The sequence below is a fragment of the Corylus avellana genome, chromosome 2, assembly GCF_965113065.1.
Source record: "Corylus avellana chromosome 2, dhCorAvel1.hap1.2, whole genome shotgun sequence".
Classification (NCBI taxonomy): Eukaryota; Viridiplantae; Streptophyta; class Magnoliopsida; order Fagales; family Betulaceae; genus Corylus; species Corylus avellana.
In genome coordinates this window covers 15,494,630-15,560,798 of record NC_142491.1, presented here as the reverse complement: position 1 = coordinate 15,560,798, position 66,169 = coordinate 15,494,630, and the positions used below count along the sequence as shown (strand labels likewise).

At 34.4% G+C, this 66,169-nt stretch overlaps 4 protein-coding genes, 1 long non-coding RNA gene and 1 pseudogene across 15 annotated transcripts; 5 read left to right on the top strand and 1 right to left on the bottom strand.

The window, feature by feature from the left end:
* Nucleotides 1–6,358: 6,358 nt before the first annotated feature.
* On the top strand, nt 6,359–8,478 carry LOC132175371 (small ribosomal subunit protein eS25w). The gene is made up of 4 exons (XM_059587309.2): nt 6,359–6,453; nt 6,542–6,616; nt 7,196–7,330; nt 8,213–8,478. The coding sequence occupies exons 1-4, from the start codon at nt 6,451–6,453 to the stop codon at nt 8,324–8,326; spliced, it is 327 nt and encodes a 108-aa protein (XP_059443292.1). The 5' UTR covers nt 6,359–6,450; the 3' UTR covers nt 8,327–8,478.
* A 938-nt stretch (nt 8,479–9,416) lies between these two features.
* LOC132175341 (replication protein A 14 kDa subunit B-like) lies at nt 9,417–12,843 on the top strand. 2 transcript variants are annotated; one of them, XM_059587270.2, is made up of 3 exons: nt 9,417–9,594; nt 12,090–12,348; nt 12,606–12,843. In XM_059587270.2, the coding sequence occupies exons 2-3, from the start codon at nt 12,093–12,095 to the stop codon at nt 12,668–12,670; spliced, it is 321 nt and encodes a 106-aa protein (XP_059443253.2). In that variant the 5' UTR covers nt 9,417–9,594; nt 12,090–12,092; the 3' UTR covers nt 12,671–12,843. The 2 variants fall into 2 exon arrangements, with proteins under 2 accessions (XP_059443253.2, XP_059443244.2); XM_059587261.2 differs by having other exon boundaries at nt 12,071–12,348.
* A 3,581-nt stretch (nt 12,844–16,424) lies between these two features.
* On the top strand, nt 16,425–25,054 carry LOC132175334 (putative disease resistance RPP13-like protein 1). Of its 8 annotated transcripts, none has more exons than XM_088513073.1 (7): nt 16,425–21,248; nt 21,850–21,920; nt 22,776–23,008; nt 23,393–23,468; nt 23,884–23,960; nt 24,110–24,262; nt 24,914–25,054. In XM_088513073.1, exon 1 carries the CDS (start codon nt 16,578–16,580, stop codon nt 20,943–20,945), a length of 4,368 nt encoding a protein of 1,455 aa, XP_088369199.1. In that variant the 5' UTR covers nt 16,425–16,577; the 3' UTR covers nt 20,946–21,248; nt 21,850–21,920; nt 22,776–23,008; nt 23,393–23,468; nt 23,884–23,960; nt 24,110–24,262; nt 24,914–25,054. The 8 variants fall into 8 exon arrangements, with proteins under 8 accessions (XP_088369199.1, XP_088369201.1, XP_088369202.1 ...); XM_088513075.1 differs by having other exon boundaries at nt 23,393–23,504; nt 24,206–24,262; XM_088513076.1 differs by having other exon boundaries at nt 23,393–23,504; nt 24,206–24,262; nt 24,903–25,054.
* Nucleotides 25,055–27,626: 2,572 nt separating this feature from the next.
* LOC132163623 (pentatricopeptide repeat-containing protein At4g18975, chloroplastic) lies at nt 27,627–38,932 on the bottom strand. 2 transcript variants are annotated; one of them, XM_088513086.1, is made up of 6 exons: nt 38,629–38,929; nt 38,382–38,510; nt 38,072–38,161; nt 37,119–37,262; nt 34,669–34,881; nt 27,627–28,520 (listed from the first exon to the last, which is right to left on the bottom strand). In XM_088513086.1, exons 1-6 carry the CDS (start codon nt 38,656–38,658, stop codon nt 28,326–28,328), a joined length of 801 nt encoding a protein of 266 aa, XP_088369212.1. In that variant the 5' UTR covers nt 38,659–38,929; the 3' UTR covers nt 27,627–28,325. The 2 variants fall into 2 exon arrangements, with proteins under 2 accessions (XP_088369212.1, XP_088369213.1); XM_088513087.1 differs by lacking the exon at nt 37,119–37,262 and having other exon boundaries at nt 38,629–38,932.
* Nucleotides 38,933–54,504: 15,572 nt separating this feature from the next.
* LOC148587406 (uncharacterized) lies at nt 54,505–56,021 on the top strand. The gene is made up of 2 exons (XR_015911453.1): nt 54,505–54,879; nt 55,770–56,021. It is a non-coding gene; the product is annotated as an uncharacterized LOC148587406 (long non-coding RNA).
* A 1,395-nt stretch (nt 56,022–57,416) lies between these two features.
* LOC132175385 (replication protein A 14 kDa subunit B-like) lies at nt 57,417–59,268 on the top strand (annotated as a pseudogene). Its single transcript, XR_015911498.1, has 2 exons — nt 57,417–58,768; nt 59,025–59,268. The product of XR_015911498.1 is annotated as a replication protein A 14 kDa subunit B-like (transcript).
* Nucleotides 59,269–66,169: the final 6,901 nt, after the last annotated feature.

The following is a 66,169-nucleotide window of genomic DNA, read 5'->3' as shown; positions in this document are numbered from 1 at the left end:
AAATTAGCCATTGATTTTTTCTTTTTTCTTCCAAAGGTTGATTTTTACTACTAGACCATTTTAGTTGTGAAAAAACACGAGGATCATGTTCATAAACATGAACAATGGAAATTAAATCATCACAACCACAACACCAAAAACTTGTTGACGAAGTGAAAAACCCTTTGAACTAATCAAAGAGAAAAACCACTATCGGTAACCAAACCTAGGAAATCACTATACGAATATTCAGATTACTGACAGTAGAAAATACTCACAAACCCTTGTAAGTCTCTAGACTCTATAAAAACAATAAGCTTGCTTGCTTGTCTCCTAGCCTACCATCTTCATAGAGCACATTTTCTCACCAACCTTTCGGTAGACTTCTTCACGGTTGTAGAACACATATGATTGTAGATTGTGGAACGATGATCAGGCTCAATTCTCAAGGGTAAGAACGAATGGACCAAGGAGAATTCTCCTTGGCCCATGACACTCTCCTAGTTTCCCTTGAATTTGTTTTAAAAATCCCTGTCCCACATTGCTTAAATCTAAATTTTTGCTTCCCTGCTAAGCCTGTAAATAGAGAAGAGCCTAAGCTCTCCAATCAATCATCCTATCAAGTTGTCTTGATAATTAATTTTCAGAAACTCTCTTAGAATCAATAGTTCTTGTGTTAACCCATGAAGAAAAAAAGTTTAAGAATTGAAGAGCCAAGTAAGTGCTCATACTCTCTTGGTTGTTTTTAGTCATTGGTGAGAAGATATAGAGGTCACATCATTCCTGAGATTTGTCGTGTTCTTTAAGAAAGAAAAACTTGTTCTCCATGTTCTTGAAAAAGAAGAAGAATTTGTTTTTCGTACTCTTGAACAAGAAAGAACATTTTCTTGGAGAAGCAAAAAGAATTTTGCCTAAAGCCAGGAGTGGCTATTGATATCCAAGCAAGTGTTTTTCGTTCTTGCAACTTAATTTTAGATAGCAATTGTTTTTCACATGTTCTTCATAAAGAGTTCTTGGGCATGCGAATTTGATTTTTCCGCTGACCAAATATCTGATTCACAATCCTATTCCTAGCATAGACTCTATGAGAACAACAAGCTCACTTGCTTGTCTCTTAGCCTACCATCTTCATGGAGTGCATTTCTTCATCGACCTTTTAATAGACTTCTTTATTGTAATGCCCCCAAAAATGGCATTGATCAGTTTGATAGGGTTATTGGCAATTGCCCTAATTTAGTTAATTGGAGAATCACCATTTTCTAGCATAATTAGAGTAAATGCATAGGAAGGTGAAATTAATAAATTTGAGGTATCTAAAAATCATAACATAAGCATATATTATCATCAAGCATAGACAATGAGCTACTAATCAGGGCAGTACGGTGACAAATTCAAGTGATGTGTCTTCTTCAAATAATTTTAGACTATCAATAGTGTTAGCATAGTAGAGTGAGGAGGAAGAGCATTTCATGATGCATGTACCTTACTCTAGTGCGTTTGGAAGCATCATGTGTATTATGGTGTGCATTCGTCTAGATGTTTCACATGCAGTCAGTGTTGTTAGTGATGTGGTATTTTTGTGACCAAAAATATCAGTTATAAAAATAACCACTCGCAATAAGATGAATCTTTGTAAGATATGGCTATAGAGAGGGTGTAGAACCTCAATGACTGCAGGGGTTTTGTTATCAAATTCGAAAGATCAAAATTAACTTAATTAAAAAGATAATTGATTTGATTTTCTTTAAAACTAAAGTGCATGAAAATAAAAGAGATTTAAAATAAGAGAGAGAGTGTAAGGTATTGACTTCACCTCTATCCGCTCAACAATGGCTAATCATATTTAATCCCATAATCTATCTTCGGTTGGCACGAATCGTCCACATAACCACTAAGATGCAGTACAACCCGTCTTCCCTAAGTATAAATTATCAAATTCTTTAACAAGATACATACAATCAATGAATAAGTGTAACCCATCTTCGGTTGGCATAGACAATCTACCTAAATTGCACTAAACTAAGGTGTAGTACAATCCGTCTCCTCTAGGCATGGCCTATCAAATCCTATTGATAATATGTTAATTAAACCCATTGTATAACCATCATCCTCATAATCACAGAAAACAAGAATGATTTGAGATCAACAAAAGTAAAATACTTTCTAAGATAAGAGAAGAATTTCACAAATATTGATTTTGGAATTTAAGAACAATTGCATTTAATAATTAAGAACAGAATCAAAAGGTAGCAATTCTCATAGTTATATAATCAACATGCATAAATTGAAAATATAGAAATTAAATACAATCAAACCATTGTGCTTGGATAGGGTTACATCAACACCCCACGAAAGGGTTTAGCCGCTCATGATCTTCTAAGCAGCAAAGACAAATTTTTGATTTCTAGCTCTAGGAAACAGTGTGTTTTTTCTCAATGCTTAGAGGCCTATTTATAGGGATTATGAGAACTCTAGAAGCCCTAGGAATCCTAGAAAAATCGTAATTCAGTCTCTCAATCGGATTGGGAGACCTAGAAAAACTTTCCTTATCAATTTCGGACTCCTTTTTGTCTCTGCCGCCCGTGTGGGCTCAAGCGCACTGTAGCTACAGTAACCATCTACAGTAATTGCTATAGTAACCTGCTACAGTGATGCTACAGTAAATTTCATTTTACTTCCAAAATCAATGGTTTTTCTTGTATTTGTTATTTAAAGCCCTGAAACATAAAAACAAAACAAAATCAAACAAATAACAACGTTAAGGAATTAACATATGCAAAGGTAATGGAGTGGCTCATAGCTTAGCGAAATTTATCCCTTAGACAGGAATTCTTCTGGACGGATTCTCATCCCCTATGTATCTGTGAGCTTGTTCTCTTTGAGCAAGGCTTTATTCAAATCAATGGAAAGTCTTGATATTCAAAAAAAAAAAAAAAAAAAATCTCATATACCTTCAAAATTAATATTTATTTATCTAGGAAATAAAATTTTGAGTATTAAACAATGTGACCTACAACCAGCCGTGGGTTCTATTTCTTTTTTCTTTTTTCTTTTTTAAATATTTATTTAGAGTAATTTTGTATTTTTAAAAGTTTTACAGAGGAATAAGAGACATTTTACCTGTATACCGTCTAATTTAATCTTAAATTCTAACAATAAGGATGCCATTGCAAATTTTTCATAGCTCGTGACTTGACATTGCAACTTTTTAAAGATTAATCGTACCATGGAAAAGTAATGAAACATTAGGGGTAATTGAATTTTTCTTTATTATTTTGTGTTGCGTGCTTGAGTTCGAATGACACATTCGCCACCTTTAATAAGGATAAATTAATTTGTCTTGTTTAATTTAATTATTGCATTAGTTCAACTTATTACCTTGAATAATTAGATTGAAATTACATACATCATTGACATGTGTTATATTAAATAATTTGCAACACTTAAAAGAGTTTGAACACTATGTTGAGAAGATTTTAGAGATCAAAAAGAATATAGTGTATCCATTGGTTTATTCATTGGTGACACTGTTATTGATTCTACCAGTTGATATGCCTACTTTTGAAAGAGTCTTTTCAGTAATAAATATTCTTAAAAATAAAGTATAGGGATAAGTATACTTTACACCCAAAGTTTGACCCAATTTTCAATTCAACTTCCAATGTTTTAATTTTTACAATGCACCCCACCCAAGTTTAAATTTTTTTCAATTCGATCTATCCATTAGTCAAAGCCGTTTTGACTAGTGGAAAAGTGATCATGTGACTCGCACATGATCACTTATGCATCTTTCTTCCCCAAAATGCCCCTTAAAATCACTCAATGTTCTTGATCTCTCGTTCCTTGCATCGCTCTGCTTCTCCAATGCGACCACATTGAAGGACTCGAGCAAAGCTTCACGCCTTCAACAAATTCAATTTCATCACCACCAGCAGCAACACCACAACTATCTCCCCAAGACCATTCGTTCTTCTTCCATACATCTCTCCTCCTTGCGATCCTCTCCCATCTTGGCTACCACAAGCTCTCCACTGCTGCACCCTCACTCTCTGAATCCACCACCTCCATGGCTTGGACCGGTCCCTTCGCTCCCACCGACTCATCCATCAGGCCTGTGACTCTTGCTCTGTCACCAACATCCTCTGCAAATTCCTCATTCGTGGCGCTTTAACCATCAACTATCTCCAGAAGCTCCCTTTCGGCTCGAAGATCGAAACCTTGAGCCCAAGCCATTGTATTACCGTCACCTCCGAGAGGTCCAAGAATGGAAAAGACACCATCATCTCTACCAAGGTCTTCGTTGATGGAGTGGAGGTGGCGCGTCCCGATCTTTGGTTGGGATAATTTTAGGGGGCATTTTGGGGAAGAAAGATGCATAAGTGATCGCGTGCGAATCACAGATCACTTTTCCGTCAATCAAAACAGCTTTAACTAAAAGATAGGTCGAATTGAAAAGATTTTAAACTTGGATGGGGTGCATTGTAAAAATTAAAATATTGGAGGTCGAATTGAAAATCGGCTTAAACTTTGGGGGGGTAAAGTGTGTTGTTCCCTAGAAATAAATTGCATAACCGAGTTGGAGATGAGTGGATGAATTATTGTTTGGTTACCTACATTGTGAAAGATATATTCAAAACTAACATCAATAAAGAAATCATGCAGTGATTTCAAAATATGAAAATTCGTCGAGAACAATTGAATAAATTAATTCTAAGCGTAACAAAATAAATTGTAAAATACTTTTATATGTTTTATTTAATAATTAGATTTTGTTGAATTGTATATTTTTTTTATGGGTAAATATATTATAAGTCCTTGGACACGCAAAACAAATTTTCTCCCTAAGATTTTTTTTTTTAATTTTATTTAATTTAATTTACTCCCTTAATCAATCGAGATGCCAAAAAGTTCCTACTGTCAAAATTTTCTAACAGCTATTAGTCCCAATCAAAATGCACCGTGTTGCCACGTTATCATATTAATTTTTTTATTAATTTAATTTAAAAATTAAATCTAAAATAAAAAAATAAAAATCCAGAGAGACCCAATGCGGCATTCCGGCGGACGCATGCATGTAGAAAGGCCTACCACTATAAAGATTTGCTTCTTTTTGATAAAATCCTATGGTTGCCAAATATTTTGATTTTTGGATGAATATGGTTGCCAAATATAGTATAGAGATGTTCTGAAATACACTAAAAGTTTAGCGTTAACCACTGCTTGGCATAGAGCTAATTACGTAATCACTTTGTGGAACCCTGTCATATTTACTAATCAGTCCAATATATGAACTTCTTAATACACTGTTTACAGTGAAAGATTTACAGAAAGATCCAGTAATTAAATTGATTTTAGTTTTGCGAATGATAACTTAATAACAACTTTTCCAAAAATGTCTTGTGTTACTATGGCACTTCACCTAATTTCTCTTTTTCATCTTTCATTTTTTTAGTATTTGTGGCTCTGTTTTGCTCTATTTATGGAGGCCAGAAACAGAGGAGCATAAAAAGCTCCTTTCGCACGAGCATGGAGCACTTCACGAGGTTGTTGAACTCGTTCTGCAGAACACCTTCGTACATAAACTTCACTAGAAAAAGATAATGGAACCAAACTATGTAGATTATGCATATTATGCAAACTGTAAGAATAAGAATCAATTATATGTACAATTATTGATCGGTTCAAGCTTTTTTTTTGGAACTGCCAATGCCTTTCACAACAGAAAAGATGAAAGCATCTAGTTTTTTTTTTTTTTTTTTTGCTTTCTGAGAAAATGTCCAATGTTGCTCTCATAGACAATAAAAAAGAAATAGACGTACTCTAATTTTAGATTGTACTAGCAACCAATGCAATAACCAAAAAGATATCCCTAAGAGCGTCGACACTCTCAATAAAAATTTTAGCGCGTAGAGCCAATGACTTATAATATATTTACTCTTATTTATTAATTATATTCTTTAATATTTGTAATTAGTTTTTATTTAACTCTCTATATATTTTTTTTACATGTTCGCACAAGAGAGGTATAAAAGATTCGAACGAGTGACTTTTACTTTATTAGACATAATCTTAGCCGATTGAACTACCTCTTAAATTTTTATTTAACTCTATTTTTCTACCTCCGTGATCAATTCCTTTCCTAAGCATGCCAATAACTAAAAAATTCTGACCTTATAATCAGACTATCAGTGATCGTATCTACCAAACTAGACACTCCGTCTTTATATTTTATATTTTTATTTTTTTAATGTTTTTGCATTCGAAACAGAACAGGAATACACCTATCCCAGACAATCCCATTCCTCAATACCAGCACCCAAACACCCTCCATATTTTCCCTTCTAAAAAACCCTAGCTCTCTCGGTCACGCTATATAAACATACTCTTTTCCCAAAAAGTTCAACATTTTGCTCCGCTAGTAGCTTCTCTAAGGCGCCCCCCAGAAACCCTAGAGATCAACTCCAAGATCGAATGGTACAAAACCCTACCTGAACTCATCGCCTATTCGTGTTCTGAAGTGTTATTTTCTGTTTCTCTCATATTTGGTTTTTTCGTGATGTAGGCGCCGAAGAAAGAGAAGGCTCCTCCTCCGTCCTCGAAGCCCGCTAAGTCCGGCGGAGGCAAGCAGAAGAAGAAGGTAAAACTCTTAGGGTTTGGGTCAGAGCTATGTTTGTGTTTAGCGTCGTATGTGGTGCCTGGTTAGAATTTATAGTATTTGAATGGCTGTTATTTAGTTTCTGGGTTCCATTGGCATGAATTTCATTATTTACAATGGGTATTATCAGTTCTATATAATGTTTTACGCCATTATTTTACTAGATAGTGTTCTTTGTGTAGATTTAGATTTTTTTTTTTTTGGTTTAATTAGTCATCTGCATCGTAGATTATTGGGACACTTGGTATTTGAATTTTCTTATGTTTTGTAATTGGGTTCTATATTTAGATTTTGGGTTGTCTTGCTGATATTCTTTAGCTATTAGTTCTAGATTTAATTGCAGGTTTAGATTTTTTGTTGCATTTATTAGGTATGAGTAATTTATCTTCATTTGGGGGATTATAGAGCCTTGGGTTTTGAATTTTATTTTATGATTGGTAGTTTTGTTCTATATTGAGATTTGGGATGTTTTGGTGATACCGTCTTAGCTGGCATTGATTTTTGGTTTGATTTGGTTGAGATTTCTGCGTTGACTCTCTCAGGTTGTTTTTGTAATTGTAGAAATGGAGCAAGGGTAAGCAAAAGGAGAAGGTGAACAACATGGTTCTGTTCGATCAGGCGACTTATGACAAGCTTCTTACTGAAGCTCCCAAGTTCAAGCTTGTCACACCATCCATCTTGTCTGATCGGTTGAGGGTATGTTAGAGATTTGTTTTTTTCCTTCTTCTTTATGTTTTTTCACTTGATATTTTACATGTTGCAATTATGTTCTTTTGTCATGCTCGTCATCTGAAATGTAGTAAGAGTTCATACTTCTCGTAGTCACTGGGGCATGTAATAATTTGCCCTTGGTGTTAAAACCTTAGAGGCCTTGTTTTCTTTGTTTTGGTTTACCGAATTCACCCTTATGCAAACATGTGCTATACCTCATACATTGTGTAATGCCCAAAATTTATCTAAGAGATTGGAGCATATTAATGCGTGAGTGTTATGTGTGTAAAAAACTTTCCACTGATTGTTTCTCTTAAAATTATGTTAATTCACTTTTTGTGGGATTGTTCTTTTCTCTAAGAAGGAAAATGTAAATGTCTTGGTGTTCTAGTTTTAAATGCCGAGTACTTCTCTTTTCTCCCTTGTCAATTACCCCACTGCTATTTGTTCTTCTGTAATTAAGAGTTTGCTTTTCTTTGTTATCCTATTTATCAGAAGAATAAATTCATGCCTTTCTTTATTTGTTAGTTTAGATCCTGTGGCGGTGTAATGTAGTATAGTAAATAAGTTGTTAAACCATTCTAATCTTCTCTTTTGTTGTTGGAAAAGAATAAGTAGATAGGGATAGAAAATGCTTCCAATAGGCCATAGTTTCTGATGATAAGAAATGAACAATATAAATTAATGTTATGCAATACATAGAATCTGAAGCATTTGCAACAATTTAAATTGCTTCATTGTAGTTGATACATTTGAATTTAATATTCGAAACAAGTTGCTTTGCTTGCCATTAGTTAAGGGATAAATTTAATTTTACCTAATGATTATGGTTGATTAATGATTCTCTTTTTTATTACCTAATTTCAGATTAGTGGATCTCTAGCACGCAGAGCAATTAAGGATTTGATGGCCAGGGGTGCCATCAGGATGATCTCTTCTCATGCCAGTCAGCAGATCTACACTAGGGCCACTAATACCTAATTGACAGGAATTTTCCCTGTGCAAGTTATGGAAAGCTAGTTCCGTTTTTGCTAGACTTTTTCAAGTTTTGTTGAATGGAAGATTTTATTGACATTGGTAGTTGAACGTTTAATTTCTTGTGTTTTGATGAATCATGTACTTGATTGGTACTCCTCTGGGAGTTTCTTGTTTGGTGATGCGGTGTTTCATGTTTAATCTATCCATCTATAAGCAGTACACAGATCAAAAGCTTGTTGGATGTGTAGTTTTTGATTTGCAATAATACAATTAAGATGATATGGCATTGAAAGTTACCTTTAATATATATATATATATATATATATATATATATATATATGGGCTCATTTTCATTGTCAGTTATTCGTGTCATATGACAGTTGTATAGTAGTCTACTAAATAGTATAACTCAATTTATGTCGTATGTTGAGACAATGATCAATACAAAAGCTTAAGCTAATTGGTTTGAACCCAATTATTCTATATAACATCTTTTTTGAATGTGAGATTCAAACCTTTCTGTACACTACATGATACGACTACGGTCAGCAGATGTTGCTCCACAAGCATGAGCAATAAAATTCTCCTTTGGTCACCTGCTTCAGGATCAAATATACTGTGATTTTGATCAAACATCCTAAGAGAGAACTGAAAGCATGCGAAAGTCCCTTTTCAAACAGTGTATTATCTTAAAAGCATGTTCACAGGAATTCACACACCAATCTTTTGTGCAATTTACAAAATGAACATTTGGATTTTGGGGTTTTTAGTTAAAAAAAAAAGCACAATTTAAAAATAACGATTTTAAAAGTACAATTGAAAATAACATAATTTTAAAAAATGCAGTTAAGAGGTAAAATCGTAATTTAATTTTTGAAATCATAGTTTAACTTTTTAAAAGAATGCATTTTTAAAAACACTCCCTTTCTGCGATTTAAAAATGCAATTTTGTTTTATTTTTGTTTTTAATTTTTTAATTTATTTATGTTTTCAAACCTCAATTTTTAAAAATAAACTCCCAAATAATAAATTTTTACAATTATTTGCATAACAATTGTAAAAATGGCGGCATCCCCAAAAAAGTTAAAGTACCATTGAATTCCCACCAAAATATCCACAACCATCAGGAGCACCTTTAAAATTCCCGTCCTTCGCCCTCTTCGTGTCACAACCCCAACACTCTTTAGCTTCGATACTACAAATTACCGCGCCCACCAGTTTTGCCTTTTGTGTCTTGTTTCCAGTCTCTCTATCTCTCTCACTCTCAAAAGGTATGTCGTCGATTTATCTTATTTCTTTCGTTCAATTTAGCTATTGTGTACGAAAATTGGGTTGTTGGTTAATTGTTTATTCTGGGAACCAATCTGACCCCTTCTTCTGTTGTCTTGAGCATCCCAGCTGTTTGATGATAAGCCTCTTAAGCATGAGTGACTACCAATTTTATGTTTTTTGTATATCTGAGTGTTTATTTTGTGAAACCTGCTCAATCTTAAGAAGCTGGTACTCCTGATGATTGGGTTTTCCTTTGTTTAAGCTTTGGAGTCTTTTCCAAATCTATCCTTGTGTGCGTGCATGTGGAGCTTTCCTGTTGGTAATCTTCTTGAACATTACAGTTTTTGTAGGATTTTTGTTATTTGGTTGGGGGTAGGGGTTTTCACAGTTCTTTCAAGACATTTGGAAAGTCTGTATAAGTGAAAGTGTAGGGTCTAATTCATGTGTGCAGGATCAATTAGGGTACAATTCAAGACACCAAAGAATTGTTATACAAATAGGGGAAAAATACAGAAAACAAAAATGCTCCTAAGGTGTGTTACACGTCACTTTCCTTAAAATATTTGCCCCCACCAGAATTGGTATGCAACAGGGTTTACAGCAAATTTTTCTCCAGGATACAATGGAGCCCAGAAACCTCTGTGTTTTTAACTGCGTTATGCACAAACGAAATTAAAACCCGAAAATACCCTTAGATTTTCTATTCTAATCAGAGACAAAAAATAAAAGGATAATGCTTATTTTAAAAATTCAAACAAGGGTAATAAAGAGAATTGAATTGTCATAGATAATTATCTATTATCAGATAAATTCGAATTTCAAAATAAAACTGCTATTTTGAATTTCGAAGATAAAACTGCTGTTTTGAATTTCGAAATAAAACTGCTGTTTTGAATTTCGAAAATTAAACTGCTGTCTTGAATTTCGAAATAAAACTGCTGTTTTGAATTTCGAAAATTAAACTGCTGTAAACTGTTAATCCAATTGGCACTTAAATCTGACCGTTAGATTAAATAATTATTTAATCTCAATCGTTAGATCAACAATCTAGTAGATCTAACCATTGGATCTACTTAAGAAGCATCCTACGGTTTAGATCAAACCTCTAGATCGAACGATCTTGACCGTCCAAAAATGAATGGTCATGATCTGATCGCTCCGTGCCAAGTGCGCCACTAGCGCCCTACAGCCCACGCCACGCGCGCGCGTGTGCTTCCGGTGCTTCGCACCGTACGGTAACATGTATTAGGGTGTACCCTAGCATAGATCATTTAACAACTTAAATTTGTTGGAACTTATAAATGCCAACAAAATCTTCACTCTTTCCAATGTGGGATAACTTTCATTCAATGCTCTTTAAAACCTTCCATTTAAAACATTTCCAAGACACAAAATAATATCTATATATATATTTATTTTGAAAATATTTCAACAAGAACAAACACTTCACATCATTTATTAAATCAAAGGAGCTGGTGTTCCTTTTGCAAATGATACTGCATTTTGTGTTAAGTTCCTAGTATTCTTGAAAGCAACAGCTGATTCCGTGAAGGCATTCTTGTTGATAGCTACTTATTGTAGGCAATTAGCCCATTTTACCGTATAAAGGCTTTACCTCTTTGAGGAAGCGAGCAATGCTAATTTTACAAAGTTTTCACATGTTTCACCCTTAATTTTGAAAATGCAAGTAGATATATTACACTTATCTGCCAAGGGGTTGGTTGGACTTTTTATGTACTTCAAAAATGTAGTATAATTTTTTGGTAAGGTAAGTAATTATAAAATAGAAAAATAATGTTCAAGAATACTTAAGCTGTTAAGCATACCCCAAACAAATACATCCAAACAAATACTTAAGCTGTTAAGCATGCCTGACAAGTTTTTGCTAGTCAACCACTGGTCGGACGGTTTCCCAAGTGTACTTAATCAGGAACTCAATATTGATGCCATTCACTCATTTTATATCCCAATTTTCTTTGTTTGGCCTAATAATTGGGAGGAGCTCTCTGTACTTCCAATCGTTTTGGAGACCGAACAAACAACCATTTCCATTCAAAACCTTCAATGATATTGTCAACTTTTGCTCCTTTCCTGATCCCAAAAGGCATATTATCCTCACAGCAATTTGCATATGAGGGGACTAATAGGATGCCAGATATCATACCATATGCAAAGAGATGGACGATCTCCAACTTAGTATTTAATCTTCTCACAGGCAATTTGTCTCAGCTCAAGGATCTTCCTTTAAACCCACAAAACAATCACTTGTATTCTCATCTCTCAAAAATTATTGTTCTGTATGAGGTATGTGCATTTGAGGAAATGAAGATTAAACTGCATTATGTGTTGATGATTAAAAAAGTTTCTTAGATTATTGATTGTAGGCATGCGTCGTTGACATCTATTCAACCAATATGTGAAATAAGACATCTAATCTAATGCAAGACCAAACTGACTGATCTTACACTGGTTTAGGGTGATTGTCAATTTTCAGCATATGGATACATCAAGCCCCACAGTTTTTGTCAATGCAGAGTTGTTGCCCATGTATGTAGGAAGGAAGGTTCGTGCAGTTGTTCAAGTTACTCAATCTGATGGCGAAATCAAAACGGGAAAATCTACAGATGAACGTCAATTGATTATAAAAGGACTTCCACAGGTCCCTCCTATGACTCACGTTGAGGTGATTGGTATTGCTGAGAGTGAGCAGTCCATTCATGCTGAAACATGGACCAACTTTGGTAACACATTTGGTATGAATTGCTAATTAATTGAATTCTGGTGCTCATGCTATTACTCACAGATTCATACTTGTACAACTTCCATTGAAATCTCATTTGGAGTAGCCAAATTTCTTCTAGTTCTTATATTGTTGCTCTGGTTTAGGCTTCCTTGAATTCCAAATAAAATAAAATAAATTGAAGCAATTGAGTGGCCATTTGTGATTAAATAGTTGTTTCTTTTAAACCTGGTGCAATGTTTCTTACTTCTTCAAACCTCTCTTTTGCAGACACACAATCATACAATCAGGTATGCCAACTTGCAAATGGGGAGTTTAAAGGTCTATTTCTTTAGGGAGCCATCTTTGAACTAGAGTAGGTAGGAGTGTAAGGAATGGTAATCTTGTTATGATTTCACAAGTTTGGTGTTTAAGATTTACAAACTACTTTATTAGAATCGTTTATGGGTGAATACTTTCCAGAACTTTTGTATTCTATTAATGTAGTGCAACAATAGCATTGTTCTGATTCTTTATGTTCTGTTGGAGGAGTCAATGCAAAGCTCGGGGGAACAAGCTTCTGGGAGCTCTAGATGGTAGGTCTTGTTGGTAGAGAGGTCGTAGCAGGAGCGGTGGGATTATTGTAGATGGGATTCTGAGAGGGGAGGCATGATCCATGGCATTTGACGGGGGAGGTGTTGTGTAAACAGCCTCATAGTTGTCTTATAATTAAGAATTTTTTTTTACAAGTATTGATTTAAGGAAAAATTTTCACTAAGACATCATTAAATTACATAACAGTCTTTGTATCACCACCAATGGACCAGTCCAACAGCTGTGATGGCAATCATCTCTCTCTCAAATGGCTAAAAATAATGCAGTAATTAATTATTTACATTTTTTAACTTGGGGTAGGAGAAGATATTCTTCAGTGAGGTTTCATATCAAATTAGGAGTCTCTCTAGTGATATAGATATTGCTTTCCATTGTCAAGGATGCACGCATTACTTCAAAAATCAGAACTAAAACATTCTTTTGAATTCTCAATTGAATTAAAAGCTCGTGCCTTAAGAGCAAGTTATATAGTAAAGTTATATAGTAAAACATTCTCTTCCCGTTTTTTTTTTTTTTTTTTTTTTTTTTTTCAGCCCCTTATTATTTAAAAAAGCTATCTTTCTTGCAGCTTGGGGTTTTATTAATTTATTGTTTCTTTTCATTTAAATCATTTATCCTTCTTCTTTTCCTTATTTTTCTTCCTATTTGCTAGAGCCAATATGATTTATTAGTCGTTTTTGTTTTTTTCTTTTTGTTTTGTTTTGTTTTTTTTTTTTTTTTTGCAAAATGTTATTATTGGAACAATCCCTATCACGTTAGGGAGTAGTTGTTGTGCCTTATATAGAAAATATGAGGCTGAATATCTACACAAATTGTTGTGCGTGTTTGGCAAAACCCTTCGAACTGTTCACCAACCCACGGCACTGTAGCTGATAAATGGGCGTCGAAGACAGTCTACAGAAAAGCAGAATGGTGCATGCTGACAGTTATGGGTTTATTGTCAATATTTCCTATTTTACCCTTTTATCATTGTAAACAATTCCGACTTTTGTCCCTTCAAAACACCCACACAAAAATATACCAAAATGGACATATTTGTCTTTTACGGACAATTGGGTTCTCCCATCCAAATATGCTGTAGGTGGGCAACAACATCAATAGTCAAACAAGAATAGTGTTGTGGGTCTTGAGGTTCGTGCAGTCATTTGCCAAACAAGGCCTTAACTGTTGTGCCTTATATAGAAAATATGTTAAACAGACTGACGTAATCAATAAGTCTCTGTTTTTTTAAAATTAAAAGTGGACATAATTTCTATTTTGCCCATTCAGAACATCTACACAAATATACTCAAACTGGTTTTCTATTTTTCATAAAGGCATATTTGTTTTTTAATATAACTTAGATACTCACATACACGGCTAACCGTGTCTCATTGCAGCATGGTTAAATATTCCTGCTCGAGGAACAGTGCCATGGAAGTGGGGGACCGTGCAAGTTCAGCCTGTTCAAATAGTAACCTGTTTCTTGCCTCTGCTTTTGTGCTCCTAGGATCCTTTTGCTGTGTCATGGTAGATTCCAATGTCTTAAATGTATGTAATGAAATTTTAAAGATGTGTGTACTAAAACTTATTTTCTATACAAACTGATGTTGATACTTCTTTTTGCCTATTTCTATGTAGTTTTAGTAACTTTGATTCTTGTAAGTGTTGTGTCTATGAGTATTTGTTGATTGAAAAGTTTTAGTTGTTCTCTATCGGTGACTACCCATCCCAAAATAAATGTCAATTGGCGATTATATAAATAAAATTCAAGAGTTATAAAAAAAAAAAAAAAAAAATAATAATAATAAAAAAAAATCAAAGTTATCAACTACTAGATAGTCAATAAGTGACATTTGAAAGAGTGGTTAAAGAGTATTGAAACATAAAGCTTTGTTTGGTAATGTTCTCTCATACTACTCACAATGGCTTCCATTGAACTCGGTGATTTTTAGAGGGAGGGAGACACAAAGTGCACAAGATGAGATGCATAGGTTGTAGAATAAAGATGTGATTAGTTAAATTACTAGTAGGAATATATCTCACTTAGTTTGGGGCAGCTGAGTTTTGTTAATATCATTTCATTATTAGCTCTAATTGTTTAAGAGTTGAACTCATTCTCTTTTTAATTAAAAAAAAAAAAAAACTCATTATTAGCGCTATTTGCTGAAGTGTAAATCTTTTATGGTGGGGTTGCTATTGATGTTTTCATGGTGTCGGTGGAATTAATGCTTTTTATGGTGGAGTTGGTGGTGGAGTTGGTTTTACATGGTGTCGGTGGCATTAATGCTTTTTATGGTGGAGTTGGTTTTACATGCTTTTTATTTTATTTTCTTTTAAATTTTGTTGGGGGTGGGGAATGGGTTTTGGTTGGTGGGGATGTTCTTTACAAATAAGAATTAATATTTGCTTTATTATTATTATTATTATTTTTATTTTCATTTACTTTTTGCAGTAACAAGTTGTTGAAACCATGATTGAGCATCTACTTAGAGGCGAGCTCTTTAATTTGATTTGCAGGATGAGCTTTAATGGCACTGCGGGTCTTTTTTAATCCTGATTTACAGGATGAGCTTTTATGGTCATATAGTGGAAGGCATCCAGATGTTGACCCGGGATATCAACCATGCTTGTTTCACCTTTACACCCAGAGAGGGTAATGCTGCCGCACATGGGCTTGCTAAGGAGGCCATTTTGCATGTCATGAATACAACATGGATTAACGAAATACCCCTGTGTGTTCGTGATATTGTAATACGAGAGGAGTCTACTCCGTCTCTTTGATTTGTATCGCAAAGTGCGATTTATTGGAATAAGATAACAAATTCTTTCAAAAAAAAAAAAGGCGAGCTCTTTAATTTGATTTGCTGGATGAGCTTTAATGGCACTGCGGGTCTTTTCTAATCCTGATTATGAAACTGATTTATGATTAAAATACATGTAATTACATATGTATTTTTATTTATTTATTTATTCTTGTATATTTTGAATAGAGTATGTGATTGCCCATGCCTTTCCAAATGTTTTACTTACATTTATCTTTAAAGGGTGCAGTTTAAGCATATGATATAGAATTACAAGTTAGTTCCGTTTCATTTTCTTTAAGGGTTTAAGAGTTAATAAATTCATTCCCTTTTTCCAGTGCATACCCAATGGCCGACAAAAGTAGTACAGAGAGGTATTGATGAACTTTAATGGATTGTGTAAATCTTTTTCTTTGTTTCTTTGTCTTTCTTTTTGTTCCGTTGGTAGAGAGAGAGCTTTGGATTCCATTGGTTCCTGAATGTGGCCAATTATGGTGGACTCCACATAAAATATATAGAAGGCTGAGGGAGAAGACTTGTAACCAAGTCTTTGTATATATTTTTTTTCGATGAATAAAGTCTTTGTATATCCAACGGTTGTGATGAGAATGATGTGAATTATAGCGTATTGGGTCCAAGTAATAATGATAGAAGAAAACTAGAAAAGCATGCACATGGGAAGCCCCCACAAACGTCCCAGCTTCTTCTTAGCAGTTTCCACTTCTTTGCAATTTACAACTTTTGAGACTCTTTAAGCTTTCACAGAAGAAACCTTTGCAACTTTCTTGCAATTACTTCTGCGTTTGAGAGCTTTGCTATCTTCGCATCTTTTCGTGATTCAATATTCCTTTCCACAAAGAAAACTATGGCAGTAGGAGAGATTTTCCTTGCTGCGTTCCTCCAAGTGTTGTTTGAAAAACTGATGTCTCCGGAGTTGCTGAAGTTTGCACGTAGATACAAGGGACTTGGAGAAAAGCTGGGAAAGTGGAAGAAAACGTTGTCAAGAATTGAGGCCGTGCTTGATGATGCGGACCAGAAGCAACATACTGAGAGGGCAGTGAAACAGTGGCTGGATGATCTTAGAGACTTGGCTTACGATGTGGAGGATATACTTGATGAGTTCGCCACGGAAGCTTTGCTACACGAATTGAAGGGAGAAAATCAAGCCAGCACAAGTAAGGTACGCAACCTCATCCCTACTTGTTGTACTGGTTTGACTCCACATGCTCTTAAGATCAACATTAGGCTACAGTCAAAGATCACTGAAATTACCAATCGATTCAACGATCTGGTGATTCAAGAAGATGAATTGAGATTATTGAAAGGAACTGGCGATGGGAGGTCATATAGGAAAGCAGGGATTATGGCACCAACTTCTGTAGTGACTGAGCCGCATGTTTATGGCAGGGACAGTGATAAAGAGGCTCTATTTGAAATGTTGCTGAGTGAAAAATGTAGGAATGCTCAACTCTCAGTGATTCCTATACTCGGTATGGGGGGTATAGGAAAGACAACTATTGCCCAGCTTTTATTCAATGATAAAAAAGTGGAAGGCCTTTTTGATCTAAAATCATGGGCTTGTGTTTCTGAAGATTTCGATGCTGAGAGAGTCACAAAAACAATTTTACAATCTCTAACCTCTGAGAATTGTAATGGAAAAGATCAAAATTGGTTGCAAGTCAAACTCAAGGAGAAACTAGAAGGCAAGAAGTTTCTAGTGGTTCTGGATGATCTTTGGAATGAGAAATACCATGACTGGACTATCCTACGTGCTCCTTTCCTAACAGGGGCTCTGGGAAGTACAATTGTCATTACAACTCGCAATGAGGGAGTTTCATCAACGACAGGCACCGTCCCAGCTTACCCTTTGCATGTGTTATCAAATGATGCTTGTTTGTCTTTATTCACCCAACATGCATTGGGGGCAAGCGATTTTAGTGCGCATCCAAACCTTCAAGATATTGGCGAGGAAATCGTTAAAAGGTGTAAAGGCTTGCCTTTGGCGGCAAAAACCCTCGGAGGCCTCCTACGCACTAAACGGGATCGTGATGGGTGGAAGGGTTTATTGGAGAGCAAGATTTGGAATATACGAGAAGAGAAAAATGAAATTGTTCCAGCTCTTATGTTGAGCTATCACCACCTGCCTTCACATTTAAAGAGATGCTTTGCGTATTGTTCAATATTTCCCAAGGACTATGAATTTGAAGAGCAGCAACTAGTTCTATTATGGATGGGAGAAGGTCTAATTCAGCAACAAGAAGGGGATGAGCAAATGGAAGATTTGGGTAGCCAGTATTTTTGCGATCTATTATCAAGGTCCTTTTTCCAACAATCAAATACAGAGGAATCACGATTTGTGATGCATGACCTCATCAACGATTTGGCTCAGTGGGTTGCAAAAGATATATGCTTTAAAATGGAAGATAGAATTAAGGGCATCAACAAAGGACAAATTTCTAAAAAAGTTCGGCATTTGTCATACCTGGGTGACTATTTTGATGGCCCTAAAAAGTTTGAGGTTTTTTCTGAACTCATGTGTCTACGTACCTTCATGCCTCTTATGCTACCTGAGATGGGGAGCTGTTATTTGACTCATGATGTTCCTCTTAAATTGTTGTCGAAATTACAACGTTTAAGAGTGCTCTCTTTGAGTGGGTACTGCATAGTTGAGCTACCGAATTCAATTGGTGATTTAAAGCATCTACGATACCTTGACCTTTCTTACACTCATATTAGAGGCTTGCCTGAATCAACAACCACTCTTCGCAACTTACAGACATTGATATTGAAGAACTGTGATTATCTAAAGGAATTGCCTTCAAAGTTGGGGAACCTAGTCAGCTTGCGCCACCTCAACATTCTCAATGCAGATACACTGGAAGGAATGCCTCCTCAAATAGGTAAATTAACTTGTCTCCAAACATTGTCTAATGTAATTGTGGGAAAAGGCAATTGCTTCACGTTAAAAGAGCTCGGTTCATTGTTGCATCTTCGAGGGTCACTCATCATCTCACAATTGGAGAATGTCGTTGAATCTAGGGATGCTAAGTTAATTGAAAAGCTCGAACTTTCAGCATTGTGTTTGGAATGGAGTTGGAACATTGATGAGTCAGAAGACAAAACAAGTGAATTAGAGATACTTAACATGCTACATCCAAACAAGTCTTTGAAAGAGCTAGCTATTAAGTGCTATGGTGGTATAGAATTTTCAACTTGGTTAAAAGGTAATTCATTTCCTAATATGTTGCTCCTAAGGATTGAAGATTGTAGAAAGTGCACATCATTGCCAGCAGTCAGCCAACTACCATTACTCAAACACCTTTTCATTAAAGGCATGGCCGAAGTGAAGAATGTTGGTCATGAATTTAATGGGGAGGGTTGCTCACAAGCCTTTAGATCTTTGGAGACTTTGCATTTCGAGGATATGGAAGAATGGGAGAATTGGAGCCCTAATGGAGAGTTTCCGCACCTGCGTCAGCTTTCTATTAAAAATTGTCCCAAGCTGTTGGGGACGTTACCAAACCACCTTCCTTCACTACAAAATATTGTTATAAAAAGATGCAAGCAATTGGTTGTTCCAATCTCAAGCTTTCCGGAGCTTTGCAAACTAAAAATTGAAGGATCAAAAGGGGTGGTGCGCAAAGGTAAGGTGGACTTCACCTCACTAGACTCTAAGTCTCTATCAACAATTTTAGAATTTAGATGTCCAGTAGAAAGGTTTATGAATGTAGAAGATCTAATAATTGAAAATTGTGAGGAGCCAATGCCTTTATGGTCAAATGATGTTGGATTACTACAACCCCTCCCTCGTCTTCGTAAAATGCGGGTTGTGGGATGTCAAAAACTAGTTTCTTTGGTGGCAGAAGAAGTAAAAGAGCAGCCACAACAGGGCATGCCATCCACACGCAGTCCCATAGAATCTTTGCCAAAGGCAGTGGTGTACAACAGCATGTTTCTTGAGCGTATTGGTATTTATAAATGTGATTCGCTGACGCACATTGCAATTGGCCAGCTACCTCCAACTCTAAAGCGCCTAGGGATACGTTATTGCAAGAATATGGTGATTTTGGTGGACGAGGATGATACCAACAGCAGCAGTAGCATCACATCTCTTCTTGAGTTCTTGTTGATTGACACGTGTCCATCCTTCAAATCCTTAACATCTAGCGAAGAATTTCCTGCAACACTTAAACACCTCCTCATTATCAATTGTGAAATGCTAGAGTCAGTGTCGAAAACGTTCCATCACAGCTCATCTCTTGAAGAAATTTATATTTCGAATTGTGAAAACCTTAAATCCTTACCCATGGGCATACACAGCCTTAGCCATCTACAACGCATTGAGATTGAGAGATGCTCAACTCTTGTTTCCTTCCCGGACGGAGGGTTGCTTCCTCGCAACCTTAGAACGCTGTGGATTCGAGATTGTAAGAATATGCAGGCCCTACCCAACTCCATACACAACATCACCTCTCTTCAAGAATTGTGGATAGAAAAATGTCCAGGCATTGTATCCTTTCCGGACGAAGGTTTTTCCCCCAACTTAACATCACTTAAAGTCAGAGATTGCAACATAACTGAGGCCTTGCTTGAGTGGGGATTGCACAGACTTACCTCTCTTCAACATCTTCAAATCAGTGATTGCAACATAACTGAGTCCTTGCTTAACTGCGGATTGCACAGACTTACCTCTCTTCAACATCTTGAAATTGGAGGTGGATGTCCGCATCTGGAATCCTTTCAAGAGATGATGCTGCCAGCCTCTCTAACCACCCTCATCATCAGAAACTTCCCGAATTTGAAATACTTATCTTCCAAAGGCCTTCGATACCTCTCCTCTCTTCAAACTCTGAAAATTGGTTGGTGCGAAAAGCTGATGTCCTTTCCAGATGATGGTCTGCCTCCATCACTCTTGGATCTTCGCATCTTTTGCTGTGAAAAGATCACATCCTTTCCAGAGGATGGTCTGCCTCCCTCACTCTTGGATCTTCGCATCTTTTGCTGTGAAAAGATCACATCCTTTCCAGAGGATGGTCTGCCTCCCACACTCCAGCAACTTCGTATTGCAAACTGTCCTCTGTTGAAAGAACGCTGCAAGAAAGATCAAGGACGAGACTGGAACAAGATAGCTCACATTCCTTGCGTTAAAATTGATGGTAAGTTCATCTATGACCCAAAACCAGAAGAGGAGAATCAGACCATGGATCAATGGCACCTAGAATTTTTTTTTTGAACTTTCGTAAGACAACTCTTTTGGTTGGGGCTCTTCTTTGATTTCCCATGCATTTTGGGTCTCCATCACATAACGGAAGGCTCCTTTGACTGTCTTCTGAATGTTGCCGTTGGAAAACTCTCTTGCTGCTGTTATTGTCGGTTTGGTGAAGGTGCGACTATTCTTGTTGGAGTTAACGGTATCACAAGTGTTTGTTAAAATGCCCAAACGACCAAGCAGAGAGAGAAGGCTTTCGACCATTGAGTTTTTCACCACTAATTGCATGTTGCTGGTCAATACAGATTTGCGAATCATTACAAAAAGGTATGTAACTGGATTTTTTTCTTTGTGTTGTTTCCTCCTCAATCAAAGAATACATTAACGGACACAAGAATAGTGAACATTTTTCTAGTGAACTGAGATTGGTGAAATGTTTTTTCTGAGTGGTTTTGCGCCAATAGCAGGATAAAATCATATTATCAAGCCTTTTTTCCAATATGTTTGAGCTTTGGACCAGAAAATGGAAAAACATCTCATTATGATCTTGCATCTGTGTGCAAAAGAATCAAATGCATTCCATTGCATTGGTGTTATCAATTAAAATTTGAATGAATAACATCTTAATTCATGGGTCACTGTCCCATGTAATCTTATTGGAGGGAAAAAAATATTGATTAAGTAGCGTGTAGTTTATATGCCATACTCTAATATGTGTTTGATTTTTCATTGTGTCGTATTTCGAAAATTTTGTATACAAACAAGTGTGTGTGTGTGTGTGATAAGAGAGAGAGAGATTGAACAAAAAAAATCAGTTCTATTTGAGAGACTCTTTGTGTATATTCTTTTTATATTTGTTTGTGTGAAAAGTTATGATTGCCATTGACTTGTTTAGATCATCCTGACATTTTTAGGTGTTAAATTGCAGATTGTAGGGTGGCCCAAAGTTCATCTGAAGCTGCCTAGAGCATCAAAACAGATTAAGCACTTTTATAAAAAGTATGTCGAAGAGGCAGGTTTCTTTTTGCCATATCTATAAATTTTGTGTGGGAGATTGAACCTTGTCCATTGTCCTGTATATCTTCGTAATCTTGATCACTTTGTGATGATTTGATTTCTCCCTCCACTCGAAAATGAATGTCCTGGTTTCAAATCAAGCAATTCCGAATGAAGAATGGATACAATACTCGAAACGATTTTCCCAATATCATAGGTGGGCACAATTTTTAATAAATTCAATCACAATTTTTAAATTTTTAATTTTTTTTTTGATTGAATTTATTATTAGTTCTTTGATTTTAGCTATTCTGTAATGGGTTGAATTGTTATTAGTGATGGATTAACTGTTCAGCATGATGTAGATCACATTGCTTTGATACGTAGAACAAAAGAATAACAGGCTGGTTATGATCCTACACCCTGTCTTGCTATGAGCTAGAAGTAGCAGCCAATGAAGATACAGGACATAGATTGTTTAGTGATTAGGAATCTTTTTTCTTTTTCTAATTGGGAGTTATTAGCTTTTCATTTTTAGGATTATGCTTCTATTTAAGGAAGTCTTGTTGTATTATAGAATTAATTGGCGAACTTGATTAATTTACTATTTATTTGTTGCTCATCTTCTTGTTTTGATTTTCTCTTTGTTTTCTGGGGTTTTGTTCCTAATTTCAGTCACCATTACATTAGACCTCTTTCAAGCCCCTATTAATCTGTAAATCTATTTATAATCCCTTATACAAACCACTACCAATCAGCATTACGAAGCCCCCAAAATATGTTATTGTTGATGGCTACTGTTCACATGACCTTGATTGCCTCTGATTCTTTGTTTTCTTGCATTATATGAATCCAAAGGGAAGGGGTGGAGGAGAGTTTCTGGTGCCATCCTACCGTGGCTCGTCTTTCCTGGACCCAAAGGGAAGGGGTGGCTCAACCGGTTATGACAATGCGGTTGCATTTCCTGCTGGAGGCAGAGTAGACGAGGAGGAGCAAGAGCAAGCCCGAGACAGGGGAGGTGATTGGAGTGTTCGAGAGCATCCAGATTTGGGTGCCAAGGCCCCAAAAGATGTGAAGATCCAGGGGATCAGGTATCCACAGCTCCACTCATAGGCCCCTTTTTTTTCAACATATTTTGCTCCAAGTGTAAGGTGTTGCTAAACAATTCCCTGTGACCAATTGCAGAAGCACTGAGATTATTATCCAGTTTGTATATTAATTATCCCACTTGAATAATTTCATCTAATCTTATCACCTTTCCCTAATTGAATTATTAATTATAATTTCATTATATCATATTTCAAAAAATTTGTATACAAACAAGAATGTGTGTGTCTGAGAAAGATTGAACAAAAAAATCAGTTCTATTTGAGAGACTCTTTGTGTATATTCTGTTTATATTTGTTTGTGTAAAAAGTTATGATGTGTCATTGACTTTTTTGATCATCCTGACAGTTTTAGGTATTAAATTGCAGATTGCAAGAGCTGTGGACTTCAGAAGCTAACAATTTTAGATCATCGAGGGCAGGCCAAAGTTCTTCTGAAGCTGTTGTGAGCATCAAAACAGCTTAAGCATTTTTATAAAAAGTATATCAAAGAGCCGGGTTTGTTTTTGCCATATCTATAAATGTTGTGTGGGAGATTGAACCTTATCCAGTGTTCTATATATACATGGTTGTATTGTATTTGAGCTTGTCATGTTCTTAATCCACACATTGTTTTCGGGAGTTCAAAATATTGGCCGCACAAAAATTGGGCACATGCACTTAGAGAGGTGAAAATTGCTCTAAAATTTTGATATATCTATTTGTGAATGTGTTCTTTTCCTTATTGTGTTGAAACCTTGAACTCCTGAGTATATATTTCAATAGATGACTTAATTTTAAACGAAGATTTGGATTTTTTCTATCACAATCAGGTGAATGATTTTATATATACCCCTAATTTTGGAATGCTTGTTCTGCAGGTTACAAAGGAGGTAGTCATTCTGTTTTGGATTTGTACTCGGTTATTCTATCTCTTGCCCATGCCTACTGTCTTCTTGTGAGTTCAACTTTTTTTTTTCTTTAATTTATACTATAGGAGTGCCGTTTGAAAGAGTGTGCTTAAAGGACTCTCATTGCAAAACAGAAAGCTTTATTTGGTAGTGTTCCCTTATACAACTGTGTCTTCAACTATCTATTTTTCACCAGGAGAGGGACACAAGTGCACAAGAGGATAAAGATGTGATAAGTTCAAGTGTTAGTAGGAATATTTGTGGACGAATTTGGAGTCCTATTTTTCAACAGCCTTTTTAATCCTATAAAGCAATCTACTCGACCAAAAGCTCCATGGAGAACGAGAAGGTGAAACACAGTGCGTCTCATTCAGTTTTCTCACAATTTTATTGCTGCACGACTTAGAGAATTTAGGGAAGATTTTTTTTTTGTTGTTGTTATAATTCTCTTTTGTGTGAGAGAGAGATTTGGGGTTTTGGGTTTTGAGTAGTTTTCTCCCAGTTACAGTTTGAACTGCATTTTTTTTTTTTTATATTGAATTTTCTCTTGGTCGTCTTCGCCTATGGATGTAGGCTTGTTAAACTAAACCACGTACGTTAAATCTTGGTGTCTTGTGTGATTAAATTATTTTTCCTTTGGGATCTTGAAATTTATTTTGTCACAAGTATAAGACTTAGTTCGGGGTATAGCTGATGGATAGGTCCTGAAACTTGTTTTTGATAAAAGCAAAAGCACTCTGCAACTCATTAATTACTGTGGACCTTCACATAACAGCATAGAAGTGTTTGTTAAATTGTCCCAAATGACCAAAAGTTTTCATTACTATATGTTGCTGACTATTAGAGATTCAGTGAATTATTGGGACCCCCTAGAAAAAGGTAAGTAACTAAATTTTGATCCTTTGGTAATGTTGGAGTCCGTATTGTGATAGTAGCCATATTATGGATAGTTTTTAATGGTCTATCATATTCAGTAACTCAATTGATAGTGTTCATGCAGAGTATTTGATTTGTGAAGAAAGTGCCTCTGTTGGCTTGAGAGAAAAGAGGAAGAACCTTGTAAATCCCAAACTCCGAGCCTAAATGCCAAGCCAGGAGCATATGTACTTTTTGTCCAATAATATGGAATCACACCCTTGTAGGTTGAAGCCAAAGTTTTCAATGTTGAAAATGTTGATCATGGAAAGAATACTGATGGTAATATTTCCTCCTTTATTTTTCTGGTTTATTCATTGCTTAAAAAATGTAATTTTTTTTTTTTTTTTGATAAGTGCTTAAAAAAATGTAATTGATTTCATCTAGTTACATTTTTGTGGTCATCTATTGAACAACATAGGTAAGGTCCGTGAGGATGAAGAACGTGAGGGGATTATATTTTGCCAAGATGATGATTACGAATATGAAGAGGTATGTTTTACTGCTCATGTAACTTTTACAATCGTAGGACATGTTGTGCATCCAAATAGACAGAGAAAGGGAACTTGAAGTATTATTGAATTCATTTTGAACCCATCAAAGTCTAATTATTCTTTGTTGTTGATTCACATTATAACAACATTGACTTCATCCTGTCTTGTTATCAGCTATAAGCAACTGATGTTTCGGTTAGAATATGTGTCATGTTTAACAATTATCCTAGACATGTGAAATTGCCCATAAATTTTGATCTATCTATTTATGGGTGTGTTCTTATCCTTAAATGTATTGGAACCTTAGGTTTGTTTTTGTTTTTGAGTTTTTAGCAACAAAAGAACCATAGGAAAATGCATGTGAATGTGGTTTACACCTGTCTACGACCCCTTGGTATATATTTCGATATATGACTTAATTTAAGATGAAGAAGTGAATTTTTCTGTTCAGTGTCCTTAACTTTTCAATGTAGGTCATAGGCTACAAAGGAGATTGCCATTGCTGTATTGCTGTTTTGGATTTGTACCCGACACTTGTGCCCATTCCTACTCTCTTCTTGTGAGTTTGAATTTTTTTTTTTTTTTGTTTAAACTTTATACGAGCAAGTCAATAAGTGCTATTTGAAACAGTGTTATCAAGGGCTGTGGTCAGCAAACAAAAACTTCATTTCATAGTTTTTCCCATATCCTACTCACTTTGGCTTCCACCATCTGTTTTATACTAGGAGGGAGGCACAGGTGCACAAGAGAAGATGCCTATAAGGCGGAGTAAAGATGTGATCAATTCAATTGCTAGTTAGGAATATATTTCAATTTGTTTGTGGTAACTGAGTTTGTGGATTCCCTGCAAAATTGCAGGCTCTCTTTTGACCTTTTTAGTGCAAACAATTGGGATTGACTAGAGTTATGCTGCCTATGCTTACGGAAAATTGCCTGGAAAATAGCAACGCATGAATCTTACATAAACAATGAATGAGTGGGATCTCTGCTTTGTGGTTCTTGACAAACGTTTAAAATGTTTGAGTCCTAATTTTTTTTCCATGTGTATTGAGAACTCTAGTGGTGTTGTTGGTGTAAAAGGTTTGTAATGAACGAGCTGAAGCAACGACGGAAAACTTAGTTGTTGTTCATTTGAAATTTGATATTTCTTGTGATGATATAGTTTTCATAATTGTAAACCATTTTCGGAAAACTTTATTTAATTTTCATGAAAACGGTTTTTCTTCTTTAAAACTATAGACAATTTTTTTTATTTTGACCTTCTCCTTCTCAAATCGTTAAACCATCGTCGAACCTTCGCCGAACCACCACTGGAGGTTGACGGGATTTGCCACGTTGTTCATCAGATTTTGCCGGAAGTCCCTGGACATTTTTTTCATCACCTCTTTTTCATATAAACCAAACACCGAAGAACATTTTTAAGAATTTATTAAAAATATTTTTCGACGGAAAACATTTTACGTCCAAATAAATAGAGGCAACAGAGTATTGTAAATTCACTCAAACTAAATGTCGTGTTTTCTTGAAAGCAAAAGCAATCTACAATTCTTTTGTCAGAGTAGGCTTCGTCAAGGGAAACATTAAGGTAGTTGTGAAATCAATGTCCATAACATTGGGGTTACAGGTCTCATCAAATCTAAGTATCAAAATGTAATGAGTATTTGCTTGTTCCAACCATTCAATTTTGGAATCTTAACATTTGTCCTGAAAAGTGAAACTGGATCAACAATTTAAATAACACACACACACACACACACACACACACACATATATATATATAAGGGATGTTTTCTTAAATCACTTATGAATTAATAATTTAGTAAAAATTGAGATGTCTTGAACCTTTGGATATAATAAACAACTCGATATAAATCACCTTTAGGCTAATAGCAAAACCCTAATGCACCCATTTTGAGTTATGTAAGAGTGGTCGCCCATTTCCAGTCGAGAATATGGCAGTTGCAAATGCACCTTTGAAATATAATTTGAATGGCAGAAAATTTATTGGATGATGTATGAATATTGGGAGAAATGGGTTGAGTTGAAAAAGAATGGTACATGTTCAAGATATCAGCAATCACTGTATACATGACCCTCATTCAAGAGTTTAAACCCAGCACATGATCTTGCACTATTGGTAGCATGCTTAATGATAAAATCCCCGGGGCCCGACCCAAAACATCTCTTACGTATTCGGGTACTTGTCGTATTATCAAACTATTTGGCAAAATAAACATGTTTTGAAATGTTTACAAGAGTCACAATTGTTGGGTTATATTTTGTTCTGTTGAAAAGGTTGGCCTGTAAAGTAACTCATGTTTTGAAGAAATACCATGAAGCATTTAAAATTCTTACACTTGTCTCGGAGTCTCAATACCATGAAGCATTTAAAATTCTTACACTTGTCTCGGAGTCTCAAGAAGTAAGAAACTCGCTAGTTCCACTGAGAGCAGCAAAATCTGCAACTTTTAGGTGTTGAGAATGTGAAGCACTAGAAGAGCTGCCAAGCCAAACAAGAAAAATTGTCAGCAGAAGATGTTTACTAGTTACCACAAAACAACTGTCTACTAGCAAATTGAATAGGGTTCTTCACTTCTCTTCCATCTTTAAGCTCCGAAAAATGCGGGAAATTAAAATCTTTGTTTTGGTTGCTTTACAGGCGGTGGAAAATTGGTCTCTCACCCATAGGAGACTGCAGATTGACAATTTTGACAACCTGATTCGACTCAAGAGAACGACAAGAAAGACGGCTTAAGCATTAACCTCCAAACATTGTTTTTTTTTTTTAAATAGATACCACAGTTGGAGTCTTTGCCAGAAGGGAAAAGATTTGCCGACACTTTTACAACACATTAGGATTGGACATTGTCTCAATTTCTCTGCATTACCAGGGTGGCTATCTGATCTTGCGTCGATGCAAACATTGATAATTTCCAATTGCTGTAAATTGTCATCGCTGCAGGAAGGGATGATCGCCTCAAACATGTTCTACAAGGCCTTACCTTATTTCTTCTTTTTCATAGGTGGGGCTTTCCTACGTTTCCTGAGGGATGCATCTTCAGTGAAAAGATGATTGTACTTCTGCAGCACCCTCTCTTTTTCTTCAAGTAAGCCCAAAATCTCATATGCATTTGCCACTTTCTGCACTATTGATTTCTCTGGAGGCTTTCGATCAAAAGCTTCCAAGTCCTTGAAGAGCTTTCATATCCAAGCATGAAAACAATACATTAGTATTACATAATATGAGTAGTTGATTCTTAGCAATTTATTCAATAGAGGAACAAGATCAACTTAGTAAGTCCTCAAAGCACACTACATCTTAAAACGTATATAACTGTGTAAGATGAGAATAGATAAGCATTCAACTATTTCTTTCACTTCTGCCAAAGGTGAGTGGGACTTGCTATAATTATTGATAAACAACAAATCCTAACAACTATTGAATTTTATATTGTTAATTTTTATTAACAAACTATTAATGGGGACAGTATCATTCATATCTTCTTATTAATTACACTTTAGTAAATATTATAGCTTTCATTTGGGGCTTCACTTGGTGAAACAGATAATGGGAAGGATGGAAAATGATGGTTGGATTGGTACTTTTCCATTTCTTGGAATGAACCAAAAAGAGGACAAAAAAGATAAAAGAAAAAATAGAACAGGTGTGTTTTACACGAAGTCCATGTACCCTTATCTTCTAAAAAATAGGAAGAAAGTATCAGAAAAAGGGGAAATGATGAGAGGCATTATGCTTTTACATATTTATCCACTTGTTAAGTTGTACATTAAGCCACTCCCTACCTTTTACTTTTTATCCCTCCTAACAAGCCACTCACACATCACATCCCTTCTCTCTTTCCATCACTACTGTGAAGTAGAGCCTGACTTCATTACCTTCACCCTTGAGCCTTTTTCTTTCTTCTCCCCACAGGATCTTTAACCCTTTGTCTTTTATTTTTTGAGTAATACTACACACACTCCCACTTCCCCACATTCATTTGCACTCCCTTAGGTGGCTCTTAAAACCACTATTGGATTTGGGATGTGAATCTTTTGTGGATTTTAATCCAATGGTGGTTTTAAGAGCAACCTAAAGGAGTGTGGAAATGGATGTGGGAAAGTAGGTGTGTAGCATTACTATACACATACACGTTAATTACCCCCCCCCCCCCCCCCCCCCCCCCCACCTCCCCCCCCAAAAAAAAAAAAAAAACTATTACCACTGATGCACTTATACACTAAATTATGACTCACTACAACTAGTTTTCCAAACTACCACTTTGTTCGAAGTAGTACCATGGGTCAGATTTGGGCATTAGTATTCACAGAAAATGTTGCACTTGACACTGAAATATATATATATTTCAGTGTCAAGTGCAACACTTTCAAATTTAGCCTGGTTGAATTTCAAAGCACTGCTCAGAATTATTTAAGAAAACAACAAAAGAATCTGGTAGAGGAAGTCAACCCCATAAGGGTAGCTGTGCCAGAACAGAGGTCACGTTGCCACCCCCTGACAACCACCCGTCTATCTCAATTGATGCAATTCCTAAAAGGATACGCAGCAGTAATTATATGGATGGAGATACAAGGCGCATATTGTTCAAAGAAAAATCGACTCCATTTACATTCGAATAGAACACATTACAGAGTACATCGACTATTTGAACCAAATTTATCCAAAAGAAGATAACGAGTATCTAGAAAATTCAAAAGGGTATCTAAAAAACAAAATTTATGATGAAAATCACAACCACTGATTTTGAACCGAATTTCTTTGAACACAAGTGCACTCAAGTCGAACCTGGTAAAAAGAATACACAGGAGTCCAGGTCCCTCCACATTTTAAGAACATGGAAACATACAATTTCAAAGCACTTTCATTTCTTTCAAAACCAAGAAATCCCAATTACCAACATCTAGAGCTGGAACCCTTGAAAAATTTAAGCAGAGGTAGTCTACCGGCGGAGAAAGAAGTGGTAATGGCTGGCAAAGAGAGTGGAAGGAGGACAAAAGCTTCAAGCAGTGATGATGAGGGTTCAGGCAGAGATGTGGGTGGAAGGAGGAGCTTCTGTGGAGTTTGGGGTGCTTAAAAGAGAGGAATGAGAAAAAAATTAGAGAGGAACATGAAAAATGGAACCAAAGAAAAGAAACCTAGGTGATAGCAAGCGGTGCTGGTGCTCCCCGCACCGCCACCTGCACCAGCACTGCATGCTCGTGTCGCAGCGACTCCCACTGCTGCTACCATTTGCGCATGCCACCGCAGCAGCCATGGGACTAGACCCTGTCGTTGGTAATCAAAGATGGCAACACTTCAACGGTGCCCTTGATGTTCTTGTCCAGATTGAGCTCGAGCTCGAGTGCGTTGAAGTCATGGTCCTCATCATTGGCGCCATCATCGTAGGTCTGCAGCATTCCCTAGTTTAGGCCTTTTCTCGCCATCAATGAAATCACCACAGGTCTCGAACACCCCGTCAAGAATGGCCCCAATTTGCTTTGCTGAACTTGACCCCTGAATTCACCGCCACCACGCATTACCATTTACTCTTTGTTAAGTCCTCCGTCACAGTTGGCTTCACTTGGAGAGGGTCTTTCAAAGATAACAAGTTCAAGGGGGAGGTGTTCTTCCTCTCATTGAATTTAGGACACATGCTAGAATAAATCAGTTGACGGTCTATAATTACCTTCACATTTTTTCTTGGCTTTGGCTTCCAGAGAGGGAACATTTTACTTCAACCATAAAATGGCTGCTGAAATTTACATAATTGATATCAACAAGAAAACAAGGGTGGAAATTCGGGTTCATAAGTCATCATGTCGAATCATGGATATACGATTATAGGGGTTGACAAGAACACGGCCCATTTAATTAATTGTGTCAAATCCCTCAAACCTGACACAATTGTTTAACTAAATGCTTCAGCGCAACTTTCAAAATTCATTTAATAAACAATTCGTGTTGGATTGACACAAACGCAACCTGTTTCAACTCATTTCAACCTTATTAATACAAATGGGTTGAGTTGTCAGTAGGGCTGTAAATGAGCAAGTTTGTTTGATAACCCGCTCATATAAACTCGATCAAATTCGATTTGTTTAATAAATGAGCTGATCTTGAGCACAAAATTAGGCTCGATTATTAAACAAGCTATACTCATATAAACTTGGCTCGACTTGTATAAACTCATATAATTTCATTTTTATTATTTTTTATCGCATTATTTTAATTTCGCAATTCGAACATCTCAAGTAAAGATGAATTCTCTTTCTAATATAATAGATATAACTTATATTATAGTTATTGTGAGTCTTAATATAGATATATATGTGTTTGTGTGTATATGTAGGGGTGTCAATGAGGGCGGTTTAAAACCGCCTGCTAACCGCTAACCGCTTAACCGTATTAACCGCTAACCACCTAACCGCTATAACCGCCTAGCAGTTAGCGGTCAGCGGTTAGCGGTTATTGGATTTACTAACCGTAACCGCTATCCGCCTTTTTATATAATATATTTTTATAATTATAATTATAAAAATATTTATACATATAACATAATCACTTGATCATTAAATCACAATTTTTTTAAAAAATAATTAAATCACAATTTGAGTATTAATATATTATCACTATAATGTATATGATTATATCATATAATCACTTGATCATTAAATCACAATTTTTTTAAAAAAATAATTAAATCACAATTTGAGTATTAATATATTATCACTATAATTTATATGATTATATCACATAATCAATTGATTATTAAATCATTTGATCATATAATAACAAATTATACATATATAATATGACATAACTCATAAGTATACCAATTCATACTAATACAACAATTAAATATCTAGAGACTTATTTCCAATGTATGTTATAAACTTATAAGTCTATATAAGTCTACATATGCATATGAATAATATAAATGTATAATATCAATACTTAATCATATGATTCAATGACAATTCAAATACTTTATTCAAGACTTCGAGTAAATCATATTATTAATGTACAATGATGATATGATTCGTGTAATATCAAATTAAGTAATTGACATTGGATTAAATAATGACCAATGTGTTACTTATAAACACAATTTAAGTATTAATGTATTATCATTATAATTTTAGTAATTTATACATTATCACTATAATTGATATGATTATATCACATGATGACTTGATCATTAAATCATATGATTATATAATAATAAATAATACATATATAATATGACATAACTCATAAGTCATAAGTTTACAAGTTAATCATATGATTCATGTACAATGATAATCACAATTGATTCAATTAAATTAAACAATATATTACTTATAACTACAATTTAATTAAAGCATTGTTAAATACTTTAGGAATTTAGGATTTAGGAGTTTGAACATTACCATTTTACCATTAGATATTAAGTTCAATTCAAAGAAAAAAAGATTATAAGTAAATATGATAATAATTTAAATAAGGGGAAAATCCACTTTACCCCCCTGAAGTTTCAAGGGTTTTTCAATTTGAATCCCAAAGTTTAAAAAGTGGCAATGTACCCCCCAATGTTTCAAAAATTTTCAATTTAAACCTTTCGTTACAATTTCCGTTAAATTGGACGAAATTTTTTTAAAAAGAAGCCTGAGAGTAATTATGTAATTTTAAAGATTTCCGTCCAATTTAACAGAAATTATTAATAGAAGGTTTAAATTGAAAATTTTTGAAACATTGGAGGGTACATTGCCACTTTTAAAACTTTGGGGTTCAAATTGAAAAACCCCTTAAACTTCAGGGGGGTAAAGTGGATTTTTCCCTTTAAATAATTAATCATATGATATAATTTAATGAAATTATATGATTATATAATATCAAATTAAGTAATTGATATTAAATTCAACAATGTGTTACTTATCATCACAATTGAATTTGTTTTTATATGTTGTTTTTTTTAAAAAAATAAAAAAAATAAAAAAAAGTTAAGCAGTTATGATTTAATATTTAAGGAAATTTTTTTAAAGTACAAGTAAATGTAAATTTTGGGTCAAATATTTTTAATTTTTCAATATGGGCTCTTTTTATAACAATTGGGCCCAAGAAGAGACTTAAAAAAAAAAAAAAAAAAAAAAAAAAAAAAAAGGGGAAAAAAAGCCCAAAAAGGAAGCCCAAAAACGCACAAAAAGCCCTAAAGAAAGCCCAAAAAGGCCAAAAAAAGCCAAATTTTGAAAAAACGGTTAACAGGCGGTTATCTATTTCACTAACCGCTAACCGCTATGCGGTTAGTGAAATCTACTAACCGCTAAGGCGGTTACGGTTAGTGGTTATTGCCAATAACCGCTAACAGTAACAGCCTTGACACCCCTATGTATATGTACAAATACATGTGATTGTGCATAATGAATTCATATGCATACTATATAAAACATACATAAAAACTCGAGATTTGATTATTTAAGATTCAAGTTAATTTATTTAATTAACTCAAATGATAAAACTGGAACAGTAATTAATTAACTAATATTTAGTATGGATTTACGAAAAAATAAATAATCATGATCTTTACTTTATATAAGAAATAAATAGGTTAGCTGAGCAGCTCATGAACAAGCTCAAGTTCGATCGAAAAATAAATGAGTCAATCTTGAACAAATTAACTAGTTCGGTGATAACCTCGAGCTTTGCTTGTTTTCGAAATAAAATTAAATGAACAAAGCTTGAACATTTAACACTCGGCTCGATTACAGCCTTAGTTGACACAAATACTTGATTTGACCTAATTAACATAATCTCATATCTTACAAGCATAAATTATATCAATTATACACATTCATGACTCGATTCATGACAATCAATTTGATAATCGATATCATAACCATAATTATATACTTTGGATTTTAAAGGGTAAAAATATAATTTAATTATACGGGTTATGTGGGTTAATTGCGGGTTGACACGAATTTGACTCGTTTATTAATTCTGTCTAACCTGGTTGACTTGATTTGATCCTAACCCTCTAATTTCATATTGAGTTTGTGTTGGGTTGCATTAGACATTGCCAGCCTTACAATGTAATGTACATTGAATCATATTTAGTTGGCCTGATATATCTTTCCAAGACATTATATAACCAGAGAAACCAGAATGTTTTTACCATGTTCCATTTAATAAATTAAGTTCTACAACTCATAATAAAAGTAGGAAGGCAAACAAATTGATTCTGAATCGGGAAAATGGAATGCAAATGTGCATTAGATGATTGGCAAATATATGAGTAAAATGATAACGTCTTATATGTTCTCACTTCTCAGAAAGAAAATGATTTAAAGCAGACACCAAGAAGTTTACCTTCACAAGATTCTTTTGCATGTTATTTCGATAGTATATAGCTATCATGCGTTTGCACAACTGCCACGGAACTGAATGTAGATCGATCCCAATTTTCTGGTCCCAAAACTTGTGTGCTTCTTCTGCTCTATGGTCCATCTCTAAAGCTCTTATTAGTTGGCCATATGTTCCCATTGTGGTTCCCTGCCCCTTGCTTAGCATCCACTTAATCACCTAGAAAAGATTAACAAATAACTATGCCATACAAGTTAAAAAAGAAAACATAATGAGATTGGTCTCATATATCCTTTTATGAATGAACATATAATTGAAATAATTAAATACCGAATTTCCTAGTTTCCCATGAAAGATTAGAACAATACTTGCATGATGCAAAATTATGCAAATTTGATACAGCTTGCTTAACATGACCTGGTCGCTTCTCTTTTTAAACGAAATACGTGGGAACAAGCTGCTGAAACTGTTCCCAGCATTTTACATATCAAGAAATGGAAGTAAAAACGAAATGAGTAGGAAACCAAAATGGAGATTATGTACTATAGTATTGTGCGTAGTTTATTGTGGGGGGTGGGGGAATGGATTTCAATGTAACTCATTTTCCAAGTAAGAGATCAGGTGAAGCCCATGCTTGTCTAGCTATGCTGAAGTTTTCTGATTTTATTTCTAAGCATGGACTCATGGATATTCCTCTTTTACATGGTCTAGCAATAGGGATCCTCCCTCCTGGTATATAATCAATAGATCCCTTGTGTTCTTGGACCTGATTTGCTCCAGAAAGAGACCACCTAGACTATGCCCAGATCATTTTTCTATTCTTTTCGATAGTGGAGGCATTCCTAGAGCCAGAAGATGCTTCAAGGGCCTGTTTGGTATGCAGAATAGAAATTCTATTAAGAAAATGAATAGCTATTACTGGGAATGAAAGAAAGTATAATGGAATAACTATTCCAATTTCTTACTTTGGTGATAACACATATGGTCTCACTTGAATGAAACCAAAATTACTAAAACACCCAATTTTCTTTTTTTCTTTTCTTTTTTTTTTTAAAAAAAAAAAAAAAAACCTAAATCTGCGGCCGGCACCCATAAAAAGGGCCCAGAAGTGTTATGGCAATCCATTACTTAAAAAACCTAAATTTGCGGCCGGCCCTGCCACCCATAAAAAGAGCCCCAGGGGTGTTACGGCTATCCATTACTAAAATGCCCAATTTTGTTCGTAAGTGTGCATAGCTAGGTCGAGCATGCAACTTCCTTGTGTAAGTCAAGAGAGCAAAGAAATCATTTCTTTTTTCATTTTAGATACAGGAACTCCTTTACCTTAACATTAAATCTTTTTGATAAGTACCTTAACATTAAATCTAAGAGCCACACAAATGTTTTTTTTGATAAGTAACAAAGTAGAAAGATACAATGAATGTATGTCTCATGGCCAGTTCTAAGAGCCATACAAATGTATCCATGGAACATGTCCTTTATCTCACAATTAGAGGGTAGAAATCTCAAGTTGGACAGCTATGCGATAATGGCTATCCATCTTAGTTTGGGAATTAATTATGAAGTTAACTTACATCTAAAAATCATTCTTTTCTAGCCACTAGTTGCAAAAAATTACATGAGATGTATAGTTTTTTCTAAATGTTTGCTTCCTTTTCCCCAAGTAAGCAAACAGGAAATAAACAATTCGAGAGGCCTGAATGTTTTAACTCTCACCAATGATAACTAGGCAAAAAAACCAACTAGGATTCCTTCCTTTAGTGAAGAAAAAAGAAAATTAAATATATACCCTGATACCATTCGAACTCTTCTTTACTCACTTGAAATAACTTCAGAACAGAACGTCCCAAATCCAAGTCAATTATGGCAGAACCAACTAGGAATTAAATTTAAGAAAACTAATTTGCCATGGACAGCAAAGGAAGCAGGTTGGAGACAAATATCACCACCTATGCTCAAACTCTTTCCACAAATAGTTTAAATTTAATCCCATTTAGCAATTGAATGTTGGGTTGTCCAATGTATTTATTAATCATAAACCAAAATTAGTTAGGGAAAATCAGTATTGTCAATGAACTTGTGATGAACATGTGTTTCTACATAAAGACTCTTACTCTGGCCAGAATAAGTTCTAATACAGAGATTTACAAACAAAACACTTGACAATAAGACTATATTAAGATTCAAACACATAAAGAGGGTGCTAAAAACTCTTGAAATTTTAATTGGATGAAGACTCCTTCCTCACTTCAGTCTTACAGTTTCCTTGAGAATTTTTATTTATAGTCATCTCCCCTTCATTTTCTCTCGTTTACTGTGGAAGATATCTCTTCTCTTCCTCCTCTTTTCCATGAAAAAACAATGCAGAATTGCATACTTCATTCTTTTTTTCTACTGATAAATTACTCATGCACCACATGCTTGCACACACACAAGAGAGAGTGAGTTGCTCGTACCTGAACAACTCTATGCCATTGCTGTTCCTTCTCAAGAGCAAGTAATGCCCTCTTAAGTGATGCAATAGGAAAATTTTGTTCCCATGCAACCCATGCATCTAGAGCACCATAAACAGCCTCCTTACTGTCCTTGATATCGAGAAGCTGCAACAAGGTGGTTAGTTTAATAACTTATCAAAAGATGCCTCGTAAGAGGCATGTAAGAAAAATACCAACTCAGTATTTTGGAAGAGAAGGGGAAAGATAATACTCCTTTTGTCCCGATGCAAATGTCTTGTTTCCCTTTTTGGGATATGTTATAAAATGTATATCACTTTCTAAAAGGATATCATTTTGATTACTATTTGTACCTTCCCAAACCAAGATATTAATTTTCAGGTGGAGCGAGTATTTAATTTAACATAATCACAAGAAGAAAATTTATGCTAAACACCCATTGAGGAAGTTACCACTAAACATTATCTTATGATATAGCTAGTAGAAACCTTGTGATTGCACTAAATTAAAATGGAGTAGCACATTAATGCAGCAATGTAGTGATATATTGCAACATTACATGACATTTCTCAGGAATATACATTGCATGTACAAGAACAAACAATTATTTCTGTTATGCACAAATAATAGCAATAGATAAAAGTTGACAGGCAAAGGCCAATAACCAAACATGCAGAAGTTGTTCAACACTCGTTTATAATTGTCAAATCCATGTTTAAGATGGATAGCAGAACATACTAATGAAAACCCTAAAAATTACTTAATTGCCCTTTAGGTTATCTCTCTTCATATACGACATTGAAACTAAGCATTAGGGTTAAGAGAGTTAGTTCTTGCTAGGATCGTATTCATAGCAATATCTTACAATCATCCTCACATATCTTTGTCTCATTAATAAAAGTATTAAAATCCAATTGTCATAAACAAAAAGAAACTGCAAATGGTTATATACTTACAGTATTCACAAGAAACTTGACCTTGTCCTTTCTGGGAACATTCTCTCCAATTTGATGCTCTCGACTCGTACCTTGGCTGTTGCATTCTTCCTACAACATTTTGCAATTCAATCGAATGAATCAAATCCATTACATTTTCATAAAATAGAAAATTTACCAACACCCCTATCAATTTACAAAAAGTACCCAAAAAATTATATGCCAAAGCAAATATGCCCTCAATAGAATAATTAAGAATGAAAGAATGCAATGAATAACTAGAATGACTAATAACAAAACAATCGCAAGAATTTGTTAAAATCGCAGATACCTGAAAAGATGCCACAGCTGTTGGTGTAGCACTTTGGTTGGATTTCTGAGATTGCAACAACATAGTACTGTGATTGGATTTGTTCAAAGTTTGGACCCTGACCACTCCAAGCTGAGTTAACCGGCCAACCTGTACAAAATAACAAACCACCCAGATCACAAAAATCATCAAAATGGTCAAGGTAATAGAACAACCACATTGAGTGTAGCGAAACAGCTGTGAGAGACAGAAATACGCAGAAACTCACCAGAAAAGATATTGCTGGTGATCTCCACATGACCGCCAGATTCAGAAGCTCCAAATTGAGAGAGAGAGAGAGAGAGAGAGAGAGAGAGAGAGAGGTGGTGTTTGAAGAGTGGTATATTAAAACCCGCCTAAAACCCTAGAATAATTAACCGGGTTCTGTACTCAAAAGCACTCGGGTGGGTCTTTCGCCCAAAATATTTTCCGTATCTTTTCCTCCATATTCACTCCTCTTCTCTCTTTTCTTCTCTTTCTTTCCTTCTTCTTCCCTCCTCTTTCTCTGTTATTTTTTTTCTTCTCTCTTCTCTCCTCCGTTTTCAAAGAGGGAATATTACGCAGAGGGAAAACTCAATATTACAGAACTGCCCTTAAAATGCCATTTTCGTAGTTTGAGAAACTTACAGAACTGCCTCACTTGTTGTCTCCTCCACAATTTGTTATATTGAAAAAATATACTTTAGCCCCTTATCTATCCCTTATTTCACAATTTATGCCTTCAAATTTTAAAATGTGATACTAAGGTTCCACGTATTATCAGCTAAATTAGACATTTTTGTGTTTTTTTCTTTCTTCCTAAAATATTCTTGAATTACTAATAAATAAAATTTAAAAAATATATAAGATAACCAATTAAAAAAAAATTAAAAGGGCTAATATGAAAAGGATCACCCAATTTTTTTGTTTAATTTTTTAATAATTTTAAAATTTTCAAGTGGTTATTTTTTGATAAATTTAAGGGTATTTTGGGAAGAAAAGTGCAAAACTGTCTAATTTGACACACGGTAATAGTATGGGAGATTCTAATGTCATTTAAAAAAAAAATAAAAAAAATTGGAGGTGTAAGTACAAAATGGATGATAGTTCAAGGAGTTAAAGTGTATTTTTTCTTAGTTTTTTTAATAACTATTTTTAGATCATTTAGTAAACATGTTCTTTTAAAAAAAAAAAAAAAAAATCAAAAAATCATGTTCTTGTTAGAGTTAGTGCCTTAAAAATCAATTTGAACTTGATTTATTTTTTAGATTCAGAGATTTGGGGATTTGTTATTCATGAATGAATTAAATCCTCAAGTTATGTTTTATTTGATATAGGTGCATTAAGTGTGACTAATGCAAAGAGGATCTAAATCACAAATTCTTTTATAACTTGTAATTTGAGTTTCAATAAAATTGCATATTTTATTAAAAAAAAAAAATAGAACAAATAACTATGATGATTTGTCTTGATTATTAAAGTGGAGACTTTTGTTAATATGTTAGTGCATTCAAAATGATAGATCTGAATCACTATGGCTATGAGAGTGTTCTACCAATTAGTGTTACAAGGATATTTTTCTCATAACTACTAATTGCAAAGACTCTTAGGGCCCGTTTGGTAGACTCATATATGAGATGTTGATCACTTTAATTTACCTATAAGTGAGATTGTATTGGTCAATGCCTTGGTATTTCGGTTGATTGTGTTGAGTATTATTGCGAATACTTTTTCTCAAGATGACATCCATAATTTTGTTATAAGATATAAATTTGCTCCTGAAATAAATTTAATGGAATTAAGTATTTAAGTTTAGGCCAAGTATTTTAGTAAATGACTGCTACAATTAATACTTTTATAGAACTATGGTTCTTTGGTTAAAGATTATTGTAGAGACTCAATGATTAAGATGTAAATTGAATAAGGTGATAATTTTTTTTTTTTTTTTTTTGACATGTCCACACAAGAGGGGGAGGGGGGATTCAAACTAGTGACCTCCGCTTCATAAGACGTGATCTCCAGCCAATTGAGCTATCCCTTGGGGACAATGCTAATTACCATATAGACAATGCTAATTTGGTATTAGAAAATGAAGCTATTTTGTAATGTAATTATGAGTTTATATGGAGTAAATTGTAATTAGTAAGTCTTGCAGGGAATTATGAAATATGCTCTAACCATATATCAGCTTCATTATATGAGGCACTGAATATATGGTTTTGAAGACAAAATTTTGCCTTTGTTTCCTTTACACATGAGGTAGAGACACTTTGATTGTGATGCACAATAAGTATCTGCATTGCCCAAATTGAAATTCTGAGCAACCTTAGTAATTTGGGAAATTATTGTGAGAAAGCTCATGTAGAATCTAGTTGCTCAAGTACGTGGTGGTGCAGCCCAAAATTTATTTGCATGATTGCGTCCCACATAAACTCTATTCTTATTATTATTTTGTGAAAAAAAAAAAAACACTAGTTCTAATATTCTCAAGAAAAAAATTTAATAAAAACCAATTCATCCAAATGCTAGAGATCAGCGAGTAATGCTATGAGTCCCTCTGGTGTTACTCTTGTGTTCCTCTAAGGATGATATAACTCTTAAAATCACCATTGGGCTTGTAATTGATCACTATTGGATTTTGATCGATGGTAATTTTAAAAATCACCTCATTTTTAGAAGGATACAAGAATAACATAAGACGAACTTTTAAAATTTTTTTTGGATGAATAAGCAACTTCATTAAGCACAAAACAAACATCAAAGAACACCAAATACAAGCCCTGCCAACAGGCCAAAACACAGCCTCACAAAGGCCTAAACAACCAGGCTAAAACCAGAAAAGAACCGCAGCAACATACAACTGCAACCAAAAAAAACCAACAAAAAACAACCCCAGCAAGCCAAACCTCCCAAGCACTAAGCATCAAATACAAGCCCTGACAACAAGCTAACTCACAGCCTCTCAGAGGCCTAAACAACCAGAATTAAAGAACTGCATCAACATCAAAACTACAGATTAAATTGGTCCGCCCGCTCTAATTTGTTTATCTGGAAATTAGATAATGGGCGAATTTTTCTCCTTTTATTCGGGCAAGTAAATAGATTTTAAAAATCCACCCATTTATGGGTGGATAATAGATATTGGGCATGCAGAGCGGATAATATGCGGCTGTCCACAAACCCACTAATATATATATATATATATATAAACTCCATGTCATACTCTCTTTAGGTCTTTCCATCCTAATGAAAAGTTTATCCACTTTATAAAGTGATGTGAACAAGCACACGCTTGAGAATTATTGGAATTCATACAACATTCAATTTGTGTGGCTACATGTAGGAGTAGAACAAGATAACTAAGCCCTCAACCTCTTGATCTGCGAGGAGTACAAGTGCATGAATCTTAGTGACAGTCTAAAGTCAGTTGCTTATGTGGCGTAAGTCTAGGAGTGTACAAGTGATTACGGTTAGTGGTCATTGTCTCTAACCACAGCTCCCTGCAATGCTTATTACAGTTGCTTGTGTCAATGCATCTCCCGTGCCAACTTTTGCTTAAAAACTTGCATTTTCCTATTCTGGTTGCTATCTCATCATCATCATCATAGAAACAAATTGTAAAAGACAAAAATCAGTTAATGTTTACATATAGGTTTATATATATATATATATATATATATATATATTAGCAATTTGATATTTAGAGTAACAAAAGTGTAAAATCACCTACCCACATTCATAAGAAGAATGATAATTATAAGGACTGAGGAGAAGCAGACAAATTTAGAAGATTTAGCCATGATTTTCCTTAATTCAAGTCTATCTTAGACTCTTAGCCATAAGCTTCCTCCCTTATATATTAATTAAAAAAAAAAAACTATTTTATTGTATTTTTTTTTTTGTTTATTAAATTTCAACTGAAATGGTAGAATAGAGCTTTTCGTTAATTCGATGAGTCAGGCACATAATCATCTATAAAATTAAGACAATAAAAAATACTGCTATTTTTGTATTGTCACTTGATGGGGATACTTAATTGGAATACTAATATTAGGTACCATCTTTTTATCCTCATAAAATCCTCATAAAGCTGATGTGGCTTTTAAAATCACTATTAAATTTTAGATGAATGGAATGGCCTTTTGGTCCCTACCAAAAAACAAAATCTAATATATATCTCGTTTGGATTATCCCTACAAGAATTTTAGAAAATCCTATTTAGATTTGAAAATTTTTTACAAAAATTCTATTATCTCCATCGTCGGCCCCACCTTCGAAATTTCGAAGACAGAGGCAAGGCAAAAATGGTACTATTTTTAGTTGGAAATTAATGAGTTGGAGGTTTTTCAACTCTTCTTACCCCAATGGAGACACAATATGAAAACCCTATTTTCGACTTGATCACCTCCTATGCACGTACACTCCTTGTTATTTTCTCTATATTGCTTCCGCTTATTCTTGCATCATCATTATTTTAACAGTACTCCTAATTTTTATATATATGTTGATCGATTTGAAAATTTTGATCTATATGTTTAATAAATGATATTGATTAATAAGATTTGGTTTTTGTGAAGGTTAAACACATTTTGTTGCTGAAAAATATTGAAATGTTCAAATTTGAATCTCATAAGTATATATTTTGTCTATTTCCTAATGAATACAAGTAAACAAATAGAAATTTTTATCAAGTTTTAACTTTTATTTTCTATGAAAAAATTATCAAAACAAATCGAGTCTTGTAGTTGCACCCAAAAATCCTGGATCCTAAACCTATATATGCTCCCCCTTATATAAATAGTTAGGATAATGAAAGTGTTGTGCAATAGACCGAAATCACGATAAATAATCGCATACAAAAATGCTAGAATTTACATTATTGTTTTAATATGAGGTACGTCTATAGGCAGAGGCGAGCACAAAAAAATTTATTGACCAACGATGGAGTACAAAAATAATGATGAGAAAAACCTCAAAACACCAAAACCTCACTCTCACATAAAAGAGATTCTTCCCCAAAGGATAAATAAAAGAGAAAATAAAAGTGCGAACTTCTTTTTTGCTACATTAGAATAATTTATATTTTGCTTTATTCTATTTTCTTGGATGGTTAATTTATTCCCTACCTTACTTAGTCAAGGGTTTCTTGGTCACTACTCCTATACCTATTTATACAAACTATATATTGTAACACATTATTATGTACTCAATACAAGATATAGCCCTAATGCTTCATCGTTTTTCTATTCGCTTCCATTCTCTTCTATCTCTTTCTAATTATTTACATCATATATTTCTAAATGATATCAACGCCATTTTTTTATGGCCTTCAACAAATCATACTTGAATTTTTATTGGCATGCTCTCCAACGAGCCCATTGTTCTGGTGGTCCACTTGCCGCCACGCACCTCCGCAAGTGCTGTTCGTGTCTTCCCAGCCTTTCTCAAACCAGTTTTTGAAAATCTAAAACCATAATCAAGTTTGCATGGTACAAATCTATCGATTTGTGGAAGACCCATTAATTACCAACAGGCGCCTTCACGAACCGTCCAAAGTTATTGCCTGTGTGCAGCCACCTGTCGGCCGCTACAGTAATCCATCTGAAGCGTTGATTGTGCCATTCGATAGATCCGATGACGACACTAAATAGTTGTTTTTTGGGTGCTTTGAGGTCCAAGTTTGAAGTTCCCCTTTAACAACCTACCTAAATTATTCCATTAGAAATTAATTTCTGTAACATAATAACTGTTAGCCCATGTGATCCATCTACTCATTTATAAAAACTTTTGGAACCAACACAACCAAGTGGTATTACTCGATCATATTCTTCAATATAGTGGTGATGATTAATGAATTTGATGGAAAAAAAGATGATATTGTGTTTTGTGTGCAAAAAATGCAAAGTGAAGCTAGCAACCACATTAATAATTGAAAACGCATGACACCTCCCGTTTCTATCGTGCGTACGCTAACACATGACACAAACTAAAGCCAAAATGAAGTATTACAGGTACAGAAGAAAGGACATCACAAAATTTGCTAAACATTGTATATGGAAAGTAGTATGCAAGTATTTAATTATAAATATATATTTTTTTTAAAAAAATAAACATAGTACAAAAATTACAACCCACAATATTCAATATTTGAAAGAGTTACAAATCTTGATCACACTCATTTTCACATCAATTGACGTAGCGTGTTTTAAAAATTTTTTTATAACAACTACTTGAAACACATCATGCCAATAAGTGTAAACTATAGGTGTGAAAGTAGTATTATTCTATCAGAAAACACACATGGACGTGTTGTTCTCCCAACATCCTAAGACCGTGGAGAAGCATATGAGCAACGAAGACAACAAATTAAACTTTGTACAAAACCTAATTTGGTACACTACTCATACGTTTTCGGATTGAATGCACTCAATTATTTAATTTGGACATTTGTAACAGTAGCATCTTCCATGCAAAATCCCAAAACATTTTCCTTTATTTGCACCCTCCTTCACAATGCAAAGGTTAGAACAATTCTCTGAGTTGCTGCATCTCCCGTGAAAACTTCTGCTTAATTGGTAGCAGTCTCTTCGCCCGCCAAATTCTATCTCATCATCATATAAACAAATTGTAAACAAACAAGAAAGAGATCAATATGCATTAGAATGCCTTTAATCTATAGATAATTGAATTAAAAGTGCACACATTTGATATGCTTAACAATTATATGATGAACAATTATCATTTTAGATCAGAAACTCAAACTACACAGCTATGCGCTGATGATCGCGAAAGCTCATGGAGATATGCATAATTGATAAAAGAGGCCAAAGGCTATATATGAATGATATTAACAAGATAAAAAGTTTATAAGATTGATAATAAGAATGTTTTGCATTTGTATATGTAATATGATCATAAGAATGTTAAGCAAAGCATTCTTAACATAAAAACAAATAGTAAAGGCATAGCAACAACGTTAACATAAGAGTGCATAAATATGCGATTGCAAATTACTGGTCCATCCATCAATAAGAAGGTAGCGTTTTTAGCCCAAAAATTGTCACTATTGATGTAGTGATGTTTGCATAGCAACATTTTCAAAATGCCCTTAAACATAGTAATTGAATTCCAAATTAGAGACATATGAACAGTAAAAATGTTGCTACAGTGCGACATTTTAAGCCCAAATGTCACCTTTTGGAAGGTGACGTGTGAATAGTGCACGTCAACTTCCAGAAGGCGATGTGTGAACAGTGTGCATCACATTTTTGAAAGGTGACGCTTTGCACTGTTCAAATGACAACACTCTTTAAAAAAATTTTAACCATATATATATATATGTATAAAACAAAAAAAAATCAAATTAATTTTCTTTTTTTTAAAAAAATAAATAAATGAAACAAATTTAAATAAATTTAAAATAAAAAATAAAAATTAGAGGGGTGACTGCCTCCTTGTTGGTGGTGGGGGGTGGCTTAGGGGCGGAACCAGGATTTTGAGTGTGGGGGGACCACTTTTTTTTTTTTTGTTTGTTTTTTTTTTCTAATTAAAAGGGTAAGCCGGAGATATCAGTTGTGACTATTTTACTTGGGAGTGAACATAGCAGCACCTACCGAACTTATATAATTTCATAGTAAATCACAAGTCATTTTTGTTAGAATTTTATTATAATTTTTATTACCACTGATAAGTGAAAGAATGACAAATAAATTAATGAATTAAAACCCATCAAATTAACCAACAATTAAAGCTAAAAACAAAACTTGTATAACATCAAAATACAGCAAATACTTATTCAAAATCTTAATCTTATGGCATTACAAGCACACATTAGCATAAATTATTAGCAATATAAACTAAGCACAATCTATATGATTCAAGAAAAATTGTACCTTTGAGCATGAGTTGTTTCTCCTAACAAAATGCCATGAGGCTCCCAACTACAATAATGTTGAGCTTGAGAGTACGAGACAAGCCAAAACAATACTACAGCCAACAATAATTAAGATAACCCAAATTTTAATCCTATGAAATCTCAAATTAGATAAGTCAAAATGTTAATTTTAATCTTTAACAAGTAAGCCATGAAAATTATTCATAAAAAAATAAAAAAGCCTTGAAAATTATCTAGAAGAAAAAAGAAAATATGAGAGTACTTTGAGACAAGCCAAATCCACTCCGGCAAGGGCTCTCTCTCTCTCCATGCGTGAATCTGGAAATACCCAAATCCAGCAAATACCCTAAACAAATACACAGTAATTGCCGTTTCTTCGTATTTCCCTACCATGTGACTTAGCAAGCTGCTGTCCCTCTCTCTTTATTACCCATTCTTCCTCTTCTTTCTTTATTATTTCTAAGCCTATTTTTCTTTTGAGTAATCTTGGACTTGGTAGGGACTTTGCCAGTGAAGCAAATCTGAGTCTTTCTCTCTCTCTTTCTCATATTCAAGTGCTGGCTTCAAAAACCAGATACCTAGATCAAGTTGATGCACTGTGAAACTAATTTTGAAGCATTTGGGTTGGGTGCTTGACTTCACCTTCAGTGATTTGAGGTAGACTTTCCTTCTTGTTTTGGTGAAAATGGTGGTCCAGCCAAAGCAGCTCAAAAGGAATAAAAAATTATTTTGGGGACAATTTAAGAATTTTTTGGTGAGAGAGAGAGAGTGCTGAAGATAAAAAGAATAAAAAAAATTTGATGGGACAATTTGTTGAAGAATTTTTTGGTGAGAGAGTTTTGGGGGGACAACTTCAGTAATTTGGGGGGACAAATTTTGAAATTTGAGGATATATATAAAATTTCACATGCTAATATAAAATTTTTGAAAACTTTTGGGGGGACATTCATCCCCCCACTCATCAACGTACGTCCACCCCTGGGGTGGCTCGAAGCCACCCGCAGCCTCAAGGGTGGCCCACGAGCCACCTGCGGCCACCTATGGGGTGGCTAGTGAGCCATCCCTGACCTGCCCTAGGGTGGCCCCGAGGCTGGGGGTGTGGCCTGAAAGGGACATTTGGGAAGGCCCGCAAACCGGCAGACACTCAGCTTTTTTTTTTTTTTTTAAGAAAAAAAAAATAGTTTTATGTGTATGGGTGAAAGAAAAGAAATTTTGAAGTTTTTAGGTGTGGAGTTGTTATAAACGCAAACTTTAGGCACCACTATTTTTAAAATTGGAGATGTTTGAATCGTAACATACTGTTCACGCACGGATATTCAACCGAAGCGTTGAGTCACTATTCATCACTGTTTTATGAATAGGTGAGATTTGAATAGTAAAACAACGCATTTTAGTAACATTTTTCAAAAAATCACTATTCCAAACATAACTGATTAGACTTTATTTTTTTTTTGTAGTGCATGCAAGTCCAGTGAGAAACATTTACCAGCAACAGAATGGGGGTACTCAACCGAGGCAGGCGAAACATTAATAGTAAAGAGTAGAGCAAATAACGCAAAAACTCCGAAAAAAAAAAAAAAAAAAAAAAAAAGCTTTGGAAGAAACTGCCATTTTCTCTTCCAATTAAAAGTTATTAAAGAGATAGTATCTCACTTTTCATGGAGCGAAGAGAAAGAGATAGTATAAGAAGATTGAGCATATATGAACGTGAGAGATTTTCTTTATATAGAGGCCGGCCAGCTTGCAATGGGAGAAGAAAGTAAGGAATTATATATTCATCGATCATTGATACATAGAAAAAGACAACACTTGTTTATTTAAATCTAGCTTTCAGGCATGAAATTAAAAAATAAAAAATAAAAAAATTAAATTTGAGCTGTATTTAAATATTTCAAGGACCAAAGATACATATTGTTGAAATAATGATGATGCGGAAATATGAGTGGAAGCAATATAGAAAATAAACATAAAGAATTACGGGTGGTTCAGTGTTAGACACCTACGTCCACCATTCGGAATACCCCTAAGGGCTACATTGTTCTCGATCATTAACTTCTTTGTTTACAATAAAAAAGTCCCTATTTATGAGGTAATGTCTAAATATAAGTATAGTAATCAAATCATTTTGATTTGATTACAATCCCAATATTTGATTACAATTAGCCTATAAATAGAGAATATTTGATATCAACATAATTATGAAATATACCAAAAATATTATATATTTTTTCATATATTCTAACATATTCTAACACATATTACAGCATTTTCTTTGATATATATGTATGAGCTTTGTTGTCTAGCATGCTTCATGAGAAAAATTTTTCAAGTTTATTTACATAACAAAGACTCTTTTTCAGGATCTTCAACAAACCTAAGTCTAGCCCCAACTTATGGCTAGTTTGGGGCAAACTTTTTTCTTATTTTTTAATTTAAAAAAATAACAAAATTAAAAATTAAAAAAGTTTCTGAACCAATAATTTTTATTTTGTTCCTTCTTTTATTTGGTATTTTTAAAAAATAAAAATTGTGTTTTTATTCATAATAACATGGTCATTATTATGAAGAAAAAATACAATTTTTATTTAAAAAAATACCAAAAAAAAAAAAAGAATAACCAAAATAAAAAATTATTGATTTAGAAATTTTTTAATTTTTAATTTTGTTATTTTTTAAATTAAAAAGTAAGGAAAAAGTTTCTGAAGCAAAATATAGTTTTTATTTTAACAAAAAATACCAAAAAAAAAAAGAATAACCAAAATAAAAATTATTGCTTCAGAAATTTTTTTTTATTTTTAATTTCGTTATTTTTTAAATTAAAAAATAAGGCAAAAGTTAACCCAAAATTAGGTAAAATAGTTGTGCCTTTAGCATTTTCCATTATGTATTGATCTCCACTATTTGCCTCATCACCTTTCTTCAATTTTTGAAATTCCTATATATAAACATTAATCTGAAGAAATATATATATATATATATATATATATATATATATATATATATTGAAACTTTGAGAACTTTAGACGGCTACAACCGGCCGGCCGGCTAGTTGTTGCCAACATCGATAAAAAAAGGTTCGGTCCAATGCCAACACTTTTACTTTGTTTGTGCAAGAATTATTGACTTCACATCCAAAATTATAGAAAGAAAAATAAAAAAAAAATAAATAAATAAAATGTAACTGTAGTGGGCCACAAGAACAATTAGCTATATATATATATATACATCTTTGTTGGTTTAGAGGCCAATTCACAGCAAAATCTAGATTAATCTATAGTCAGTTATTTATCAAATGAACCATCAAGATTAATTTACATTTTTCAACTATTATTGGCACCTTCCCAAATATATATATATATATATATATATATATATATAAACAGAGATGGAAATAGAAGAAACAGTTATGCTGTAAAATACAATACAAGATCACTGCACTAGCTTTAACTTGATTTTTTTTATTGGCACCTTCCCAAAAATTAATAAAAAGAAGAGAGCTCCTACTATCGGGATGAGCTAAAAAATTAAAGTTTTACAGCATCTAGTGAGAGCTGTTGACACATTATTTAAAAACAACAAATACAATAACAGTAAAAGCACCGGATGTTGAAAGGGTAAAATGTCTCTTCAATTGCCTTGGGTTTTCTTTTGCTCATTAGATCTGTTTATTGTATTTGAGCCTTTTAGATGATGTGTTATATTTTATTGGATGTTGTAAAACAGGAGTTTTCACCGCATACTGACTTAAGGTATTCTTAGTTAAATACTTTTTGGGTACTTGTGGTTTGGGCTTAAATCAAATGGCTAGCTCGTGCTCACTTGAGTCGGTTTCAACAAGTATCGATTGGTGGTACTTATCATAAACTAAAATACCAACTCGGTACTTTCGTTCACATTTCGTCCAAGTTTTTTAATGTTAGCATATTACAAGTAGTACTTGGTGTATTTAGCCACGTCATATGTCAAAAATATTAAAAAAATTACCAAACCAAATTTTTACCCAATTAAGCTAGACAAAAACAAGATTAAACCCGGAATCTAGTTAAACCCATATGTTCTTTATGATCAGTTGATCACTAAATCGATTGAACCCTAATTGTTAATCAATAATATTTATTAAGTAGTTCAAATTTTACCATCTCAGCACATATATAAAGGGTGCGGATCATATTTTCATATTTTGTCTACGTCCATGGTTGTGTTGCTATTACGTATGTACCCAGCCACATCCATGCATGGCTTAGTAATTTGCTCTTTTATTTTATGACTTTTTTTTTTTTTTTTTGATGAATTTTATGACATTTTTCAATACGAAGGAATATATAGCTGTATTTTATGTAAATTTCTGTTATTTATTTGAGAGAAAAATGGATGGAAGTTTCAGATTAAAAAAAAAGACCATTTGTGCTATTTATTTATTTTTTTTTTTAATTTTGGATTATTTTGTTTTCTTAATAAGACTAAAAAATATAGTATTTTTTTACACTTAAATATAATAGACGGCCATATTTAAAAATTTGAGAAACGAATTCCCTAAGAATACTCTTAAGTTTAATTTGTCATTTGGTACTAATGAAGAAGAAGATTATTTTCAAAAAAAAAAAAAAAAGAATTCGAGGGGATTCGGATCTCACGAGTAGATTAAGATATATCCTATATATATATATATATGTGTGTGTGTGTGTGTGTGTGTTTGTGTAATATGCAAAGAATCATAAAGCCAGCAAGGAACATTAATATGCATGCACGTCTACAAAGAAACGAAATTAACAGCCAATCGGGTCGATCGATCTCGCCCTATTTATTTATCATTTGTGCAGAGGCCCTTAACTCCATGTTGTCCCATACAGACCGACAAGGAATTTTGAGAGGAGTCCCTACATTGAAGAGGGGCCCAAGGCTGAACCATTTATATTTTGCTGACGACAGCTTGCCTTTTTGCTGAACGGATATAAGCCATTGGAACAGGTTGACCAATCTCTTGCACATATATATGAACGTGCGTCGGGGCAAAAATTAAATACAAGCAAGACGGCGATTTATTTCAGCCATAACACCCCTACAGGGGACCAAGACTCCATTATTGCACAAGCCGCCATTCCGGCGTCGTAGAGATATGATACCTACTTGGGGTGTTCCGGCCTTAGTGGGTAAGTCAAGAATGAAGGAGTTCAAGCATATAATTGACAGGGTTGAAAGAAGATTGCAAGACTGGAAATTGAAGTTTTTGTCGCAGGCAGGGAAGGAGGAACTATTAAAAGAGGTGGTTCAAGCCATCCCGACGTACTGTATAAGAGTCTTTTTGATGCCCAAGGTGCTGTGCTCAAACATTAATTCTTTTATGCAAAAATTTTGGTTGGGACATCAAAGTAACTCTTCGGGGATCCCATTTACATTCGAATAGAACATATTACAGAGTACATCAACTATTTGAACCAAATTTATCCAAAAGAAGATAATGAGTATCTAGAAAATTCAGAAGGGTATCTAAAAAACAAAATTTATGATGAAAATCACAAATAACCACTGATTTTGAACCGAATTTCTTTGAACACAGGTGCACTCAAGTCGAACCTGGTAAAAAGAATACACAGGAGTCCAGGTCCCTCCACATTTTAAGAACATAGAAACATACAATTTCAAAGCACTTTCATTTCTTTCAAAACCAAGAAATCCCGATTACCAACACCTAGAGCTGGACCCCTTGAAAAATTTAAGCAGAGGTAGTCTACCGACTGAGAAAGAAGTGGTAATGGCTGGCAAAGAGAGTGGAAGGAGGACAAAAGCTTCAAGCAGCGATGATGAGGGTTCAGGCGGAGATAGATGTGGGTGGAAGGAGGAGCTTATGTGGAGTTTGGGGTGCTTAAAAGAGAGGAATGAGAAAAAAAAATTAGAGAGGAACATGAAAAATGGAACCAAAGAAAAGAAACCTAGGCGATAGCAAGCAGTGCCGGTGCTCCCCGCACCGCCACCTGCACCAGCACTGCATGCTCGTGTCGCAGCAACGCCCACTGCTGCTACCATTTGCGCATGCCACCGCAGCTGCCATGGGACTACACCCTGTAGTTGGTAATCAAAGACGACAACGCTTCAACGGTGCCCTTGATGTTCTTGTCCAGATTGAGCTCAAGCTCGAGTGCGTTGAAGTCATGGTCCTCATCATTGGCGCCATCATCGTAGGTCTGCAGCATTCCCTAGTTTAGAACCTTTCTCGCCATCAATGAAATCACCACAGGCTGGAAAACCTCGTCAAGAATGGCACCAATTTGCTTTGCTGAACTAGACTCCTGAATTCACCGCCACCATGCACGCATTACCATTTACTCTTTGTTGAGTCCTCCGTCACAGTTGGCTTCACTTGGAGAGGGTCTTTCAAAGATAACAGGTTCAAGGGGGAGGTGTTCTTCCTCTCATTGCATTTAGGACACATGCTAGAATAAATAAGTTGACGGTCTATAATTAATTACCTTCACATTTTTTCTTGGCTTTGGCTTCCAGAGAGGGAACATTTTACTTCAACCATAAAATGGCTGCTGAAATTTACATAATTGATATCAACAAGAAAACAAGGGTGGAAATTCGGGTTCACAAGTCATCATGTTGAATCATGGATATACGATTATAGGGGTTGACAAGAACAAAGCCTATTTAATTAATTGTGTCAAATCCCTCAAACCTAACACAACTATTTAACTAAATGCTTCGGTGCAACTTTCAAAATTCATTTAATAAACAATTCGTGTTGGATTGACACAAACACAACCTGTTTCAACTCATTTCAACCTTATTAATACAAATGGGTTGAGTTGTCACCCGGGCTGTAAATGAGCAAGTATGTTAGATAACCCGCTCATATAAACTCGATCAAATTCGATTTGTTTAATAAATGAGCCGATCTTGAGCACAAAATTAGGCTCGATTATTAAACAAGCTATACTCGTATAAACTTGGCTCGACTTGTATAAACTCGTATAATTTCATTTTTATTATTTTTTATCGTATTATTTTAATTTCGCAATTCGAACATCTCAAGTAAAGATGAATTCTCTTCCTAATATAATAGATATAACTTATATTATAGTTGTTGTGAGTCTTAATATAGATATATATATATGTGTTTGTGTGTATATGTATAAATACATGTGATTGTGCATAATGAATTCATATACACACTATATAAAACATACATATAAACTCGAGATTGGATTATTTAAGATTCAAGTTAATTTATTTAATTAACTCAAATGATAAAACTGGAACAGTAATTAATTAACTAATATTTAGTATGGATTTACGAAAAAATAAACAATCATGATCTTTACTTTATATAAGAAATAAATAGGTTAGTTGAGCAGCTCGTGAACAAGCTCAAGTTCGATCGAAAAATAAATGAGTCAATCTTGAACAAATTAACTAGTTCGGTGATAACCTCGAGCTTTGCTTGTTTTCGAAATAAAATTAAATGAATAGAGCTTGAACATTTAATACTCGGCTCGATTACCGCCTTAGTTGACACAAATACTTGATTTGACCTAATTAACATAATTTCATATCTTACAAGCATAAATTATATCAATTATACACATTCATGATTCGATTCATGACAATCAATTTGATAATCGATATCATAACCATAATTATATACTTTGGATTTTTAAGGGTAAAAATATAATTTAATTATACGGGTTATGTGGGTTAATTGCGGGTTGACACGAATTTGACTCGTTTATTAATTCTGTCTAACCGGGTTGACTTGATTTGATCCTAACCCTCTAATTTCATATTGAGCTTGTGTTGGGTTGCATTAGACATTGCCAGCCTTGCAATGTAATGTACATTGAATCATATTTAGTTGGCCTGACATATCTTTCCAAGACATTATATAACCAGAGAAACCAGAATGTTTTTACCATGTTCCATTTAATAAATTAAGTTCTACAACTCATAATAAAACTAGGAAGGCAAACAAATTGATTCTGAATCAGGAAAATGGAATGCAAATGTGCATTAGATGATTGGCAAATATATGAGTAAAATGATAACTTCTTATATGTTCTCACTTCTCAGAAAGAAAATGATTTAAAGCAGACACCAAGAAGTTTACCTTCACAAGATTCTTTTGCATGTTATTTCGATAGTATATAGCTATCATGCGTTTGCACAACTGCCACGGAACTGAATGTAGATCGATTCCAATTTTCTGGTCCCAAAACTTGTGTGCTTCTTCTGCTATTAGTTCTAGATTTAATTGCAGGTTTAGATTTTTTGTTTCATTTATTAGGTATGAGTAATTTATCTTCATTTGGAGGATTATAGAGCCTTGGGTTTTGAATTTTATTTTATGATTGGTAGTTTTGTTCTATATTGAGATTTGGGATGTCTTGGTGATACCGTCTTAGCTGGCATTGATTTTTGGTTTGATTTGGTTGAGATTTCTGCGTAGACTCTCTCAGGTTGTTTTTGTAAATGTAGAAATGGAGCAAGGGTAAGCAAAAGGAGAAGGTGAACAACACGGTTCTGTTCGATCAGGCGACTTATGACAAGCTTCTTACTGAAGCTCCCAAGTTCAAGCTTGTCACACCATCCATCTTGTCTGATCGGTTGAGGGTATGTTAGAGATTTGTTTTTTTCCTTCTAGTTTATGTTTTTTCACTTGGTATTTTACATGTTTCCATTATGTTCTTTTGTCATGCTCTTCATCTGAAATGTAGTAAGAGTTGATACTTCTCGTAGTCACTGGGGCATGTAATAATTTGCCCTTGGTGTTAAAACCTTCGAGGCCTTGTTTTCTTTGTTTTGGTTTGCCGAATTCACCCCTATGCAAACATGTGCTATACCTCATACATTGTGTAATGCCCAAAATTTATCTAAAAGATTGGAGCATATTAATGCGTGAGTGTACGTTATGTGTGTAAAAAACTTTCCACTGATTGTTTCTCTTAAAATTATGTTAATTCACTTTTTGTGGGATTGTTCTTTTCTCTAAGAAGGAAAATGTAAATGTCTTGGTGTTCTAGTTTTAAATGCCGAGTACTTCTCTTTTCTCCCTTGTCAATTACCCCACTGCTATTTGTTCTTCTGTAATTAAGAGTTTGCTTTTCTTTGTTATCCTATTTATCAGAAGAATAAATTCATGCCTTTCTTTATGTGTTAGTTTAGATCCTGCATGTGGTGGTGTAATGTAGTATAGCAAATATGTTGTTAAACCATTCTAATCTTCTCTTTTGTTGTTGGAAAAGAATAAGTAGATAGGGATAGAAAATGCTTCCAATAGGCCATAGTTTCTGATGATAAGAAATGAACAATATAAATTAATGTTATGCAATACATAGAATCTGAAGCATTTGCAACAATTTAAATTGCTTCATTGTAGTTGATACATTTGAATTTAATATTCGAAACAAGTTGCTTTGCTTGCCATTAGTTAAGGGATAAATTTAATTTTACCTAATGATTATGGTTGATTAATGATTCTCTTTTTTATTACCTAATTTCAGATTAGTGGATCTCTAGCACGCAGAGCAATTAAGGATTTGATGGCCAGGGGTGCCATCAGGATGATCTCTTCTCATGCCAGTCAGCAGATCTACACTAGGGCCACTAATACCTAATTGACAGGAATTTTCCCTGTGCAAGTTATGGAAAGCTAGTCCCGTTTTGCTAGACTTTTTCAAGTTTTGTTGAATGGAAGATTTTATTGACATTGGTAGTTGAACGTTTAATTTCTTGTGTTTTGATGAATCATGTACTTGACTGGTATTCCTCTGGAAGTTTCTTGTTTGGTGATGCGGTGTTTCGTGTTTAATCTATCCATCTATAAGCAGTACACAGATCAAAAGCTTGTTGGATGTGTAGTTTTTGATTTGCAATACTACAATTGAGATGATATGGCATTGAAAGTTAGCTTATATATATGTATGGGGTCATTTTCATTGTCAGTTATCCGTGTCGTATGGCAGTTGTATATTAGTCTACTAAATAGTATAACTCAATTTATGTCATATGTTGAGACAATGGTCAATACAAAAGCTTAAGCTAATTGGTTATTACTGTCAGCAGATGCTGCTCCACAAGCATGAGCAATAAAATTCTCCTTTGGGCACCTGCTTTGATTTTGATCAAACATCCTAAGAGAGAAGAACTGAAAGCATGAGAAAGTCCCTTTTCAAACAATGTATTATCTTAAAAGCAAGTTCACAGGAATTCACACAATTTGTTTTGTTTTGTTTTTGCCCAGTTTAATCTACAAAATGAACATTTTGATTTTGGGTTTTTTAGTTTAAAAAAGTGCGATTTAAAAATAATGATTTTAAAAGTACAACCGACAAGCATAATTTTAAAAAATTGCAGATAAAAGAGGTAAAATCGTAATTTGATTTTTGAAATCATAGCTTAGCTTTTTAAAAGAATGCATTTTTTAAAACACTCCTTTCTGCTTTCTGTGATTTAAAAATGTGATTTTGTTTTATTTATTTTTTTATGTTTTCAAACCCAAATAATAAATTTTTACAATTTAATTTAAAATCCACTTTTAGCCTTCAAAATGGTGGCATCCTTAAAAAACCTCTTGTTTTGGTCGATTTATAATGGGCTACATTATAAACAATTAAATAAACAATTAACCAAAAACCTCATGTTTTGATTTTGTTTAATAATGGGCTACATTGTATTCTTACAATCGACAAGCATAAATAAATTTTTACAATTTATTTATGTTTTCGTCGACTTATCTTATTTCTTTCGTTCAATTTAGCTTTTGTGTACGAAAATTGGGTTGTTGGTTAATTGTTTATTCTGGGAACCAATTTGACCCCTTCTTCTGTTGTCATGAGCGTCCCAGCTATTTGATGATAAGCCTCTTGAGCATGAGTGACTACCAGTTTTATGTTTTTTGTATATCTGGTGTTTATTTTGTGAAACCTGCTCAATCTTAAGAAGCTGGTATTTCTGATGATTGGGTTTTCCTTTGTTTAAGCTTTGGAGTCTTTTCCAAATCTATCCTTGCGTGCGTGCATGTGGAGCTTTCCTGTTGGTAATCTTCTTGAACATTACAGTTTTTGTAGGATTTTTGTTATTTGGTTGGGGGTAGGGGTTTTCACAGTTCTTTCAAGACATTTGGAAAGTTTGTATAAGTGAAAGTGTAGGGTCGATTAGGGTACAATTCAAGACACCAAAGAATAAACACTTCACATCATTTATTAAATCAAAGGAGTTGGTGTTCCTTTTGCAAATGATACTGCATTTTGTGTTAAGTTCCTAGTATTCTTGAAAGCAACAGCTGATTCCGTGAAGGCATTCTTGTTGATAGCTACTTATTGTAGGCAATTAGCCCATTTTACCGTATAAAGGCTTTACTTTACCTCTTTGAGGAAGCGAGCAATGCTAATTTTACAAAGTTTTCACATGTTTCACCCTTAATTTTGAAAATGCAAGTAGATATATTACACTTATCTGCCAAGGGGTTGGTTGGACTTTTTATGTACTTCAAAAATATAGTATAATTTTTTGGTAAGGTAAGTAATTATAAAATAGAAAAATAATGTTCAAGAATACTTAAGCTGTTAAGCATACCCCAAACAAATACATCCAAACAAATACTTAAGCTGTTAAGCATGCCTGACAAGTTTTTGCTAGTCAACCACTGGTCGGACGGTTTCCCAAGCGTACTTAATCAGGAACTCAATATTGATGCCATTCACTCATTTTATATCCCAATTTTCTTTGTTTGGCCTAATAATTGGGAGGAGCTCTTTGTACTTCCAACCATTTTGGAGATCGAACAAACAACCATTTCCATTCAAAACCTTCAATGATATTGTCAACTCTTGCTCCTTTCCTGATCCCAAAAGGCATATTATCCTCACAGCAATTTGCATATGAGGGGACTAATAGGATGCCAGATATCATACCATATGCAAAGAGATGAACGATCTCCAACTTAGTATTTAATCTTCTCACAGGCAATTTGTCTCAGCTCAAGGATCTTCCTTTAAACCCACAAACAATCACTTGTATTCTCATCTCTCAAAAATTATTGTTCTGTATGAGGTATGTGCATTTGAGGAAATGAAGATTTAACTGCATTATGTGTTGATGATTAAAAAAGTTTCTTAGATTATTGATTGAAGGCATGCGTCGTTGACATCTATTCAACCAATATGTGAAATAAGATATCTAATTAATGCAAGATCAAACGGACTGATCTTACACTGGTTTAGGGTGATTGTAAATTTTCAGCATATGGATACATCAAGCCCCACAGTTTTTGTCAATGCAGAGTTGTTGCCCATGTATGTAGGAAGGAAGGTTCGTGCAGTTGTTCAAGTTACTCAATCTGATGGCGAAATCAAAACGGGAAAATCTACAGATGAACGTCAATTGATTATAAAAGGACTTCCACAGGTCCCTCTTATGACTCACGTTGAGGTGATTGGTATTGCTGAGAGTGAGCAGTCCATTCATGCTGAAACATGGACCAACTTTGGTAACACATTTGGTATGAATTGCTAATTGATTGAATTCTGGTGCTCATGCTATTACTCACAGATTCATACTTGTACAACTTCCATTGAAATCTCATTTGGAGTAGCCAAATTTCTTCAAGTTCTTATATTGTTGCTCTGGTTTAGGCTTCCTTGAATTCCAAATAAAATAAAAAAATTGAACCAATTGAGTGGCCATTTGTGATTAAATAGTTGTTTCTTTTAAACCTGGTGCAATGTTTCTTACTTCTTCAAACCTCCCTTTTGCAGACACACAATCATACAAAAGGTATGCCAACTTGCAAATGGGGAGTTTAAAGGTCTATTTCTTTAGGGAGCCATCTTTGAACTAGAGTAGGTAGGAGTGTAAGGAATGGTAATCTTGTTATAATTTCACAAGTTTGGCGTTTAAGATTTACAAACTACTTTATTAGAATTGTTTATGGGTGAATACTTTCCAGAACTTTTGTATTCTATTAATGTAGTGCAACAATAGTGTTGTTCTGATTCCTTATGTTCCATAACATCTCGTTAACTTACTTCTCTATAAAAATGTTTGAATTCTAAGGTGAAATGTATTAAAAAGAATAGAGTTTTCTTCTAAATTGAGTTGAAAGAACTTCCTCCAACTCATTCTATAAAAATGACATGTGTTCATTTTTTTAATAACATGTGAGATGCATGAGTTTTTAATGTTTAAAATACATGTATTCCCTATTTCCATGAAAATGGTACCATAAGAATGAAATGATGCCAAACAACTCGAAACCACACACATAACAATGATTGAAGGATGCATTTATGCGGCAGTGCCTCCAATTATTATATTTTATAAATACGATAAAGAATTAGTTCACCATCGAAGAGTTATTTTGAGGAGGAGACAAATTTTCTCTAAATTGGTTTGAAGATCAAGTGTCATATAACATGTTTGGGTTTTTCAAAAATCAATGTTTGGCTTCTTAGGTTAGTAGAATGACAATAAATGACTGTTAAAAATATTAGGGTTAAATATATTTTCAGTACCTATAGTTTTCACCAAAATCAAATAGTCACTTGTGTTTTCAAAAATGTCACAAATGGTACATGTTGTAAGCAAATAAACTCACTTGCTACTTGCGTCAAAATTCTATTAGTTTTTTAACAAAGCGCCACGTCACTTTACACGCAGCGTGGTACCTGGGTTTTTGGGTGTCACATCATATTTAAAACACACACAAAAAAAAAAGGAAGGAGAGCTGGGGGTGGCTGAACCACCCCCTTAAGGGGAGGCCGGCCACCCCTAGCCCTCCTTTTTCTTTTGTTGGTTTTTTTTTTTTTTTTGAATATGACGTGGCACCCAAAATCTAGGTAGCATGCCACATGGCACCTTGAAACCACAAGTACCACACTATGTGTAAGGGTGACGTGGTGCTCTGTTAAAAAACCTAACAGAATCTTGACGGAGGTACTAAATGGGTTTATTTTGTGACATTTTTTAAAACCCAGGTGGCTATTTGATTTTGGTGCAAACTACAGGATATTTAACCCAAAATATTAAAGAAAACATGTGGGAGATGATACTTGGCACTTATTAGAGTAGGTTGAAGGAAATTTCCTCCAAACTGATTTGGTGAAAAATTTTTGTCCTTTTGAGGATATGTTGCGATAAAACTATGGATACACCTTCTATTAGGTCTATCTGCAAAAGTGATGTTTTGCAGCATCCAATAGAAGGTGTACATATAAGCTAGTTACACCTGGTAGAATAGGAACAAAAACATTGGAATTTTTTTTTTCTCTCCCACTTTCTCTTCTTCTCTGGTTCATCTTCACCGAAAATTTTATCTCCTCTTCTTTTCTTTCTCTCCCTTCATTCACCCAGCACATCCACTGTAGCCGCAGTAGCAACATCCACGGCTGGGTCACGGCAGGCGACAACCCTCTCTAGCGGATCCCTTTAGGGTGATAGAATCCCTAAAGGGTTAGCCTTTCCCTTCTACGTTTTAGTTTAGAATTCAAAAACAAGTTTTGAGGCATTAGAACCGAGTTTTGAGGCATTAGAAACAAGTTTTGAGGTATTAGAAATGGATTATGAGGATGGGTTTGGCAAAAAAGTGGCCGGAGAGGGTGACCCACGACTTGGTTGTGGGTCTGGCATGGGTCTAACCGGTTAGGGGTTTTTTTTTTTTTTTTTTTTTCTCATTTTGATTTGGTATGGTTGTTCTCACTTTTATGTTTTGCATTTTTCTTAAATTGATGATGTGTCACATGGTAATTGGAGGCTGCAAAAAGGGTGTTATCAGGATGAACCTGATAGTAGGGGCTCTCTAAAATTATAGGATAACCTACAATCAATCCTATCAATAGTTTCAAAAAAAAAAAAAAAAAAACAAAAACAAAACAAAAAAAACAAGAATAACATGAATCAAGCAAAAACAACAATGATATGAAAAGAAAACATAATTCAATTGTTTTTTAGCTCATACTCTCCCATCAATTTGAAAAGAAAAGGCAAAATTACCATTTTCTGCACCAAATGTTAGTAAAAAAATTGAGATACACTGTCATTTTATCACATGCTTGATTGAATTTCCTTCAATATTATCACCCACTTGGCTTAACCATCATATATTGCAATAAGAGAACCCAAAATAATACAGAAATTAAAAGTATGCTTTTTTCAATATTTTTTGTTGCCAATGTCAATTAGGATCGATACCAATTAGCCTACCATGTTGTTTCTCCCTTTTACAAAGTTTATTTAACATACTCAAATGGTAATGAAAGAGATTTTAAGCTTTCTTGAGATGTTTATAAATCATAAAAGTACCGTAGAAGGAGTTGTTACCATAATGCAATTTATCAATTATCAATTATCAATTATCAATTTTCATTATTTTGTGGAAAACATCCTCAGAGCATAAGACTATACATTAGCACTCACTCCACGTCATACTGTTATAGTAAATTAACCTAATCTCCTCAGCCGCTTGACTAAATGTGACCATCAAATTTTCGCAAAATGTTCCCAAATCGTGGCGAGGAAGATAAAAATGAGGGAGTATTACACACGGAGTAAAATTTTGGGAATAAAAGAGAATATGTTAATTTACTGTAACAGTATGACATGGAGTGATGGTTGATGTGTACTCTTAGCTGGTGTCCTAAAATGATGTACAAAATCCTAGTTGTCATTTTTTAAAGTTAGAAATTCATAATACTACGTGTCGTGTTTTTATTGGGTATGACGTGATAAAGTAATAAATTTTGTTAAGTTACTTAACGTAAATTGATTTAAGGTAATAAACTGTTATTTTGATATACCCTAAGGATCTATAAATTTTTTTTTATACCACAGGTAGTAATTTGTAATTTAGGCTAACTACAGTGGCCTATAAATTACTTGTTATACCACATGAAGTGATTTATAATTTAGGCTAACCATAATGACCAATTTTACATTTATCCTTAAAACTAAATAGAAGGAAGAGAATAAGAAGTTTGTTGGAGCATGTTTCTCTTATAAATTAACTCAAATTTAACTAAAAATAGTATTTAAAAAGTCCATACTAGCAAGTAGTATTGCTGATGAGAATATATATATATATATATATATATATATATATATATATATATATATATATATATATATATTGTTAAATATATTGTGGAGAGTGGAAGGAAACAATGGGCTACATTGTATTCTCTTCTATATCTGATGTGATTACAAATGCATCTATAAATAGAGAAGCTATGAGTAATAAGTAAGAAAACCTAGGGAATGAATAAACCCTAATAGGAAAGACAATAATATAACATCCCTCCTCAAACTCAAGGTGCAAGCATGAGTTTGGGAAAAATAAAGGGAAATTATGATTTTTTTTTTTTTTTTTTTTTTTTTGGGTCTTCAGAGTAGTGGGCCATAATAAATTGGCCAAAACTCATGGACCATTGAATATGGTTTGACCCAAAAAGAAGTGACCCGGGTCTAACCCAATGAACCGGGTTGACTGCTATGGAGTGGGTTATAGGAATTGACCCGGTTGGCCTATTCAGCTGAACCGAGTAGGATTCGATTTGTTTCGGATCTAAGTGAACTGGGTCCAACCTATTGAACCGGGTTGACTATTTGGACCGGTTTGAAAGTGGGCCGACTTGGGCAGATGGGCCGAATGATGATTGGACCGGTTCGGTTAGTGAAACCCAGTGACCCAACCGGATTCATACCCGTTGGGTCGAGGGTTAACGGATCAGATCGACGGATCCGTTGGGGCACGTTGCTAGGGCTGACGTGGCGTGTAGAGAGGCTGACATGTGGCTGCAGGGAAAGAATGGAAATTGCCTGGCACGTGTGGTGCACGTGCCTCAAGTGGAGCGGCGCTGGGCGCGTGAAGCCCAAGCGCAGTGCCTGTTGCTGGCGCGTGGAGCCTCTGTTGGATGATTTTCGGACGGCCGGTGGCGGATCTATCGAACATTCTGAAAACCAAACCAATCCACCGGACGTGGCGGCGGGTGGCGGGGGTTGGAATTTCGGTTGCTTCTTTAGGAGGCGTGTGTGAGCTCGTGCACACCTGGAAGAGGCTCAAAATGCACATATCCACCGATCTGGGGCCGAGACACCACTTTTGGTGGTTGATTGGCCGAGAGGAGTCATGGTGGTGGCGCATGGAGAAATTGTCGGTGGTGCGTGGCGACGCGTGGAGTGCGATGGGCGGCTGATCTTCCACAGATTGGTAGATATGGACCTTGCAAGCTTGATTATGGGATTACTTTTCTATATGAGGCTGCGGTGAAGGCGTGGAAGAGATTGATAGCGTAGATGGAGAGCTTGGTGGCCCGCGGACGATCGAAATAGTGAGATCGCCAGAGAGAACACCAAGAAACGTCAATGACGTTTATTGGAGGCCACACTCTCATACATACCATGTCATATATATATGACAAAGTTTTCCTCTAAATTGGACAGAGCCTCACATTTTTTTTGGTAAATCGAGGAGGATCCAACCTCAAGGAATTGTGGCAAGAGCTTTAGTTTTGATAGCATTTTTATCAAGTTTAATGTTTAAATTCTTTGGAATGGAAATATTTTTTTGGCGTCACGCTCGCCACTAAAATTGGAGTTAAACTAATTCATGTAGAGGGAGAGTTTTGCATGAGTTTAGGATTTGTCCGACAGAGGTGAATACACAAAGTGATATTGCCTTGAAAAAATTCCTTGTAAAAAAAAAAAAACTGAGGTGACGAGAACCAGATCAACTTGATTAATACCAACCAAACAGAGCCAATTTCATACTAAGTCAAGCAAGGGAAGAATACATTTTATATAGAAGAAAATGATCACTAGTTAAGCCAAAGGGACCTACTTTGTTTTCTAAGAGCAACTGTTCTACTTGCTCAACAAATCTTTTATGGACGCTGAAGATATCATTTGAGGAAGAATACATGGCCTGCAATTTAGAAATGATACAGTTTATTGTAAAGTATGAAATGTTGAGTGCATAGCTACACATTTTAGTAATGTAGGCACATTTAATATATACACGGAAGAACAGTACAATACAGTACCAGGTCAAGTAAACTTGGTTTGCAGGTGAAATTAATTTTATGAAGATATGGGGTTCATTTCATGAGTTTTATTATAAAAATTGTAACCGTTTTTGACTGTTTGGAGTTAATAAGTTTTACTGCATTTTATAACAAGTTTTATGCTTGGGAGTTTTTTACGTTATGACCGTTTGGTCATTAGACTTCCTTTATGACATTAAAAAAAAAAAAAACTTTGCAGCACATATACTTGTATAAATATGTTGAGCTCTAATAATGATATACAGGAAAAATTACTTTCTTTTCTTGTCAATACGTATAGTGTTGTAAAACACTTCTTTTATGGCATAAAGCCATATGCTATATTATTGGTTTTTCCTATAAATAATATTTTGAAGTCCTTCGTCCACTTTGACAATTGGGTTATTTTATTACTCTTCGTTATTAGAAGTGCATCCTTAACGAAGGTAGATGCTATAGTCTAATCTAGGGAGGTTGCATGTCAAAGAATCCGATCGCACCTAGTTATACACTCCGGGAGGCACAAATCAACCTTTAAAAACAATGCTCTTGCGTGATTCTATAGCATTGTGAGATATTTCCATATTATACTTTTCATCTCTTTGTATTTTATTTATTTTCTTGTTAATATTCAGATTATAATTACTTTATATCAATGAGAATTTGTGCACTATTCAAAATTATTTCTAACAATTATTAGGTCTAATTTAATCATATGATATAATTGAAAATTAGTTTCATTTTCTTTGCTTTAGGGTTTCTCTTTTTCTTGTGCATATTAATATATACCGAATAGTCTAAAAAGTGGTGCAGATGGAATTTATTGGAATTTATGGTGGACCTTCAATTCCTGTTGATGGACGTACGTTTGCTTAGATTTCATAAATTAATTTTTTTAGAATTCCAAAAAAATAATAAAAATATCGAGATTTATTATTTGTTAAGAATTTGGAACTATTATTTCTCTTCACTTTTATCATTTTAATTTCTACAAAATATATTGAGATTTATTATTTGTTAAGAAGTAATTGTACGACTCAGATCCTCCAAAGAATACTTGGCTATCGTTAACCATTTTTATTCATGATATTGTATAAGCTGAGAAAGTTACATTATTTTGATTTAATGAAAGCTTGAAATTTTCACGAAAAAAGAATCTATATTTAACCCAAAAACACAAGTCTTAATTTGCTACACTATTCTATGATTTGGCTCAAGTCCTCGTCAACATCAAAGTTAGACAAGAATTTCTTACAAATTGGACGGTAAGAAAATTCATCAAACTCAGTCTCTAAATGTGCTAAGTGATAACGAGAGATTAGACTTACAAGTGGAGCTGATACCCTAAAGAAGTATAGTTATCAACGACGACTTGGTATTTGGTCACAAATAATGAGTTATCAACGACGACGCCTTTTATTGTCGTTGACAACGTATTATAAATGACTACACAAGAGTCATTGCTAATAATTGTCGTTATGTTATTTGGGCCAATCTCTTAACATTATTAGTGACGATATTAAGATTGTTGCTGGTAATTTTTTTTGACGGGACATTTGCGTTGACTCATCATCCCTCGACGTTTTTAGCAACAGCTTTTGGTCATAGCTAAAAGCTGGATTTCACGTAGTGAGATACACCTAACAATAAAACGAAAATAATCTATAAAATCATAAAAACTAGAGAAAATGACTTTTAGCACATGTAAATTTATGGCAGGAAATATCTAATAATCTCCTACCAAAGGCTGTCTTAGATCATCAAAATGGTGACTTTTATGCTAGGAAATGTTTGAACTTTAATGGTTTAAGGCTACCTTAATGGTTTAAGACTTAAACTCTATTACTTGTGCTGATGAGACAGTACAC

Bases quoted from the DNA above. Each gene is read 5' to 3' on its own strand.
- LOC132175371 (XM_059587309.2), top strand. The intron at 6,617-7,195 runs GTAAAACTCTTA...TTGTAATTGTAG, and splicing joins GAGGCAAGCAGAAGAAGAAG to AAATGGAGCAAGGGTAAGCA. The intron at 7,331-8,212 runs GTATGTTAGAGA...ACCTAATTTCAG, and splicing joins TCTTGTCTGATCGGTTGAGG to ATTAGTGGATCTCTAGCACG.
- LOC132175341 (XM_059587270.2), top strand. From the start codon at position 12,093: ATGGATACATCAAGCCCCACAGTTTTTGTCAATGCAGAGTTGTTGCCC. The intron at 12,349-12,605 runs GTATGAATTGCT...TCTCTTTTGCAG, and splicing joins CAACTTTGGTAACACATTTG to ACACACAATCATACAATCAG.
- LOC132175334 (XM_088513074.1), top strand. From the start codon at position 16,578: ATGGCAGTAGGAGAGATTTTCCTTGCTGCGTTCCTCCAAGTGTTGTTT.
- LOC132163623 (XM_088513086.1), bottom strand. From the start codon at position 38,658: ATGTGGAGATCACCAGCAATATCTTTTCTG. The intron at 37,263-38,071 runs GTAAGTATATAA...ACCTTGTTGCAG, and splicing joins TCAAGTTTCTTGTGAATACT to CTTCTCGATATCAAGGACAG. The intron at 28,521-34,668 runs GTAAACTTCTTG...TGGATATGAAAG, and splicing joins TGCAAAAGAATCTTGTGAAG to CTCTTCAAGGACTTGGAAGC.